The 68,846-nt window shown below is 62.2% G+C and overlaps 3 long non-coding RNA genes across 4 annotated transcripts; all 3 read left to right on the plus strand.

Moving 5' to 3' along the window:
• Positions 1 to 511: 511 nt before the first annotated feature.
• Positions 512 to 17,256, plus strand: LOC140849433 (uncharacterized). The gene is made up of 3 exons (XR_012131202.1): positions 512 to 643; positions 1,041 to 13,651; positions 14,208 to 17,256. It is a non-coding gene; the product is annotated as an uncharacterized lncRNA (long non-coding RNA).
• A 1,428-nt stretch (positions 17,257 to 18,684) lies between these two features.
• On the plus strand, positions 18,685 to 24,767 carry LOC118970253 (uncharacterized). Of its 2 annotated transcripts, none has more exons than XR_012131204.1 (3): positions 18,685 to 19,482; positions 21,203 to 21,321; positions 22,280 to 24,765. It is a non-coding gene; the product is annotated as an uncharacterized lncRNA (long non-coding RNA). The 2 variants fall into 2 exon arrangements; XR_012131203.1 differs by having other exon boundaries at positions 18,686 to 19,482; positions 21,203 to 22,466; positions 22,973 to 24,767.
• Positions 24,768 to 45,071: 20,304 nt separating this feature from the next.
• Positions 45,072 to 52,549, plus strand: LOC118970366 (uncharacterized). Its single transcript, XR_005058287.2, has 3 exons — positions 45,072 to 45,255; positions 51,500 to 51,689; positions 52,092 to 52,549. It is a non-coding gene; the product is annotated as an uncharacterized lncRNA (long non-coding RNA).
• The last annotated feature ends 16,297 nt before the right edge of the window (positions 52,550 to 68,846 follow it).

Raw genomic sequence — 68,846 nt, forward strand, 5'->3', positions numbered from 1 at the left:
AGCTAGAGCTGCCCCGTCCTCTGCCAGAGGCTCTGCTCCTGGGCACAGTACACAGGAAGGGCGCTGCCCTGTGGCACCCGGTTCCCTCAGCCCTCCCAGGGCCAGGCCGGCAGTGGGGGTGTCGGCGGGAGCTGTCCTCCAGCAGGTCCTGAAAGTGCATTGCTGTGGCTGAGTTCTACCTCCCCAGGCAATCAAACGCTGTGCACACGTCCTTGACTGGATGGGGCGGGTGGTCCTTTCCGGGCTGGTGTTGCATGGGGGCTCTCGGTGAACCACTGGCCAGTCCTGAAACCAGAGGTCTCCAGCCTCCCCAGCCCCCGCCAGTCCCATGAGCAGGCTTTTGCCAGGTTGGGAGCTCCTGGCATAGGGCGAGGGGGCTGTCCATTTGGGGGAGAGTGCATGCATGCCTGACGTGTGAATGCAGCTGCTCTGTTTATTTTGTGTTGGCGATAGGCAGGATGGGTTACAAACCATCTAAATTAAGAGCTGATGTGATCTTCACTGGGAGTGGCCGGGTCAGGCTGTGCTGCGTGGCCCGCTGGGATGGCTGGGGCTATTGGAGGAGGCCTCTCAGAGGGGGGCTCAGCTGACCTGGAAGGATGGGCCATCCAGTAAAGGTCAAGGCAGATGGCAGACTGATTCTGTAAGTGCCAGCCCCCCCAGGCAGCCCCTCTTGCCTGAACACCCAGCACAGACAGGTTGGGGGGATGAGGTCCAGGGCCTGGGTGGGGCAGGGGGCATCCCCAGATGGACTCAGAAGCAGCACCCCTTCAGTCCAGCCCTGGAGCCCTCCAGAGAGATGCCAGAACAAAGAAGGACAGGGTGGGTGGTCTCCCCAGGCCCTGCTGCAGCCCCGGGCCCCCAGCAGCCTCCAACGCCAGCGGGAGGGCAGACGGGAGTAGAAAAAGCCCAACGCAGCAAGCAGCAGCTCGTGGGAGCTGCAGCTCCACTCATCTGGGGGGCGGTCTGGCTACGGGGATGACGCTTTTATGAATGAGGGGGGCACTTAGTCTAAAGGGGGGCTTTGGCTTCATCACTAGCACCATCAGGCCTGTGCTGAAAAGCTGCAAACCGTTCCATCAGGCATCGTGTCCAGGGGCTGGTGCCGGAAGACACAGAGACCCTTCATCTAGAAATTAGGATCAGCCTTGCTCCAGAAAGAAGCCTGTTTCTGGGGGAAAATAGGTGGGAAATGCCACGTGATCTGTTTTACTTTCCACTGCGATTTCGGATTGGAGCACAGGTCCCAGGCTATCTCCCTGGGGACCTGCGGCCCCACTCAGATGTGGGAGAAAGCCACCCACTTAGGTGCAGACACCTGCCAAGGCCCATCTCAGCACGTCCTGCTGGGGTCCCCCCACTGCGTGTGCAGCACAGTCCTGGGAGACAGGCTCAAGTCCACTGAACAGCCCCTCAGGCCCTGCTGGGGCTGTCCTGCGTCTCCAATACATTGTGCTTACGAGACGTGCTGGTTTGCTAAACGTCCATATTCTCATGCTTCTGTTCTCACTATCCTCAGAAATAAAGTGGGGCCAGAGCACAGCAAAGCGGTTCGGCCCCACCCGCCCAGTACCGATGGCAGAGCTGTGGGAGTGCTGGGCAGCTGCCGGGGCCCCTAGATGCAGCCTTCCCTTCTGCCCGCCCAGCGCTCTCCCCTGCCTGTGACTGGGAGAGGGAGGGGCTCACCCACAGTCCCACGGCTGCCCTGGCCCAGCTCCACTTGGGGTCTTGCTCGGGTGAGCTGCCACCCTGCTTGTGTTTATGAGCCTGGGGTTGCCAGGGGCCCTTAGCCTCCACCCACAGGGGGCCTGCCTGGAACAAAGTGGAGCTGGATGTGGGAAAAAACAGTTTCTGATGACAGAGCTTCAGGTTCTCGACCCGCCCTGATTGGGGGCCCTCCTGTCTGCGTGAGCCAGTGAACTCCCCTTCTGAGCTGGGATGGTCTCCCCACAGCACCACGCCACCTCGGACCCGGAGCTGAGGCCGGCCCTCCCCCGGGGGTCTAGCTCAGGCCTCCTCTCAAGGCAGCGTCCAGCACAGGTGACGAGATGCTGCTCAAGACACGCAGTGCTGGCCCACCCGCGCGAGTCCGAGAGCGGCTGGGACAGAGGGGCCAAGCACAGAGGCCACGTTCCGCGTGCTCCCACTTACGGAAGCTTCTGGAAAAGACGGGTCTAACCCCTGGTGGTGGAGAACAGATCAGCGCTATACTGGAGCCAGGACCCTGGGCTTCAAGGGCTCAGGAGCCGCAATGCTGCCCATTGAGGAGGCAGAGCAGGGGTGCCTGGTGACCGTGGGCCCAGGGAAGGGAGTGCAGGAGCGCCTCTGTGCGTCCTGGCTGGAGGAGCGTGGGGCCCGCCAAGGAGACCCCACACAAACCTTGGCTTGACCACCTCACTCGGAGCCTCACCATGGGCCCGCCATCCACGGTCCAAGCAGCCTCTCCCCTGCCTGCACCAGCCCGCAGGAGGCCACCACCCCAAATGTGACAGCGTGGGAAGTCGGTGAGCTGGGAGGGGGCCCGTGGGTGTGGATATCTGAGCGTGGGCATGAGGCAGGCGTGCACATGTGTCCCCGCCGTGAGCCCGGGGACATGGGACAGAACCAGACCAGCCGTGGGAAACAGGGCAACCCACCAGGTCTCTCGCTGGCACCTAAGGCTGTTCTCATTTCCCTGGGAAGTCTTGGGCGGTGGGAGAGGGTCTCCAGAGGTATGGGAGCCCGGACAAACCAGGCTGAGACTGAACACAAGCACCCCACCTTCTTGGGGGCTGTTAAACAGCAGGGGAGACCCTCCTGAGCTGGCCCACCTGCCCCACCCCGCACCACCCGCCCCTCTCACGCAGCGGGGCTCGGGGCTGGCTGCTGGGAGAACAGCTCCGTGTGGTCAGACAGAGGGAGGAGGACTTCCTTTCAGATGAACATTTCCTTTTTTTTAGGAAAATGTAAGGGGCATTTCAGGGCCACCTTGTAGGAAAGGAATGTCCGGGCAGGAGCTGGGGCCAGGATTTCCGTCCAAAAGCCACAGGCCCTCAGCCTCTGAGGCCTGAGACCCCCAGCCCCAATCAGACATTGCTGGTACCACTGGACACAGGCCTGGAAGATGGGGAGGCTGGGGGTGGGGGCACCCTCGTCCTCTGTGGGCACCAGGTCCCTGATTGAAAGGAAACCTCTCCCAAAGTTGCCAGATCCTTGGCCTCCGTAAGGGTAGGTGGTGCACCCCCAGGCCCTGACGCGTCATTTCCTGTCTTCTTCAAGAGCCGCCAAAGCCCCTGAGGTGGCAGCTTCTGCTCAGGGACCTGGAGGGCAGAGTTTCCGACACTGCCAGTCCCTGACTCCTGTGCAGGGTCTTGGGGGGCACACGGCCCTCGCCAATATTCTCCAGCTTTCAGGGCAAATGTGCCTGAGGACAGGCCTGGCCGGGCACACGGGGCATGAGGCTGGAATGGGGGCCCCATCCAAGGGTCCCAAGCCGAGTGTCGGGGACAAGCAGCACTATGTGGACACGCGGCAGGCACCCTGGCCTGCAAGGCCTGAGGAGGGTGGTGCTCGGGCCAGGGGACCACATGAGGCTGCATGACTGCAGGAGGCAGGGGAGGCCTGTATTCTGAGCTCCTGGGGAAGTTGGAATGTTCTGGGGATCCATCAGCATCCCCGACAGGCCTCAGGGGCAATCACGGTAGGAAACCACTGTGGGAGGGAGCTCGCAGTGGAGGGGCCGGCTCAGCTCAGGGGCCGTGCCCACAGTCAGGGCACAGGGCACACATCATCCCGGGACTGACAGCTGAGGGTAAGCAGGGCAGCTCCAGCACAGGGAGGGCCAGGGCTGCCCCTGCAGGGCCCCTGAGCATGGGGCTCAGGGTCGGCCCCCACTGCCACCCCAGCCGCTGCGTCAGGGGCCACCAGGAGCATTCAGACCCTCTCCCAGGGGGAAGAAAAGATGCAGCCGGAGCTGGGGAAACACGAAGGCTCCTCCCCAGCATGGGGCCCCGCCCCCCACCTGCCCCTCTGCCCCAGGACCCCAAGGCAAGATGGTCAGGTGCCAACACAGCTAAAACTCAGAGACCACGAGCAGGACCACAGAAGTGGCCACCTGAGCAGCCCATGCTCAGCCCGGCCAAGGGCCCTAGTGGAGGAGGCAGGCTGGGGACACAGAGCCCTGCCTGCCGACCTGGAGCCAAGATAGAGCAGAGCTGCTATGTGACTGCAGGCAGGAGCCCCACCCTCCCGATCTCCCTGATGCCCAGCACTCAGCGGGCAGCCGCACGCAGCCCTGCTAAGCACAGACCCTGGACTGTCGTGAGCAGACGGGGGTGTAAGGCAGGAGGAAGTGTGGTTCCCCACCTCGAGCCCTTGACCTTACACCACACCCCGCTTCCTGGGCCCTGGGAGCGGCCTTTGCCTAGCTGGGTGCTGGTTCCCAGTGAACACCTGCTCCGGAGATGGGGCATCAGGCCTGAAGCCATATGGCGGCCGTGGTGAGGAGCCTAGACAGCTCCACCCCAAACCTCAGGACCCAGACGTCAGCCAGGACCCAGGATGGAGCCTCTCCGCACCGCAGAGAAGACGAGCACATGCCCAGCAGCTTGGGCCCGGGCGTGGGCTCTACTCTGCCACCAGCCCCTTAGTTTGCGCATCTGCCAGGTGGGCCGGGCCCCTTCGTGCTGCCCCCTGCACAGTGAAGGTGTGGATGGGCCATGGGTGGGTGAGGGGTTTCCCTGGGGCCTCCCCTCGTCCGTCCCCCAAACATCTACTAACCAGCTAATAACAGCCACAAAACAGAGCCCCTGTCTACGGCTTTCCACGTACACCAAGCCAACATGCCTGTTTGCTGCCCATTTGACCATTTAATGCAGTCCGGGGGTGGCACACTGAGGCCCCAGGGCCAAATCCCAGCTGTTTTTATGCTGCCTGAGAGCTGAGACTGGCTTTCACATTTTCAAATGACTAAAGGGGGGAACTCAAAGAAAGAGTAGTATTTCATGACCCGTGAAAATTATACGGAATTCAAATTCCAGGGTCCATAAATAAAGGTTTACTGGAAGTCCCAGACGGTGGTGAGCAGGGCTGCCTGGCCGCTGCCCGCCACCGAGCAGGCCATCACACGCCTTCTGCCAGGCGCTTGTTCGTGGCTCTCGGTCACTTCATACACAGCCTCTCCGTGGTCACCTGTGATGACTAGGGGCAGATGTGGCCCTGGGCCTGGGCTGCAGTTCCCGCTGGGCGGGCAGGGACCAGCAGCAGCCCCCTTTCCGGTAACTCAGGAGCTGGCGCCCATGGCGTGGAGATGGGGGACAGGAGACAGTCTCAGGGCGGGAGGAGTAGCCAGGAGCAGAGAGGCCTGGGCCTTACCCTCAGCCAGCTTAGGGCAGAGGCTGGGCCAGACTCGGGGGTGACCATCCTATCCCACTTCCCGCATGGTGGGACCCCCCGCTCTGGCAGGGAAGGGATCCCCCCACCCCCACAGCCATGGCCTTTCAGCCACAGGGATATTGCCACTGGCAGGTGTCAGTGCAGATCAGAATCTGTGTGGGTGTGGACAGGAAGGTCCAGGCTGGGCCCGAGTGTGGACAAAGCGTCCCCACCCACGGTCAAGGTCATGTCCCGACTTGAACCACCAGCTCATATTCGAAGGCTCACTGCCAGTCTGGGCTTCCTGAGCGGGTGCCTGGACAGAACTGGTCCTGGTCTCAGCCCTGCCCAAGGCTTCCCATAAGCCAGGTCCTCCGTTCCTGGGCGGCCGACAGCCCGGCCACCCTGGGAGATGGATGTGGACTGTGCCTAATCAATTGAAAAACTAACTGATCAGCTTCTCAGGGTGACAGGCCAGCTGTGCTGGGGGTGGTAGACTGCACAGAGGCCCTGCATTTTCCTTTATGAGGATGAGGGCGTAGGCCCCGGAGTCCTTGGCGATGTGCAGCATTCCACATGGGCCTGAGAGCTTCTCCAGGCAGCGGGCAGGTGGGAGGGTGGGCAGACCAGGCCTCCCCCGGCTCCTCAGGGAGGGGGCTTCCAAGGCGGGCTTACACATGTGGGCTCTTGGGTGGGGGCAGAAAAGGCCAGGCCCTGCCTCCCCCGTGGGACCTGGAGCCCCAGCAGGGCCTGGCGATCCCACAGCTGGCTGCCCCAGGACATGGGGTGGCTACAGTGATGCCAGGACATGTGGGCGCAGGGACTCAGCCTGCTCCTCCCCCAGCCACCCCACAGTGACGTCCCTCAGGCCACCCTATCACCTGGACACCTGCCACCAGAGGGCCTCCTGGGGCCAGGATCACTGAAGGAGAAAGCGAAGTCCTGGGGGACGGGGACGTCAGCCTCCCAGGGAACAGGCCCCAGACCCCACGCGCAGGCTCCAGGACACATTTTCAAGGAACGCTCTGATGTGGAGATGCACGTTTATTTTCACAGGTTCCTGCCACCACTGGGCCTCAGTGGGGTTGGCCAGGAAGGCCACCCCAAGGGCAGCCAGGGCGCGGGCGGGGTGGGTGTTGGCTTACTTGGAGCTGACCGTGGGCCGAGCTGGGCCTCTGCGTGGCATCCGCGTGGCCGCCGTGTCCTCAGCCTGGCCAACGGAGCAATCAATGCGCAGCTACAGCTGGTTGAAGGGGACCAAATCCATTGAACAGTTGATTTGGTTCCATTTTACCAGCTTTAGCAAAGCATTCGGCTCCCGGATCCACGGGAGCAGCGATGCCGACGGCGATGGTGACTCCTGGTGTGACATCCGGATGAGACGGAGTGGCGGGGACCCCAGCCCTGCCCCCTCCCTGCAAAGCCCACCTTGACCGGGGGGGCCCTCGAGCTCTTTGGGGAGAGAGCATGAGAACAAGGGGTCACACACAGACACTCATGCCCACAGATGTGTCTTCACCACCACTCACGCCTGCTTGCATCACAGACACCACCACGGGCCCTCCGGCTGCCCTACCAGCTCACCTGTTGGGATCCCAGATGGGCAGCTGTGGGCAGAGGGGCCCTGGCATGGATGCATCCATTGGCAAGGGCACTGGCTCCTGGCATCTGCCACCCATCTCAGCCCTGGGGCACAGCCAAGACCACCACACCCTGCCCTCAAGGGTGCACATCTCGGGGCACGGGATGCAAGCTTTGGGCCCTCATCCCCTACCCCGACCTGAGTCCAGCCTTAGGCCCTGGCTGACCATGAGCCAGGTGGACACACTGCAGGGGTGCTGGACAGCCAGAAAGCCCCCTTTGTGTGGCGTTGGGAGGTGCCGCAGGACAGGGTGCCCCACACAGCTGACCCGTCGGGCACAGGGCCCGGACCCCCAGTCTGCAGCCTGTTGGGGATGTGAGGACAGCCCCTTGGCATCCAGCAGCTGCCCTGTGGTCAGTGTGAGGACAGCATATGAGCCCATCACCCTCAGTGACTTGGGGAGCAAGTGCCTTTCAGAGGGCAGCCTCTCCTGCCATCAGTTAGCATGCAGGAGTGACAGCAAGGGGACAGCAGGGTCCTGAGTGTGTGGACCCCAAGCCTGGGCATCAGGGGCCCACATGTGCCCCTCACCCGTCGGGCATTGTCCCCACTGCCCGACCTGCCCACCATCCTCCTCTGGGCCCCATGCTCTATCCTGCCCTCCTGAGGCCGCAGTCGGGTCGGCCACAGGCACGTGCCCACCCTCCAGGCCTGCACCTCAGCCCCTCACACCTCCCTCCACCCTCTTCACCCACCCCTGCCACGTGCCCCCTCCTCAGAATGCTGACTGGGGCCATGCCACAGTGGCCCCCTCTGCAGAAGCCCTTGGCCTTTCACTTCAAGACCAGCTTCCAAGGGTCATTGGGGGCCCAGGTTAGGCTCCAGCCCTCTCAACCTCGAATCCCACAACCAGGTGGGTGGCCCTTGGCAGAGCTCAGCCCTAGATGACACGGGCGCTGGCCGGACCCCAGCTCGCCAGTCAGGGGCACAGGGTGGGGGCAGGCCCGAGGCCCCCAAAGCTGGCCTTCCACTGAAGGCAGCACGCAGATGAAGTGACCTCTGTCCATATTCCTGATGAAGCAGGTTTACAAGCCCTGGAACTGCCTTGCGTTGGACCACCCCGGGGGCCAAGGAGGAGCTCCAGGCAGCCCCACCGGGCACCGCCACCGTCAGGAGCAGCATTCCCAAACCCACCTCGGGTAGACCCTGCCTGCCCACCGCCAGCGCGGGACAGCAAGGCCCCAGCCAGCTGGCACTTGCCTGGACACCCTCACTGCTCCAATTCTTGTCCACGTGTCTGCAGAAATTTCCCCCAAATGACAGACCTTTGCTTCCAAATCAAAAGTGCTACTCTCCTGGCTGGGGCTGCCCCAGCCTGCCCCTGGGAAATGTCCATCCACCCCTGGCCTGGCTGGTCACTGCCCAAGGGCATTTGGAAACCAAAGCATAAAGGCTAGAATGGCTTCAGTCCAGACCAGGATTCTTTCCTATCAGGATCTGGGGCCTTTTGCACTCAGCAGAGGACACAGCAACCATGAATGAGGTGTTAGCCAGTGGATACCAGGGCAAAGGGATTGGCTGCAAAACCCCAAAGGCCTGGCCATGTGGCCTTGGGCAACGGGATGGTACTGTGGTCGTGGCTGCGTCAGTGAGCCCGTGTGGCAGGCACGGCCCCCTGTGGTCCTACATCATCCTGGTTAGGAGGGCCCTGGGGCCTGGGTGGCCTCGCCTGCTTCGCCCAGGATCCGGTCACCCGTCTCTGCCAGCTGCTCTCCTGGGGACAACTGCCCTGCTTCTCCGACTCCGCTGCCCCAGTGGGTCGTTTCAGCCCGATCTGGCAGCCATTCCAACCTCTCTTCCTCTCTGTACCCGGGGGTATCACCAACCACTGGAAGCTTCCACTTCCTCACAAGGAATTTTTTCCCTTTTATCTTTGAGAAAAGGCCAAGGAACAAGCCCCAGAGTTCCCTGAACGGCTCTGTGGCTCAAAGACCAGGGGCTACATGAGCCCCAGTCTCAGAGCCCCCACTCGTGTTCTCGGGCCCTGTCATTCACCTCTGCCAAACGACCTCAGGCAGCCCTCACCACCTGGGCCACCTGGGCCTGCTCCTAGGGCCTGTGACCCCAGGCCCTGAAGGAAGTTGCAACGGGAGCTGAGCCCAGGGGACTCCAGGGAGTGCAGACCAGGTCACTACTGGCAAACACGTCACAGAGTCTGCATTTATGTCACCAGAAGGTGAGCTTGCCCAGGGCAGGGGTGCCATCCTGGCCTTGGCTGCAGGGCGGGGCAGAAACGCCAGAGTTCTGGTGAATTTACCATTTGCAGCAATAGCGAGGGCGTGGCTGGAGCCAGGCAGGGGTTACGTCGGAGCCCCTACCCCTGCCTCTCTTTTTACTGGGGTATAAGAGAGGCTGGCTGCAGCTAATACAGTTTGCGCATTTTACAAACCAAACAATTAAATAGGTTTTAAAACATCTGCTGATGGAATCATCCCACACAGGGAAGTACACTCAGCATTTTTAAGCACCAACTGATAGTAGATGTGGGGAATTGCTGAAAACACCAGCAGCCCTGTTCAAATCAATAGAAAATTAGATGCTATGAAAATGTAATATGTGTCCAATTAGTTATGATTGGAGCAAACAGTAGATAATGACTGAGCACCGTGCATTCACCGAGACCCACAGCCTACAGGAGGCTCTCAGCCTCACCCTGAGATGCCCCCAAATGCCCCCAGTGCCTGGGCAGCGGCAGTCACCTCATCCAGGAAGCCCTCCTGCATCTGACAAGGGCCCAGACCCAGAACGAGGACACAACGAGCAGACTGCAAACTCAGCCTCGCCTTGTTAGGCCACCCCCACACCCGGCCGTGTCCAGGTCTGACCTTGGGTGGAGCAGAGGTTGGCCCTGGGCTCTGGAGGTCCTCCGGGGGCTCCCTGAGCCTCTCCAAGCCTCAGTTACCCCCCGTGGGGGTGCAGCCACATGCTGCCCACTGCCATTGCCACCCCAGGTCCCATTCACGAGCATCACGATTCACCTGGGGGACCCGGCCTCTGGCCCCTCAAGGGCAGCCGGGCATCCTCTCTCCCCTGCTGCCCCATAGCACCAGACCCCAGAGGGTAGCATCCACTGTGGGCAGAAACTACACGGGCTCCCCAGGGTGAAGGTGCAGTGGCCCCAGGGCAGCAGGCCCACGGGCAGCGTCTGTTTCAGAGATGCTGCCCTCGAAGGCCACAGGGTGGAGGCCACACTGCAGCCTCCAGGCCCACCCAAGAGACGGCCTGGGCCCCCAGGTAACAGCAAGAGCGCAACGGGTGGGCACACTCTCCCACTGCACCCAGCCCCGTCTGCACGCACACCTGGGGGGCAGCTCCCGCCCAGGAACCCCCTGCCCTCCTGCCCCAGGGACCCTGGCTCCTGTCCGGATGCCTACTTTTTACTCTGGAGCTTTTAAAATTTAAACATCAATAACCTAATATTTCTCCAGTAGAAACATTAGCTATTAGCACTCAGATTCACCACTAAATAAATTTTTAATTCCAGATTAGGGTTAATTATTAAAATAAATAGCCAAGAATTACAGCCAGCCCCAGGCGTACGAGCAGGCGCCTCTCCAGGGTCCCACTCAGGGCGCTGGGACTTACGGGGAGTCTCCAGAGACCCGCATTAAAAAGCAGAAGGAAAGCCTGTCCCACAAACAGCCCTGTGTCTGCGGCGGCCGACGCTGGCCCAGCCGGATGCCGAGCAACCCGCTCAGCCCGGCTCCAGAACTTTTCTCTCTTCAGAAAAAAAAAGGTATTAATTTCTCAATGCTGATAAAACTTTAATACAGAGTCGCCTGGGTTTTTAATAAACTTGTCAACAAACGAGCCGAGCAAATTGATGGAGCCCCTCCTAGAGATGAATTTGCCTCAAACGGACCCCAAGAGCAGGGGGGTGAAGGGGGACTGAGGAAGCCCGGTGTGGTGGGGGAGACAAACAACTGTTCTGCTGTTCTTTGCAAAAATGGCAACATAGATTTTTGTGTCTTATCATCTCACAGACAGGGCCCAGTGAGGGCCTGTGTAATCTGTGGAAAGCTGGAGGTCAGGGCAGGAGGCAGCTTGGACTAAGCAACACCGGTGTGTCCTGCGGCGAGAAGCCTCCTGGCCTGGAGGGAGCCCTGCTGTGACCCCTCCCCCTGCAGAAATGGGTCCCGGCAGCTGCAGGAGCTCAGTGCCCCAGGGGGACCATGTCACTGCATCAGATAAATTAGCGGGAAGATAAGGGAGCCACCCACCCAGGGCCACACCTGCAGAAGGCCTGGCTGGACTCACAGAGACTGCATACGACTGTCCCCTAAATTCTGCCAGAGATCTCTGCCCCCAGCTGGGCAAGGTCATCCTGCACGTGGGCATCTGGGCACCTGGGCAGTGTACTGCCTGCATCCGGGCCGCAGGAGTGATGCCCTATGCTGTGAGGGGTACTCAGAGGCCCTTTTATCCCCTCACTCAAGGGCATTTGCTCCCAGGCTTCAGGGCAGTTTGAAATGCCACCAAAAGAGATTCACGTCTTGGGTTAAAGTTAGAGGGGAGCAAGTTCCCCGGAAGCTCCTGGCCTGCAGTCCTCTGGGGCGCATTGCTGTGTCCAGCACAGGAGGAATAGCTGGGGACAGGCGAGGAGGTGGGGGGACAGGGGAGCCTAACAGGACCAGGTAGATCTCCCACCCCTGCTGCACACACTGGCCCCAGCCGGGGGTCCACTCCTTCGGAGGGCAGAGACCCTGCCACACCCTGGGAAATGGACAATGGGAGTCTCCAGGGGCCCCGTAGGCGCAGGTGGGGCCGCAGCTCTGAGCCCCCCCACCTGCCCTGTTGCAGCCGCAGTCAACAGCGCTTCGGTGGTGGGCGGTGCAAGGGGCCACCCCTGGGCCTCCCCCAGCTGGAGCCACCTGAGGTCAGCCTCTCCAACAGGACAGCTGAGAATGTGGACTATTTATACTGGCGGTGGCAGGCAGGCGGCTGAGACGTGCGGCCTGGTCGCCATATGTGGGCATGACCAGCGGCTTGCTGGCTTGCCAGGGGATGAGGGCCCAAAACAGTGTCTGTCCTGGGTGTCCTTCAACCTCCAAAAGTCCCCCTGAGCCACCCCCATGACGGGTTCCCGGGACAGCTGCCCTCTCCCCTCCCTACTGTTAAAAATACTCTGGGTCACTGTCCCTCCCACCCCGCAGCTGTCCACGCACCGGCATCTGCCTGTGCACCCCATCGTCGCCAACTCCCCCTCCAGGCTAGAGGTGTGAGCCTGGAGGGTCCCCAGACTCAACCACCAGGTCCAGCGTGTCCACCTGGAGGGGGCCAGTGGCCTTGTCACCAGCTTTTACGCCATGGGCCTTCCCTCCTTGCCCTACCCCTAGATGGGACCCCGGGGGTGCCTCTGCACCTGGTGTCCCCCGCCCTCACCGCCACACCACCCCTCCGACCAGCCCTACTCAGGCAGCACACCTGGCCTGCAACTGAGCTGGGCCCCTGGACACCCAGGTGGACTGAAACGATTCCAGCACCCCGAGCGCAGGACCCACAGCCGTGAGTCCCTCCACCTCAGAAGCAGCTTCCATCAGAGGAGGCCTTCTTACCCCCGCCACTGAGATGCATGCCGCCTGCAGCTGCCCCGGCACCACGGCGCCCTGGCCACAGCCCTGCAGTAGCCGGCACTGCTCAGCCTCCCCTGAACCCTGAGCACTGCAGGCGGCCTCAACTGGGTGCCCAGGAACACAGCTCAGGGGCAGCCCCAAGCCCAGCCAAGAGCAGCCCCAAGCGCACACAGTCGGGAGCAGGCAGCAAGCTTCTGGGAGCTGCCGACCCGCATGCAGGCCCTCGCGGGCCTCTTCCCACCTGGCTGCTGGTAGGCCAAGGTCAACGGGCGAGGCTGGGGTCCCTCAAAAAGCCACATCTCCCAACCCAAGGCTCTCTCTCCAGGGCCACACGGTCCCAAGCCTGGCCACCAAGGTGCAGGAGCCATCAAGGGCAGGAAGCTGAGACGCAGTGAGCCCGGTGGTCCTCCGCAATGGGACGTGCAGCCAGCCAGCAGGCTGAGTCAGCACAAGCGACTTGGATCAAGGAGCCCATTACCCTTTGTGCTAAGATGGCAGCAATGAATGCAACCAAGGCCCCGCCCTCCACGCTGGCCCCACCCCCACCCCGCCTTCGCTTGCCTGGGACCCCTCCTGGCCTTGTCTACCCACCAGGCCCTGGCCCCGAAGATTGCTCAGGTTCTCTAATTTTTCATGTAAACGCATTGGTTGGGGGTGGGGAGGGGGTAGGTTTGCAATTCAGACGATGTTTGTTTTGATTGGCTTGGGCTCCACCCAAAACGTCTGTCCTGCGGGTCAGTCTAATCAGGCAGTTTGTCCTTCACCCAGCATTCTCTGCGTGAGGCGACAGTTTTCGGAGAGACTGCTAATGCCCCACACATGCTTTCACAGGCCCCGAAGCCCTCGCGCGACAGCGTACTCCCAGCTCCTGATGAAGGCACCGATGCCAGACAAGCCGCAGCCCCCAGCTGGAAGTGCAGCCAGTTCACCTGCCACCTGGCTGCGGACAGCTTGCCGTCGACACGCGCTCCCTACCGCCCTCCCCTTGACTCAGCTCTCCTGGCTCAGTGTGGACGTTTCACATGGGGCTGGCAGATTCTGTGAGCGGTGGCACTAAGAAAGTCAACTAACTGGTCCACTGAACGTATGTATGAGCTCCATGGTTCCTGGAGTCAGTTTCCACCAGAGGAGGTGGGCAGCCCTCGCACCACAGAGGGTGCACCCCCAGGTGTTCCTGGACGCCCAGGAGCCACCGTGGTGTGCTGCTCGGAGAGCTCGAGCCACCTTGTGCGCCAGATTCCTCCCCGTAGCCTCACAGACACACATGGGCTCCTTGATGGCAGCAAGCACCAGAGGGTGGGCGCTTCCCTTTGACCCCACCTGGTACACCCCAGGCAAGAGTCCCAGGGCCCCCAAGGCAGCATGTCTGGGGTGGCAGGCCACCCAGAAAAGCGTTTCTCAGCAGAGCACAGACCCCGTCCACATCCCCCCACAACCCCAGGAAAGGCCCAAAGACCCCACTGGGAAGGGTGTCCCACTTCCTGGGGCCCCCTCCTGGGCTCCTCTCCCTGGAAATAGTTCGAGCCTAGAATACAGAAATCACAGCCCTGCTGTTACTGGAAAGCAGGGGGTGAGGGACACCCAAGGGGCAGGGGCTCTGACTTCCACTGGCCAAGCGGTGCCCATTTTCATTTTGGTAGGTCAAGAGACCGGAGGTGATTCACAGCAGAGGAGGCCGCAGCCCTCCCCACAAACCCCCTACTCTTACTGCTCAGTCAAACCTAATTCCAAAACACTAACGCTTTTATTTAAACACCACATCCTGCAATAAAGCCCTAATGCACGCGGGGACGCATCAAGAGGAAGGGCCGCGCGCCTGTGGCCGGCCCTCGTGGCCGCGCGCCCGACTACTTCCCTCCCTGCGGCCGGAGCTGGAAGCCAGCGGAGCAGAGATGACCTTCCCGGGGATACTGAGCACGGACCCCTTTGGGCGCCATCCTCGGGAGGAAGTCTGTGCCCAAGGTCAATCCTGTGTCGCCGTGCCAGCACTGGCAGGCCAGAGGTTAGCAAGCCCTGAGAATGGTAAAGGGGCCCCCGGACTGTGGACCCTCCTCCACCTGCCTGAGGTCGGCTGCCTAGAGGGTGGGAACCGTATGCAAGCACACGCCCGCCCTAGCCTCCTTGTCCCCAGGCTCCCTGGCGAGGCCTCTGTGGCTCAGGGGACCTGGCTGCCCCCAGACGTAGGGGTGCCCCGGCCCCTCCTGGACCCTTTGCACCCCGAAGGCCAGGGTTGGGGAGGGGCCGGGGCACCAGGGAAGGCTGCAAAGTAGAGATGACACACACATGGGGAAAGAGCTCTGAGCCGTGGAGGACGTGCCCTGGGCAGAGATGCTGGCCATGCCCCAGGCTGCAGATGCTGCCACTCCAAAGGCCAGAGACTAACAGCCTCAGGCACTCCCAGCAGCCCCGCCCCTGCATGCTGCACCCAGGCCCTCTGCCCTTTGCCTTGTCGGGGAGGGCCAGAATCTCCTGGGCGGTCACAGTCCAGCTGTGGGACCCACAGGATGTCACCCCAGCCCCTTTTCCTGACCAGGGCCTTGCTGGCAGCGAAGCAGGGTGACAGGGTCCTGGGCCACTCAGGCAGCTATCCACACCAGCAGGCCAGCAAGACCCCACCAGCCTTCGCAATGAACAGCACTTCAAGCTGGATTTGGGGAAAATAGAAACATGGTGTTGGGCCATTGGCAGGGGTGGGAGGCAGCACCAGGGAGGGGTGCTAACGCCCCCAGGTCCACAGCCGCCAGGCTGCACTCCTGCAGCCAAATTCGGCCAGTATGTCTGCTGTTCTCATTAGCAAGGCACCCAAGGTGCCTTCAAGCCCTGGGCTTGGGGTACTTCAGAGGAGGGTGTGGGGGGCTGGGGCTGCTGCCCTCAGCCTGACCAGCCCTGGAGGCCCAGCCTGTGACACCCTCCCTGCTCCTTGCGGTGTGGCCCTGAGGGCAAGGACGGAGCCAGGGGGGTGTCCTTCCCTCAAAGAACCTCTCCACGTGGCTGCAGCATCCCTTCCCCCACCTGCATCCAGCTCACCCGTCGGATGTGGGGACACCCTGCATTCCCTGTGCCTTTGAGCAGTTTTCTGTCCCCATCATACAAACAGCCCCTCCTGTGGGCAAATGATCCCTTTAGTATGGCCAGAAGTGACGTCCACAGCCAGGGCCACCCCGTGTTCCCAGCCCAGGGCCCTGCCCCCCCAGCTCCCACGCCCCGTGCCGGACCCCACGCCTGCCTCAGGGCCGCCTCCCCTCTGCCGCAGTCAGCACGCTGAATATTTAATGTCTGACGAGCGCTTCCACCTGCTGACACAGGCGAAGTGACAGAACAATGCCGGCGGGGGACCGGCCGTCCACCGACGCCCAGGCAGGCTGCCACCCAGGCCTCGCCCCAGCCACACTGCCTGTCTGTCTGTCCGCGCGGCGGCCCCCGTGCTCCAGCGAGAGTTCCCGGCCTGAAATACATACTTCTTTACATTCCATAGCTTCGCAGGCCCATATGGCATATAAAGAAATATGTTTCCCAAGCAGGTCGAGGTGCAGAGCTGTGTGGGCTCCGGGAGAGGGTCCACCCGGATCCACGCCCTGGAACCCTCCTTTTTGCCAGGGGCCAGCACGCGTGGCCCCACCCCCTTCTGACCTCAGCACCCGCCTCCCGTCGCTCACAGGTGCAAGGGGTATGGGCCCTCAAGGCTCCTTCTTTGGCCACAACACCGTTTAGCTGTGCATCAATGGAACAGAACAGAAAGGACCCAGGCTGTCACCTCCCACCTTTGCCCCAGAGAAGGGCCATGCCATCCCATCTCAGTGCCAGAGCAGAGCCTCGGCCTGCCGCCTCCTCCACCTGGGCACACCTGCCCCGGCCAAGTGCGCAGGGAGGGCTGAGTGAAGGGTCTGCAGCTGGGCAGGCACCCCACCACGAGCAGTCAGGGAGCAGGGTGGCCAGAGCCAATGGACAGCCAGCACCCCTCACCACAGGCCCAGTCAGGGGCACTAGGAGAGTCAAGACGCAGACAAGCCTTACCTGGGCAGCCAGGCGGCCTCCTGGGCAGGTCCCCGGTGATGCTGCCCCTCAGGGAGCAGCTCCCTCAAGGGCAGGGCCCTCTGGTGCTGACTTTGAAGACGTGCCTGAGAAGGGCAGTTGCAGGTGGACCCAGAGTCCCTGGCTGGTGGCTGGAAGCTGCTGGGAGGAGGCCCATGCCTGGAGGGCTCTCTCGGCTCCTCGGCCTGGCCACAGAGCGGACGCCCAGCCCAGCCAGGGGCTAGAGCTGCCTCCTTTCCCAGCTGCCTCCTGCCTCCCTCTGGGTTCCCCTCTCTCTTCCTCCCCATCCTGGCCAGCTACCAGCTCTGCCACGGCCCACCTGAACAATGCCTGTGCATGCAGGTGGCTCACGGGGGTGCCCAGGGGCCAATGGGGCACTGCTGCCTGCGGGATGCAGCCGAGATGCCCAGGGTGGCCTGTCCTCACCTGGCTCTTTGTGGCCTGCGCCCAGCCTCCACCAGGCCTGATCAATACCGATTCACAGTCAAACACAGGGCCGCCTTCCTGTTAATGAATTTCCCCATTGCTCACCGGCTTCTAATGAACCCGTTAAAGAGGGTTTAAGTAAACTTAGCGAGTGGCAAACTAAGCGCTTTGGAATACTTAATTGTATCAATGTTTTTCCACTGCATTTCCAAATTTCTCTGGGATGGAGAAGCTGAGGCCCCTCTACCCATGAATCCCACCCCGCCCCCCACGAAGCCAGGAGTTTGAGGCTCACACTGGGACCCTAGGTCAGGCCCCCAGCGAAGGAGGGGAAGCCACCCCAGCCTGAGCCAGGTCCGGGAGGAGAGGCCCCTGGGGGTGTGAGGAGCAGCATGGGGGAGGTCCACACCTGATGTGGTGGTGCGGCTGGGAAAGAGGGCCTCGCTTGCTGCAGGAAGCCTGCAGAGGAAGGGTGCAGGGGGGACGCACTGGGGGTGGGGGCTGGGCCCTGGATCCCGGTGTGACTAAGAGGTGACCCCAGCCTGAGGACGAGGCCCCTGGGCCTGAACACACCTCTGTTCTCCTGTCAGCAAGATGAGTCCGGGTGTCCCTGCGCTCCCTCCCCACAGGGCACCCCACCTGTCCCTGTGCAGACAGCCCTGAGAGGGTGTCCAGATGCCACCGTCACCCAGGGCAGGGCAGTGTCTCTGCAGAATCTGCATCGTGCAGAGGCATCTAAGCAATTTCTCAAGTCCCTGGCTGTGGCGGCTGCCCTGGGCATGGCTGGCTGGTGTGTTACATGGGGGTGCGTGGGGAGGCCTCCAAAAGGCGCCTCCACTGACAGGAAGAAGCCACCCGCAGAAAGAAGCCGAGGAGCTGTGTCCCATTTCCGTGTGACTGCTGCTATTTGTCCTCCTCACACAGCCAAGGATAAGAAAGGTTGGACGAGGCACTGCGCAGGCCCCTCTTCTCCTCTGGTGCCCGGAATGTGCCCTCCCAGAGAACCTCGCATGAAAGTGGGGGTCCAGGGTCTCAATCTCCCAGCTGCCCCCTGATTGACGAGACCTCAGAGGCTGGAGATGTGGCCACTGCACAGGCCTGGGACCCCCACTTGCTTGCCTCCCATGCATCCATATGGATGGTGTCTGGGGGTCAGAGGAAAGTTGGGGTTCCAAAGGGCAGGAGAGCCACCGCAAGTCCAGCCAGAGCCCCCATGAACTTCCACCTGCTCAGAAATGAACCACTCTGCCACTTTTCAAAAAGTTTCCCATCTTGATAGAAAAGTACCACCCTCCTCCTCTAAGAGGACCCCATGGGGGCAGACCTGGCACCATGCCCTGGGCCCCGTCCAGCACCCTGCAGCTGAGAACACCCCAGCGCCCAGCCACGCTCTCTCAGGGAGACCACCAGCCGCTCCCCTGCAAGCCCCCAGTCTCCGCCCACGTGTGCCCCCGCTGGGCACACCCAGCTCAGGCAGCCACGCTACCCTGACCGGGGGCCACAAGAGCGGCCAAAGGGCAGAGTACCAAGCAGAGGCAGCCTGGCCACGTCCCGGCGCCAGGACCCGGCGCCCCCCAGCATCTCCGCGGCGGATGCTGCAAGTTCAAGGTAAGTTTTGCCACATTCCCATCCCAGCCGCGCTTTGTTGCCGCGGGCAGGCGAACCGCGCCCTCCCCCAGCCCCCCGAGGCCGCCCCGGCCCAGCACTGCGACCCCCCATTCACCCCAGGGCGCTGGAGGCCCCCGCTTCCTTGCAAAATGCCCGCATGCCAAAGTTCGTGCATCCCGCTTGGGCGCGCCCTCCCGGCCCTGCTGACTGCTGGCTCTGCAGTTTTCCGAATGCGGACGCTGCCGTGAGCCCGGAGAAAACTCCAAAGCACCCCCGCCGGAGCCACGCGGCGCCCGCACCCACCTCGCCGCCGGCACACCCCCACCTCGGCGGCCGCAAGTTTGCGGGGCGTTCCGGCAGGCTGAGCGGGACTCACCCTGGAGCCCCTCCGGCCGGGCTGGCGACAGCGGCAGTGGGCGCAGGGTCGCGGCTCCCTGCGCGATGCGCCCGCACGGCTCCGGGGAGATGCTGCACCGCGGCAGCGCCATCCACCTTCTCCCGGAGCCAATCGCGAACGCAGGGATGGGGGAGGCCGGAGCTCCCGGTGCGTCCGCACTTGCGGGGTGGGGGGAGGCAGAGAGAAAGAAGACACCAGGCACCCCCGGTCCGCACCTGCCCTTCCCCCAGCCCTCTTGCAGCAGCGCCGACTTAGCGGGGAGGGAGATCTTGAGAGAGAGAGAGAGAGAGAGAGAGAGAGGGAGAGAGGGAGGGAGGGGGGAGGCAGGGAGGCGGGCAGGCGTGGAGGCGCAGGCCTGGCAGCGATGCGGAGTGGGAAAGGGACCTGAGCAGGCACACACCTTGTGCCCCGGCCCTGCGCCGTCTGCAGGCCGCTCCTGCGCCCCCAGAAGGGTCAGTACAGGGCTGTGGTCAGGGTGGGACAAAGGGGAAGGTCCCGTGGGTGTGCAGGCTCACACACACAGGTGGGGGTGGGGGGCTGACCCGAGGGCCCGCAGCGGGTGTGGGGGCCCCTCGGATCAGGAGCCGGCCTCACCTTTGCAGTCCTTATATACCCGGCCAAGTATCCCAAACACGCGGCCCCAGCCAAGTGGCCCCCTCGGGCCATGCTCCCTGACCATATTTAGTCAAGCAGGGGAAAAAATAGCCTGTCAGCTGGGCCGCGGCTTGCCGGCCACCGGGAGCAGGGTGGGAGCGCCAGCGCCATTGACAGCGGTCCTGGGCTGCTGTCCTCCACGCCCCCCCCCTCCCCAGGGCTGCCCCTGCCCTGCCGTCCCCCTGCTATTTTTAGCCCAGCCCCGCACAGAGGCACCTCCCAGCAGCCAGGCTCCGACCTCTCAGGCCCCAGCCTGTTCCTAGGGGTGCCCTGACGGGACCCAGGCAGCTCCTGGAGCGTGGGTGGTGGGGGGAGGTCCTGCTGCCCCCTTCCTGCTCTTGGCCTCCGGTGGGCTAGTCCCCACCTGGCCACACAGTACCCCCTTGGCTTTGCCCTTTTGCCCAGAATTGGGACCAGGCTCAGGGGGTGACAGAGCCACCTGGGTGTCCAGAAACTCCTGAGCCAGCCCCAAGTAACGAGGCCCACAGGTCACCTTGGACAGCGAGCCTGGCAGATTGCCACCCTCTACCCCAGTCCTGCAACCAGGGGGCATGTGTGTGTAGGACACCCAAGTCCAAGCTCTGGTGCGCTGGGAGCACCCCATCCGGTTTCACACCTGGATGATGTGATGGGCGTGTGCAGGGCAAAACCATGGGTCCTGCATTCAGAGGCCAAGTATCCGCCACAACTGCAGGGCCTGGGCAGGCCTCCTCGCCCTCCCTGAGGGTCCGGTGCAGACCCTGCATGGGCGTGGGGGCAGTGGCCTCACTACTGGTCAGTCCTACCAGAGTGTTTGTTGCTCCAGGTCACCACACAGACCCACCCACCTCCTGGACCTGGCAGGCCTGGTGCAGCCAGGGCACAGTGATGTGGGGCCACCTCCCCATGCAGTGGCCAGGGACAGGAGGGGAGGGAGTGCGCCCCCTGGGGGAGAGCAGAGCAGGGGCACAGCTGTGGGAGGGGGGCCCGGGTAGGGTGGCAGGAGCTCGACCATCACTCCTGGAAGCTTGGGCATCTGGGAGAGGTCGGGCGCTGCTCCCAGCCGGTGGGTCCAGGAGGGGCCCTCGCTCACCCCAAGCGAGGCGGGAACACAGGGAGGTTTCAAGGTGGCCTGGGTCTGAGAGCTTTTCTGAACCTAAATCAAGTGGGAGAGCCCCCTGTGCACAAGGGACAGCACCCCTTCCCCTGTGCACACCCAGGCGGCACTCCCGCCCTCCGTCCCAGTGGAGGGGAGGAGGGGCGGGGCCACCAGAGTCTGGCCGGGGGTCCAAGGGCAGCCAGGCACCCCTGGCTGGTCCGCCCCTGAGGCTGCTGTAAATGATGCTCAAGGAACCGGAGCTGGGGAAGGAGCAGGCACAGCCATAAGTCACCTCGATAGACACCCAACAGCAGCCCCGCGCTCACAGACCAGAGCAGGGGCGCTAGGCCAGCTCCCTGAGGAGAGCTGGTGTGGGGGGCCGGGCCCCAGGATCCCTCGGACACACCAGATGACAGAGCAGTCCATTCCTTTGTCCACAGTGCCAGCATTTACAGTATTCCAGAAGCTTCTGTGCGGACTCTCTGTTGACCTTCAGATCCTCCCTGAAAGGCGGGTGTCCTGTCCCCCTGCTTTTACGAGGAGAATCGGGGCTCAGAGGGTGAGCCAACTTGTTCAAGATCACGTGGCTGGGGGCAGGCTGGGAGGGGCCAGTGGTGTGGCCCCCACTCAGGCCCCTGCTGCCTCCTAGCCCCTCGCTGTAGACAGCCGAGCATGCCTGCCTGGGTGCTATCCCACTCCAGCCCAGAGAGGCTTCTCATCAGGGGAGAGAACCAGCGCCTGCCAGGCCCCCCTTCTGGGTGTCCTCAGGGAGGCGGGAAAGGCTGTGACACTCCTGCATGTGAGCAGCTAGCAAACCAGCCCTAGTGGGCCCCCAGGCTGCCCCTCGTTCACCACCACAAGGACCCAGCCATGTGGGGCTGGCCGGGCACTGGCTGGAGGAAGGTCCCTTTGTGGCGGGGATGGGCTGGGCTGGCCAACAGGGCATGGCAGCTCGTGGGACTGCAGAGATCTCACCCTGGGGCTAGGGTCCTGCAGACCTAAATCTTTCATTTAACTTAATTAGCCCTCGCTTCAATAAGCCAATGTGATCAGTGGCTACAGTGGGGCTGTGGCGGGAGAGAAGGTAGAATCAAACAGCATGTGCACAGGGCCACACAGCCAGGGCTCCAGAGCGGCCTGGGGGAGCTGTAGGTCAGAGGTCAGGGAAGGCCTCTTGGGGTGGAACAGGGCCCAAGTGATGTTGGAGGAGCAGCAAGCGAACGTCAGGGGAGGAGCGTGAGGTCAGGGTGGGAGCACACAGTCCAGCTCAGGGCAGCAAGGAGGCCAGAGGGCTGCAGCAAGGGCCGAGCTGCGGGGGCGGGGCCGTGCCGGTGGGAATCCTGCAGAGGTTGCGGGCCTGGAGGAGGCCAGGCTGGGTGCCAGGATGGACTGCCCTGGGGGTTTGCCCAAGACCTGCGGGCCCAGCAGGGGAAGGGGAGTGGGTGAGGTGGACCCCAGGGGAAGAGGATGTCCCTCCCTCAAATGACAAGGAGGCGGGCCACTGGGGGGACCTTCAGCCCATGGGAGAAGGACCCTCCCAGTGCATGGCGTGGAAAATGGCTCGACCTCGACCTCGCTGGAGTGGGGAACCTAGGGGCCGCGCTGAAGGACTTCCCTGCTCACAGCCTGTTGCAAATCCCAGAGGGGCACCCCCAGGGATTGGCCTGGGGGAGCAGCTTCCAGTGAGGGGGCTCTGGAATTCAGGTAAGTGGAGGCACTTGTGGTTTCTGGGTCACAGGGCCCCTTACCGGGAGCTGGGGCAGGGCGGAGCAGCCCCTGGCAGCAATTTCCTGGAAGCAAGACAGTAATGGAGCCCAGAGCGCGCCCCCAGGGAGCAGTGGCTTCTGCCTGAGAGCATTTCCTGCAGGATGGTCCCTGGGGGCTCAGGGTGGGGGAGGGTCCGCACACATCTTCCAGCCTGGGAGGGGAGGGGCTGCAGTGCCCAGGAAGGCCTGCAGCAGCCGGTTCCAGCCGCCGAGTGACCCCTCAGGAGTCTGAGCCCAGCGTCCTGGTGAAGGAGGGAGGCCCCCGGAAGCCCTGGGCCTGGGTGCCACTGTGGCAGTGAGGGGTGACTCCCTGCTCCTCCTCTGTAAAGCGGGCCATGGCCCTTCCTGGGTGGGGATTGAGGCCTCAGCCAGGGGGCCACTGCTGCACATTTTCAGGGACAGCCCCAGGCAGGCTCACTCATCCCCAGGTCTTTAACCACACAGAGCAACCAGTGAATGTGTGAATGGCTTAATCAACCCGCTGATTGATCCACCCGCCATTGCCATTGCGCAGCTGGCAGCCCATGGTAGGTGGGGGAGTATGGCTGGAATCACGCCGGTGAGTGTCCAGTTTTGGGGATGTGAAGGAGGCTGGGGTCTTATTTGGAGGGGGAGGGTCAAGGCAGGGCCAGTGCCCTTGGGAGTCGCCCCGCATGCCAGAGGGTGCCCGCCTCCCCAGAAGGACCCGGAGCTGTTTTGGAGCATGTCCCACAGTCAGTAGTGGCCCCTCTGACCAGAAGACCCGGCTCTCCATCGCTTCGCTCTTCCACAAATCCTTACATAAAACAAAACAAATCGAAGTTTTAGTTTTACATTTGGCTGTGCCAGCGTGATCTCGGCAACGGCCTCTCTGCTGAGAAGCACCCTGCTCACCAAAGAAAACAGCGGCAAAGGGCTCACACAGATACTTCAACAAGGACACAGAGGTGGCCAGAGGCCCCTGAGAAGATGCCCAGTGTCACTCACCATCCGGAGACCCAAACTGCAGTGAGACACCACCTCACACCCACCAGGGTGCTTGTGAAAAACAAAGGCCCAAAACAGGAAAGTCCCAAGTATTGGCGAGGCTGCGGTGAAATCGGTGAGAATGTGCAATGGCGAAGCTGCTGCGGAAGGAAGCAAGGACAGGCGCTCAAGCTCCGGTGCTCAGGCACACAGGGCCCCTAAGCACTGTCTGTGAGGAGTGGGTAAACCCGTACGGAAAGTGGTATTTGGCCCCAAGAGGTTGGAACACGCAGGCACACGCCACGACCTGGATGAATGGGAACCACGGTGCCGCGTGAGCACAGACACAGAGGGCCACGCGTGTGAAGCCACCTGCGTGCAGTCCACAGAGACAGAGCACACAGTGGCTGCTGGGGCCTGGGGGACACTGACCACTTAATGGAACCTGGCCTCCTTTGGGGGGAGATGTTCTGGAACTGGAGAGTGGTGGGGGCCACACCACATCGTAAATGTGCCAAATACCACTGAATCATGCACCTAACGGTGGCTGATTTCATGTCACGCGAATTTCACCTTAATTAAGACAACAAAAGAAAGGTCAGTGGAGCTCAGGGCCCAGCCCCTCTCCCTGTTGAGCCTCAGCACATGGATTCAGGGCCGCCCAGGCCCTGGGCACAGGCTCTCCCAGCTGTGAGGGCCACACCCCTGCTCTCTGGGGGACGGCCACTGACTTGACCCCAACGGCACCTCCTCCCACACCCTGACACCCACTCCCTTCGAGCAGGCCAGGAGGTGGCTGGGCTGAGGCTGGCCGTCCCAGAACCACAGACTTGTTGGGGTGCTGTAAGGGACCTCCGCCACCCAACCCCGTCTGCTGCTGAAAAATCCCCCAAAGAGGTTCATGCGCTAACCGCGGAACCTGAGGGTCACCTTACGTGGCTAAAGGGATGTACAGAGGTGTTGGAGGCAAGCACCTTGACCCTGGGTGGTCCAGCTGGGCCTATATGGAATCACAGGGTCTTGGGGGGAGGCAGGAGGCCAGAGGCCGAGGAGCAAGGCAGGATGGAGCCGGGGTGGGAGAGAGGCTGGAAGCCGCTAGGTTGCAGCTCTGAAGATGGGGAGGGGCTGAGCACAGGCGCCTCGAGGAGCTGGGAAAGGCCAGAAAAGACTCTCACGGAGCCTCGGAGAAGCCAGCCCTGCCCACGCCTGGATTTTAGACTTCTCAGCTCCAGAACTGGAGAGAATAAATTTGTGGTTTTTTTAAGCCACTGATTGTGCGAACATTTGTTACAGCAGCCACAGCAAGCTCATCCCCCCTACAGCCTCCTGCCCAGGAAAACTCCCCACCTGCCCACCTGGAGCAGGACAGAGCCAGAGCTGGGGCGGGCACAGCCACGGCAGCTGTGGAGCCTTCCCAGAGAGGCCCAGCTGCCGCGGGTCAGGAAGACCCCGGGCTGGGGTGGGGGATCGGCCAGCATGAGGGGGCAGCCTGGGAAGGGCCCCTCCCAGCTCTTGAAGGGGTGAGACAGCCAGAGAATGGTCTGCCCGCGGGGGACTGGCCCTTCCCTGCTGGCCTGGCCTGGGCCCCAGGCTGACATAGGGGATGCCCACAGGCCAGCAGGACTGCTACAGACTGATCCCTGGGCTAGGCCTGGGACCCCTTCCTGCCGAGGCCTGGCTGAGGTCACCAAATGCCAGGAACAGTCTGGGCTCTGATGGGCAGGCAGTTCCTCTCCTGCCTGGGTGGCAGGACCACAAGCTGTGAGGCACAGAGGGGCTCCTGGAGCAATGTCCGCTGGTGGGTACTGTCCTCAGCACGCATAGAGCACATCCGTGCACGCAGGACTTCTCAGAGCCTTCATGAGGCCAGTGTGTACTTTGAGGCCCCAGCAGCCAACCTCGGCTGACCGTCCCCAGCCCTGGCACACACAGGCACACTGCCCGGAAGAGGCTGTGCATGCTAGCGAGGCCCGTGAGCAGAGATGCAGGTGAAATGCTGGTGGGAAGAGGGACCCTGCCTCACTGCAGGAAGACCACGACCCCCTCCCACCATGCCTGGTCGGCCGCCTGCTGCTAGACCTCACTGTCCAAACAGTCCCGGGCATACGAGCACACAGACATGCAGGCATGCACACGCACACACATGCACACCTGGATACACAGGCACATGCACACATGCACATAGCAAAACAAATGCACAGATGTTATCAGAATGGCAGCAGGAAGGCCTCCGACCACTCGTAAAGAAAGTCGTATTTCATTGCCATGGTGTCAGTGGAGAGCACTTGTCACCAGGACGTCCCATCCAGGGTGGTGACAGCTTTACCGTCATCAGGACGTGACTCGCTTGAGGATCCTGGTCCACGTGGCACCAGCTGGAGCCCCTGGGAGGTTCATGCAGGGCGGCCCCAGGCCTGCCGCACAAGCACACACTCCCAGAGCTCCTGGGGGGGAGGGGGAGGGCAGGGACAGGGGCATGTGAGGGCCAGACTGGGCAAGCGGGGAGCTGGGGGCTCCCTCCCTCTCCCCCTCCTTCCTCTCTGCACCCCGTGTGTGCTGGGCGTGATGAGGCTTTTCTGCATCTTGGAGCCCCACTGCTGTGGAGGATTCACGTGGACTCATCTTAGAAGAAAGTGAACTGCCAGTGGAAACCAGGAAGGTGGGCCAGGCTGGTCCCTGAGCCCCACCCCTGGGCCCCTTGTCCCCTCCCTGCAGACGTTCCACAGGGCCTCTCGTGGGCTCCCCACCAGCCCTTGTGGAAGTATTTTTCTGGGTCAAGAGACAGATTCCTGATCAAAAAGAAGAGGAGATGGGAGTGGGGGAGATTCGGGGCCATTTCTGGTTGCATTTTAAGAAGTCCCGCCTTAAATGTAAGAACTTACCACAGCAGAAAGCTCCCTTGGCTCCTGCAGAGATGAGCCATCAAACCAAGCAGTAAAACAGAGGCTCATGGCACTGCAGGCATGTCTGGGGGACTGGGCAGCTGGTGGCCCTTCCTGTCTGTGGGCGGCCCGACCCTCTGTGGTGGGTGCCTCGCCTCCTCTGTGGGCCCCCCACCCTGTTGTGCTCATGTCTGGTTGTCCCAGCCGTTCTTTAGCCACTAAGAACGGCAGTGGGAGGCCTGGCAGGGGCTTAGTCTGCTCTGCAGGAGTTTGGGGATGAACATGGCCCTGGTGGCCAGTGGGCCAAGGGAGGCAGGGGCAGGCCACGCATAGGAGGGCCCCTGTGGTGGGCTGGTCAGGCTGCTGGGTCAGAGGAAGGATTCCAGGCGACCACGCCCATCATCCTCCGTGTTTGCAAGCAGAGACAGGCCAACTCCATTCCCAGCTTGTGTGAGCTGCTGGCTCCTCAGGCCCAGGTGTGGGCACACAGACAGATTAGGCAAGGGCACCCATCTGGCTCTTCCCTGGTGGAGAAGCCCTTTCTACTGTTGCTCTTCACACCTTCCTTTCCATTCTGAGCTGAGCAGGGCTCCCCATCTCCTGTGTGAGAAAGGAATCCACCAGCTGTGGAGAATCGATAGAACCAGGCCTTCAGACCCCTCGGTGGCAAACCCATTCACACCAGAACGTCACCCCTTGATACTGTTGGAAGCAGGGACAGCGTTTCGATCCAGGTGAGCGAGCATCAGTCTACCCACCCGAGCACAGACTCCAGAGAAGTTGTGCCAAGTGGCCGACACCTGGACCCTCCCCGTGGACTGTCCCCTTCCTGCCAGCTCCAGGCACATGCAGGGCCAGTGGCTGAGGGGGTCTCCTGTTCCTGGCCCCCTCCCTGCCCTTGGGCCCTGCTGCAGGGGCTGGAGGGGGCACCTCAGAAAGCCCCTCTTCTCTGGAGTAGGCAGCGGGCTCCAGGGCTGCACAGGCCAAGCTGCCCTTGATGGGTGCCCGGTGACCGGCAGGGCCCTGGCCCCTGGTCATGCTCCTCAGGAGCAGGTACTCAGATCCCTTGAGGCTGCATGTGAGACCCTGTAGCCCCCCGAAGGGCCTCCTCCTCAGGGCATCCCGGGGCCCGAATTCTCCTTACTCATGAGCAGCAAGTCTGACCCCTCCCCGGGGAGCCCAGCTGGAGCCCTGGGATGATGGGGGTGGCCTCGTCTCCCTGGCACATGCCCTGCCCACGTCCTTGGGGAGCTGACAGGATCTCGGCCACAGTTAGCTGGTTCCCTCATCCCTGCCCCATAAATAGTCATTCTGGGGCTGTTACAAAGGGGCTTTAAAAAAACACCACTCATCTGGAGAAAGGGACTGAAGGGTGTCCAGACGCACACTGCCAACCCCAGTCCCACTGCTAACGGCATAAAAAGTCGGCACCATGGAGGTTTTGCTCCAGGGTTGCGCGTGCACTCCCTGGGGTTCTGTTTAATCTGGGATGGGAGTTTTGGGTTCCTTGCATGTAACATTTATAACAGTCACAGTGTGCTCAGGATATGCAGTGCACAGGGCCATGTCCTCCGAGAGGGTGGCCAGCTGCAGCCACCAGGAGGGTGTGAGGGCCGCCTGCAAGGGACTTCCCTCAGGTTCTGCGCCTCCTGGGAGTTCGCTCTGCGGACTGCATCCCTGCACCTCTGCCTCCACTCCCCCGGGGCCCTGGGGCCTGAGCTCTGCCTGGCCCCCGGTGTGGAGGAGGGTGAGGACATGCCGTGGGCGTCTGTGCCAAAGGAGGTACCAGGTTGGATCTGCACCGAGCTGGAAGCCCTCCAGTCCAGACTTCCGTCCGAGTGCTGGCTCTTCCTGTAAATGCTTCAAGTGACGGGGTGCTCAGTACACCAGAGGCCACCTCTGCTCCTCAGAGGCAGTCCTCAGCCTCTGGGAGGCCAAGGGGGGCGCCGGCAGTGGTCACATAGCACCGATGCTGAGCACCGGCTGGGCAGGCTGCGCACCAGCCCAGAAGGCTCCCAGAGCATGCCTTGCCGGATGGCCTCCCAGCTCCGGGAGAGATTCCAAGGTGACGGCTGGGAGGACACTACAGACTGATGCCCGTGCAGGGGGACTGGCTCAGAGCCCCTCCCCAGAGCCGCTCTTCTCATGGTTCCCCCTTGTGGGCAGGACCCTCTGGCAGCCTCCTGGTGCCAGCCTGCTCCCACCAGCTTCGGGTCCGTCACAGCTGCACCCCAGGCTCCGGACCCCACCCCCCGGGGCCCTGCCCTCAGTGATGCGGTGGTGCCTCCTGTCCCTGCAGGCCGTCTCACACCAGGCCTGGCAGGGATGCTGGGAGGCCAGGGGGGCCTGGGCCCAGGTGCTGGGGTCCTGGGAGGATGCTTGCCTCCCCCCTGACGACACAGATTTCCCTGGCATTGGCTTGCAGATGCTGAGAACTAGCCTGCCCTGGGAGCTGTCCTGTTTAATAAATGGATCTCTGTTTGCTCCTGATGGATGGCTTTGCCTGATCGTAAAACTCCAGAGGAAGTCAAATTCAGGTTCCCAAAACCTTGAAGATATTCCATGAATTTATTATGTGATCTGGCAAATTATTGAATCCTTACATATCTTCAACAGGCACAGCAGGCCCGAAACTCCACATGTCCAGTGGACCCGGGGGCTTGCCTTCTATGGGTAATGACCCCACCAGAAATGCTCTTCCAGGAACTTGGCTGGGAATCCAAAATCCCAGGGAGGCTCTCCCAGGGTCAGAGGGCAGCAAAGCCTGAGTGGCCCCCCAGAGTCGCCTTCCATCCCTCTTGGCCCAGGGCCTCCAGCATTTTGATGGTCAGCCCTCCCTCAGGCTCCCTTGGGCCCTCTCTGGGGAAAGAGGGGCTCAGAGTTCCCAACTTCCTTTGCAAGCAAGCCTGTGGGGGGCAGAAGCCCTGCCCCTCACACGCATCCCCCATCACCCTTCCCTTGAGTGCCGACAGAGCCAGCCAGTGTGGTGGGGAGTCACTCCCGAGATTCAGGCACTAATGGATCGGCTGTGCGTTCATCAGGAGGGGCAATGCTGCAGGGCGGGCCCGGCCTAACCAGACAGGCCCTTTAAAAGGAAAAGCATCAGAAACGCTGCCACACTGACCTCAAGAAGGAAGCCGCAGCCAGGTCACGGCCTGCCCTCCGGGGCCGGGTGCCAAGGATCTGCTGCAGCCTGCAGCCTGCAGCCACAGACAGCTGGGACCTCCGTCCTCCAGCCGCAAGGAAGTGAACCCCCCAACAACCTGAACAAACTTGGAAGAGGTCCCCGAGCTTCCGAGGAGAGCCCAGCCCCAGCCACGTTTGACTTCAGCCCAGTGAGACCCTGCGCGAGGAGCCAGCCACACCGTGCTGGACTTCTGAGCCGCAGAGACTGTGAGGTAATAGACGGCAGGCGTTTTAATCTGCTCCATGTGTGGTGATTTGTTACACAGCATGAGAACGATTACAGAACTGAACCTCCAGCTGTAAAACGTGAGAACACACAGTTCAAGGCGCATCTCGCACCTTTACGCGCCGGGGCAGCTGGTGTCCATGTCCTCCGGCCCTGCCCGCTCCATAGGCTGCGGCTTGTGTTGGTAGGACTATGAGCCTGCCCTGGGCTCAGTGGGAGGGACACCACGGTGGGGCAGTGACGGCAGGGCAGCGTGGCATGCAGGCCATGGGCTAGGCAGCTGACTCACAGTTGGAGGGGTCCTGTTCGTGCCTGGGTAGGGATGTGCCCACAGGGGTTTCCTTCCTGCCCCTCAGGGTGAGTATTGTAGGGCCCATGTTCTCTAGGGTCCTTGGAGCACAGGGATCCCGTGAATCGCTCCATCCAGGCCTCTCACGGAGATCAAGGGTGACACGGGCCCTGCTTCCTGCCCCAGGACAGACGTGGCGAAGCTGGGAATCACGGCTGCTGGCTGTCTCCGGGCGGCATGAGGGCCCCACCCCTGTCACCCTCCCTTCCCCGTCTCTGGTGCCCACAGGTCTCATGACCCCTTCCCAAAGCCTTGGCAGCCTGCTGGCCCCACTGCCTCTCACCCAACGGGGACCCTCTCCTGCTTCCCCCTCCCTTCAAGGACACTGCAGCAACCTCCACTCAGCTAGTCTCACCTAGACTTGAGGAAGCAAGATTGCCAACCAGCTAACGTGCCGGGGCCCTAGTGGGGCCTGCGGGGGCAGCCCAAGGAGCCTGGCAGCAGGGAGGGGCCGGGGGCTCTCACACAGCCAGCGAGGGGGACTTTCTGCAGCACATTCAGCCTGGGACTGGCTGCAGCCCCTTCTGGGGCCTGTCTGTGTTTGGGGCTCAGCCTCCAGGGGGCCGCCACCCCCAGGCAGCCTCTCTGAACCCCCGAGTGACCTTCGCCAAGGTGCATGCGCGGCTGCAGCCGGTGCTGCTGAAGCATCGTGCGTTCACGGTTATGAGCTGTTTTATTGCCCAGTCAGTAAAAACCTTCTGATTATGTCACTGCGGAGGCAGTCAATGCCAAAAAATACAAATGTCCTTCTGTCCACATCACCCCTCCGCCTCCACGCTGGCCTCCTTCTCTGTGCTTCTGTTACTGCTTAGACGCAGACTGTACACCTGCCTCCCTGCCCAAGGGACCCTCTCCCGAGCTGGGGGAACCGGACAGGGTGGGGACAGTGGTGGTGGTGGTGGTGGGGGCCCGACACAGCTCTGGGATGGGTTCAGGCCCCTTGGGGCCAGAGGTGCAGGCACAGGGATGGCCCCCACCCTGGGGACAATGTCCCCCAGAGGCAGCACCAGCCCCCTTGCAAGGGGCCCTTTGTGCATCCCTGGTGGGCACTGAGGTGGCATGCACAGCCATTCTCTCCTTCGGGAGACATCCACTGGCCCCGCCAGGCACCCTGCTCTTCCGGGAGCTGGGACAAGGCACCGGGCCCTTGGGGCTCTGCCTCTCCCTGTGACCTGGGTGGTCACCATGCCGGCCCTTGGGGGAGGGCCCGACACAGAATCAGGCCCAAACACCAGCTCAGACAGTGTGGGCCTCCCCCGCAGGGCCCAGTGTGGAACCAGCAAAGACATAGTAACGGGACAGGGTGGGGGCAGGGAGGGCTTCCTGGGAGAGGTGGCGTTCATCCTCACTAGGGTCTCTGGCCCTCTGTAGTCCCTGAGCAAGGCCAGGGGACATCAGGACCCTGGGTGCTAGCCACAGGCTGGAGCCCTTCCTGCAGGGCCAGCCTGGCCTAACTCAGGTTTCTCCAGGCCCAGAGGCCCTGTCCAGCCAGAGGCAGAGGCGGCCTCGGTGCCTGACCAGGACACTTCAGGAGGCTGACCTCAGCACAGACTCAGCTCCAGGCTTGGCACCTGACGGGCAGACCCAAGAACAGCCTTTGACAAGCAGCTGAGGTGGGTTGGACGCTGGGAGGGCGCTGGGGGGGAAGGGGGGACATGGGAACTGTTTGGGATCAAGGGCCTGACCAGACGCTGAAGGCCCGCAGTTCACACCAAGCCCCACCATTCCTCTGCATGACCTGGGAAGGGAGCAGGGGCCCTGCTCCTGCGGTCCTGAGGTGGTGACCTAGCAGTGAGGGTCCAGGGTTCAAGGAGGACAGCACCTGGAAGGGCTGTGGCCTGTCATGCCCCAGCCAGCTGGACGGCTCTGGGTCAGCTGTGAGTGTCTCTGTCCCCCAGAGCCCGAGCACCCAGGCCATCCTGGTGTGTGCCTGCCTCCCCAATGAGGAGGACTCGTGTGCCCCAGGACAAACCCCCTGGCCAGCACACAGCAAATCTCTACGAGCCCCGCATGGATGTCAGGAGAGCCATGTCTGCTGCCTCAGACCCCAGCTCCCTGCCCGCAGACCCCAGATCCCTACCTACAGACCCCAGATCCCGGCCCTCAGACCCCAGCTCTCTGCCTACAGACCCCAGCTCCCTGCCCTCAGACCCCAGCTCCCGGCCCGCAGACCCCAGATCCCTGCCCGCAGACCCCAGCTCCCTGCCCGCAGACCCCAGATCCCTGCCCGCAGACCCCAGATCCCGGCCCGCAGACCCCAGCTCCCTGCCCGCAGACCCCAGCTCTCTGCCTACAGACCCCAGATCCCTGCCTGCAGACCCCAGATCCCTGCCCGCAGACCCCAGCTCCCAGCCCTCAGACCCCAGATCTCTGCCCGCAGACCCCAGATCCCTGCCCGCAGACCCCAGATCCCTGCCTACAGACCCCAGCTCCCTGCCCGCAGACCCCAGATCCCGGCCTGCAGACCCCAGCTCCCTGCCTGCAGACCCCAGATCCCAGCCCGCAGAACCCAGCTCCCTGCCTGCAGACCCCAGATCCCAGCCCGCAGACCCCAGCTCCAGGCCCGCAGACCCCAGATCCCTGCCCGCAGACCCCAGCTCCCGGCCCACAGACCCTAGATCCCTGCCCGCAGACCCCAGATCCCTGCCCGCAGACCCCAGATCCCTGCCCGCAGACCCCAGCTCCAGGCCCTCAGACCCCAGATCCCTGCCCGCAGACCCCAGCTCCCTGCCCACAGACCCCAGCTCCCTGCCCTCAGACCCCAGCTCCAGGCCCGCAGACCCCAGATCCCTGCCTGCAGACCCCAGCTCCCGGCCCGCAGACCCCAGCTCCCGGCCCGCAGACCCCAGCTCCCTGCCCACAGACCCCAGATCCCGGCCCGCAAACCCCAGCTCCCTGCCCGCAGACCCCAGCTCCAGGCCTGCAGACACCAGATCCCGGCCCGCAGACCCCAGCTCCCTGCCCGCAGACCCCAGATCCCTGCCCGCAGACCCCAGCTCCAGGCCCGCAGACCCCAGATCCCTGCCCGCAGACCCCAGCTCCCGGCCCGCAGACCCCAGATCCCGGCCCGCAGACCCCAGATCCCTGCCCGCAGACCCCAGATCCCTGCCCGCAGACCCCAGCTCTAGGCCCGCAGACCCCAGATCCCTGCCCGCAGACCCCAGCTCCCAGCCCGCAGACCCCAGCTCCCAGCCCGCAGACCCCAGATCCCCGCCCGCAGATCCCAGATCCCTGCTCGCAGACCCCAGATCCCAGCCCGCAGACCCCAGCTCCCTGCCCGCAGACCCCAGCTCCAGGCCCACAGACCCCAGATCCCTGCTCGCAGACCCCAGATCCTTGCCCGCAGACCCCAGCTCCCTGCCCGCAGACCCCAGATCCCTGCCCACAGATCCCAGATCCCTGCCTACAGACCCCAGATCCCTGCCCACAGACCCTAGCTCCAGGCCCCAGCTATACCCTGGACCAGGGCTTCCCCTCCCCGCCATCCCTAAGCCTGACCCCACCAGGCCCCCTGGGTGCCCTCTGGGTTGCAGACAAAGAAGAAGGCACCTCCCCGCGTCTGTCAGCCCCCTGAACCCTCCCTCAGAGCAACAGCCCAGCCGGCCTCGGGGACCTACTGCCCCCACCCAGGAGCCATGACTTTTCTAGTGATTTCTAATATCAAGCTCTTGAGTTCTGTAGGTGTGATTAAACATGATGACGAGGCTGCTCCCCAGCCTCAAGATCAGGCCAGGCTTTTCATCAGCCCCACCAAGAAATAGGTCAGGAGCACCCCTTAGATGTGTCTTTCTCCCAAGACCAATCTGAACAGCAACATAAACAGGGCTTGAGAACCACGGTTCGTTGCCTCCGGTGCTAAGCCAGCAGGGGTTAACCAGCGGTGGTGAAGCTCAGCCCCCGCCGTCCTCCCGGGATGCAGGGATGCAGGGGCTAAAGCTGGCCCAACCCCATGCCCCCAGGCCCATCTGGGGCCCAGAAGATGGAAGTGGGGGCCTGGTAGTCAATGTCTGCTTTGTTTGGGGCCCTCATTCTCCGTTCCATGTGACAGAGAGGCCTGGAGAGGGTCCCCCCTCCTACTGTGAGGGGCTCCAGGGCCAGCAGAAGACCACCCCCATCAAGGAGCTTACAGCCAGCTTCAGCCAGCTGTCACGGGGTGCTGGCCACCCACAGGGCTGCTGTGGGGTCAGAGAGAAGACAAGATGCGGAATTTCATGTTCAGAACACAAAGGGTTGATCCTGATTCTCTATCCCCTGCTCCCTGGTGGCTGGGGGAGGGGCGACAGAGTGGCCAGCTTGACTTGGCACCCCTGGGGTACTTTCGAGAACCCTCTCTACCTCCTGGGAGGGTCCAGCCCCTCTCCCGTCCTCCCCACAACCTGGTGTCAAGCCAGTGGACGTCCCGACCACTATCTCTGGGTGGCCCCAGCTAGTGCCGCTGTGCATCCTCCCCAAGAGGCAGCTGCTCGAAGTCCAGGTCCCCAGTGTGCGAGGTCACCGAGGGGCTCAGCAGGCCATGAGCCTGGCCCCAGGTGCCCTCAGCTGCAGGAGAAGGGACAGGAGGTGCATGGAAGTCCTGATGTGCCCTGAGGCAGGGACCCGAGTTCAGGGCAGCCATCCTCTCATGAGGAGAAAAGGGGGAGGCCGAAGCTCCTGAGGGGAGCTGAGGGGACAGAGTCAGGCAGTCCGAAAGGCTGCTCCCCACACCCAGCATGACCCTGGGGAGGCCCAGTCCCCAGAGCCGCAGCGGCGCCCAGGCCCCATCTGCACAGCGGGCGTGGGGGAAGGCGGCATTCCCGCCGCGGCAGTCAGCAGTCATTGCCGCACACCACACGCCGTGCTCAGCACAGCGGCCTCACAGCAAGCCCGCAGCCCATTCTGGTTCCAGGCCCAGAGGGGGTAGCATGGGGCTGGGGTGCACTGGGAGGTGTGCACGCCACCTCCTTAGGGGGACTAGGGCTCCCCACCAGGACAGCCAGGGCTCACCGCTGCACCCCCAGCCCAGAGCCCCAAGGGGACCCTCCCAGCTGGCTCCCTGAGCACCAGAGAGCCTGGTATTGACCGTGTGCAGACTGGGCATCGATTGGCTGAAAAGTGGAACCTGAAATAGTCCCCGTTGCCAGTAAACCGGATTTTTAATTGTTGAGGCAGCTAATCTCTGGTCACCTCCCAGGAAGCTGTGAGGCACAGGGCTTTGATCTATCCCCAACCTCAGGGCGGTGGGCAGCCCCACAGTGCCCACTGCAGGCTGGGCCCAGCAGAGGCCAGGCGTGCTGCAGGGCCCCCCTTCTGGAGTGCAGGGGCAGCCGGGCAGCGGTGCCAGCTCTGGGTCCCTGAGTTAGCTGGGGCTCTGCTGTTTTCTCGCTGTCATCCTTAAGTAAGTTGTTTCAGCCCACTGTGCCTCAGTTTCCTTACCTGTAAAAGACCACCGGCCATAGGTGACACCCAGCCTGGCTGGCATCTGGGGGGGCCAGGAGCTTCCAGCTTGGGTGCTGTCCCTCAAGGCCAGCCATCTCTTAGACAGTAAACTTCTGCCGAAACTCGTAAGTCGTGAAGAAGGTGTGTTCACATCTCTCTGTGTGTTGAGAGCAACGACACCAGCCTCCCTGGGCAGAAACGCTGAGCGGCTCCATGTGCTCCTGATGCACAGGACCTTCCCGTGAAGTCCCTCAAAGCCCGGGTCCCTGACATTATACTTTACATCTCCTGCAGTGCTGAACAATTCCAAACACGTGGGCACCTGCCCAGCACTCCTGAGGCCTCCAGCCCGGGAACCACAGACCCACCCCAACAGTAAAGCGACATGGAAAACTGTGGAAAACCGAAGCATGGGGCGGGCGGCCAGGCCTGAGGAGCTGCAGCCGAGACAAGAACTTTGATTTTGTTCCACAGGTATGGAACCCTGAGGCTCTAAGGAGGGAGGGTGATGGATCCAGTGGAGACCGGGGTGGGGCCTGGGGGTGGGGGGTTAGGAAGGGAGGCAGCACCTGGTGGGTGCAGCCTTGGGCCGCATTTCAAGTCCTGGGGACCCCTAGAGACAGGGACCTCCCTCCCCCACCCCTTCCCCAGCCCTCTAAGCCCCCAAGGCTGCAGCAGGAGCTTCAAGTGGCCCCACAGAAGTACCAGGACTGAAAACCAGAAGGTGCCCCCTCAGTCCTGTGCCTAGCGCCCCCCAGCTCCCCCCAGCCCTGGGGTACAGAGCATGCCAGGGAGTGGCTCTACCTGCGTGTCTCAAACTTACTGGGACCGGATGACATTTCTCCCAGAAATAATTAACTCTGACATCACAAAGGGCATCTCCCATGGCCAAGGTCACCCCAGGGCTGGCAAGGCCTCTCTTTCCGCCTTAGGCCTTCCTCAGTCCACAGCTTCGACAAATGAGGTTTCAGAGACCTGGCATAAAGAGGGAGCCAAGATGCTCTTCCTGCAGAAATAACTGCCGGTGCCCTGTCAGCTACAAACTGGCCCAGCCAGGGCGGCTGGCTACAAAGTTGGGGGTGGGTTTGCAAAGCCACCTCGCTCTCCAAATCCTTAAGAGGCCCCAGGCAGCACATCTGCTCAAGGGTCCCTGTAACTCACTAGCGGGCCACCATCGAGGGCTAATGTCAGTCTCCTGATCTTCGGTCCCCAAGAGCTTAAGCGTGGGAGCCAGCGGTGGGTGGGGTCGTGGACAAGTAGGCTGGGCCACCCACCCTGGGAGGCCACCTGTGCCGTGTCCTGGGCTGCAAGCGGGATGACCATGCAGGGATCTCGCAAGCTGTCAGAGGCTGCAGCAGGATAGTGTGTGGGGGCGCTCTACGCCTGCCTGGCACACACCTGTGCCACTAGGTGTGTGAGTGTCCCGGGGCCGCCGTAACAAAGCCCGTTGACCACAGGGCTTAAACAGCAGAAATCAATCATCTCCCAGTCCCAGAGGCCCAAAGTCGGAGATAAAGGTGTCAGCAGGGCTGTTCCTTCTGAGGGGGGATCTGTCTTGGCCTGTCCCAGTCTCAGCTGGTTGTTGATCTTTGACTCTCAGAAGCATCACCCCGGCTCTGCCTCCCTTGTTGCATGGCTCTCCTCCCTGTGAGTGTGACTGTGCCCCAATATCCCCTTCTTATAAGGACACCAGGCATGTTTGACTGGGGGCCACCCTGCTCTGGCGTGACCTCACCTCAGCTAATTACATTGGCAATGACCCCATTTCCAAATAAGGTCACATTCTGAGGTCCTGAGGGTCAGGACTTCAACATAGGAATTTTCAGGGATGGAATTCACCCCACTGCACTAGGACTGAGGGTGCTGCACAGTTAAAGAGAAGCTCACTCCCCCAGCAAGCCGCCCCTGGAGGTTATAGCAGCTCTGTACTATCATCACCCAAACTGGGAAACAGATAAAGTGCCCCCCAGCAGGTGACGGATAAACGGACTGCTCCGCCCAGACGGTGGGGCATTATTCGGGGCTGAAAAGAAATGAGCCGTCAGGCCACGAAGAGACGTGGAGGAAGCTTTCGTGCACATCACTGGGTGAAGGAAGCCCACCTGGGAAGCCACGCGCTGTGCAGTGCCAGCCCCACGACACCCGGGAACGGCCCAGACACGCCGACAAAACCGGGTCATCACTTGTAACAACTATGTCACGCGGTGCAAGATATTAGTGATGGGCAGGGGGTGCTTCTTGTACTTTACACTCAATTTTTCTGCAAGCCTAAAATCGCTCAAAAAGTAGTCCATTAATTTTATTTAAAAAATCTCCAACAACTGTAGCAATGGTTTTCTGGGTTTAGAGCCCAGAAAGCTGTAGCGTTAATAAAGAAACTTTAAAGTTATAGAGAAAAACTGCTTAGAGTCTTGAGGCCTGTCACTGACCCCTGCCCACCCAGAAAACTGTCCTCCCTGCATGGCCAGCTGGCGGCTCTCCATTCTCTCCGGGCTGCCTCTGAAGGGCCTCTCCAGGCAGGGGGTGGAGGGGCTGTGTGCGGCGTGCCCCAGACTTCTCTCAGCGTGAGGCAGTTACGTCGCCCATGAGATCCGGAGCTAGCTGCCCCTCTGTGAGCAGGCTGGGAGGGCCAGCAGAACTGCAGGGGCCCCCCTCAGGCCCCAGAGAGACCCCACCCAGTGCAGAGCAGCAGCTGTGAAGAGGCCAGGCATGTGTCTTCAAGGGAAAGGTTCCCGGGCCCCAGTGGAGCTTGTGATTCCCATCCCTGGAGTGGCTCCGGCAGCAGCAGAGCAGCTCCTGGGGACACCGTGGCGTCCCTGTGGGGAAGAGCTCATGGTTTGGACTTCAGAGCCTGACAAACACTTGAGAGGCTTCCCAGACATGTCCCCCAACTTCTTAGGTTCCCACTGGCACTGTGCAGCCAAGGACCCCTGCCCTCCGCCTCCTCCATGCCAAGGCTCGGAGAAAACGGGGTCAGGTTTCAGGGAAGCCGGAGGCCTCAGCAACAAGCAGGATCCTCTGCCCAGAGCTCCCCCACCAGCTCTGTGCACCATGGTTTGGGGTGGCCAGCAAGCAAGAGGGCTTGGTGGGCCTTGGGGACAGGAGGCTGGGCAGCAGAGACCCAGGCACACTATCCCTGGGGTCAGGATTTGGGTCCTGGAGACCCAGCAACACCCCCTCCACCAGCACCAAGAATAATTTCTCCCCTCTTCTCTGGCTCCAGTGGTTTCCTGCAAGTTCTGGCACCAGGGGTGGGATTGAGGAGGGAATCGGGCCTTCCCAGCCTCGTGGCAGGGGGCAACCTCTGCTCCTGAGACCCTCATAGGGACCGGGCAGCAGGGAGCCAGGAGCTGGAGGGCCAAGAGTAAAATGCCCCTCTTGTCTCCTTGGTAAAACCTGCCCCCTTCAAGCCCCAGTATAAATTACTCCTCCTCCAGGAAGCCACTCAGACCACTGTACAGTCAGGGGTCCTTGGCCGGCCTCCTTCCCTGAGCCACGTGCCTCGGAGGACATTGAGGGGATAGGCTTCTGCCACCACTGTCTGCTGGGCACCTAGGAGGCCAGCATGAGCAGGTGGTCACTAAGTATAGCAAACAGGCAGACACCTCTGCCCTGGGCCGAGGGCCGCCCTGCCGTACCCCCACTGGGTGATTCCAGGGGTTTGCAGGCCCTAGGCAACCACACTGCAGGCTCTGAGGCCTCCAACAGGGCTGCAGGGCCTTCCCACCAGTCCAGCCAGGGCAGCACTCTCCTGAGCCTCAATCCCCAAAGCACTGGAGGGACCCACATATCCACTCACTGCAGGCCCAGGGCCAGGGCAGCACCTCTGCCCCGAGGGTGGCCTGTCCGGAGCGGGCATTTGACACACCACAAGGCCCTGGGAGCAAACCGGCAGTGCAAGTGAGCCCCAGCATCGGATGCATGTTCAGCCCTCAGGGGCGGCCTGGGAGGCACAGCGCCATTTCTCCCCTCACCCTGTGTCCCATGCCCCGCTGCCCTCTGGCACGGATCAGAAACCCTCTGCGTGGTCGCAGCCCTAACTGGAATCCTGGGAGCACAGAGGGCCTGGGTGCCCAGACTGATCCTGTGGCTCCCGAAGGACCTGGCGAGCACCTGGCCCGGCCTCACCCCAGGGCCTCGGACCGTTGGCTCCGCGGCATTTTGGGGAGGCTGGATCTGTGCTGGGACCACCAGGAACAAAGAGGGCGCGAGCTTCACGCACATGGGGGACACGCTCTCCTGCTGGCTCCCGAGTCCCATGCCCACCCTAGGCACACAGAGGGGCACAGGGAGCCCAGCCTGCCCCTGGGGATCGTGGGGGGCACAATACACCCCAATAAAACCCTCCCTGAGACCAATGCAGGCTGGGGGGCCTGGGACCTTCCTGGGGGTCGAGTTGCAAAGTGAAGCCTGGACGTGGAGTCAGTAGGGGATGAGGGCGGGGGATCCCCTAGGGTGTGTGTGCCAAGGGGGGCATCTCCCTTATGTCCCTTCAGGAGGGCCATCACCCCTGGAGGTCCCCGCTTGTCTGCAAGGTGCTCGGCCTCCCCTTAGATGGGGTTTTATATCTGAAGCGGGAGACGATCACGGAGTCTGCTTACTGGTCTTGTCAGGCAGGGGCCCCCACCCAGGGCACAAGGCACTGGTCACCATGAGGTTGCCGTCGGGCAGGACTTAAACGAGGCCGAGCAGCTGTAAGTGACCAGAGGCTGGCTGGGCAGGTAGGGTTACCCCCAGGTCTAGAGCTCAGAACTGCACAGAGATCCCCCCACACACACTGTCAGCCCCTAGAAACATCAGCACAATGCAGGGTAGGATGTGTGGTGTGGAGTAGGGTGAGATGGGTGCAGCAGGTGGCCTAGACACCTGCCTTGGGGTCCACGGAGCACCGAGCATGGCGTCAGGGGTCCCAGCTGGCAGGGGATCACCTTGCTGAGCAGGCTCTGGGGCCCTGCCCCTGGACCACGGCCGGCCTCCTAGCCTGTCCCCTTGCCCCAACTGTTGGGCCTCAGCTGCCCTAGGACTTCCATGCGCCACACTGGGGGCTGCCCCACAGGACACGCATGTCTCACAGCTCTGAGAGGACCTCCCTCGGCCACAGGATGCACCTCAGTGGAACCTGCTTCTCATCCTGGGGACAGTGGGCAGGGCTGTGCAGGGAGCCTTTCATTCGACAAGTGTCACTGCACCAGCTCTGCCTGGCTGTGGGGTACAGCCGGGCACCGGGCTGCCTTTGGGGGGCAGGGGACGGACAGGGAGCAGGCAGGGCATACAGCAGGCAGGCTGCCATTCACAGGCGAGGGGTGGGCACAGACATAAAGTGCAGCAGGCCTGAATGCTGATCTGTCCTAAGGGCAGGGGAGGACAAGGACCCCCTCGGCTCCCAGGGAGGCAACGGCTAGAGGGGGCAGTTAGCCAGGCTACCATGCCAAGGGCCCCCAGCAGCCCCACAGTGCGAGCACCCAAGTCCACACAGACCCCTCAGAGCCGGGGAAAGGCAGACCCCCATCACGTTCTGTCTCCTCCTGGAACCCCTCACGCACAGTCACACCCTGCAGGTGACCATGCCCCCTCTCCTTCCTGACTTGTCAGGACCATCCACCCCCACTGATCAGCCACTGAGCCATGGCCAGGCCCCGACTGAGCGCCAGCCCCCAAGGAGGAGCTCTTTGCCACCGACCCCATTTGCACCTTCTCAAAGCTAACAGTGGGAAGGGGCTGCGGCATCCTCCGTCCTCACCACGAGCCCCACCGTGGCTGCCCACCCTTATTCACCCCCTCACACATCCATCCACCCAGCCTCCCCTTCACCTGTGACCCAGTCACTCAGTAAACATGTTTGGGTACCACTGCTGCCAGGCCCCGCCCGGGCGGGCTGCTCGTCAGCAAGCGGCTTCCCATAAGATGGGCTCCCAAACCAGAGGCCCGGCCACAGCGTGTCTGCAGACACTCCCACTCGGGCCCACGCGGGGCAGTGGCCCTGAGCACCCAGGACCCCCAGCAGACACCCCCGTGCAGGAACCCAGGGGCAGCGGTCCCCCGGGCAGACAGATGCTCATTCCCCAGGCCCGGGCAGTCCCTGACGCCACGCACCACCCAGCTCACTTGTTTGCGCACGGCTGGCCTCTTGGCCTTTGGCACCTGCAGTGCCCAATCCAAGCCCCGCCCAGGGCCTGATACCTGGTGGGGGCTCAGCAGAGCCTGCTTGGGGCATGGCAGGCCCCAGGGTTCGGCTGCCAGGGGGCCGGTGGGGGTGGCGGTGAGGCTGGAACTTGCTCCCCCCACGTCCAGCCCTGATCGGCCAGCCTGGACATCCACGAGAGGGCACAGGCCTGTGATGGGTGGGGTCACTATAGCACCCCAGACTCCCAGAGTGGCAGCATCTGCCCTTGGCCCTCTGCTCGCTGCCGTGTGCTGGGAAGGCGCCACGTCCCGGCGGCTTGCAGCTCCACCCAGGGGCCCGACTCCAGGATGGTGCAAATCTGGGATCATCAGCGCACTCCTTGGAAGGTCTCCCTTTGCAGCGATAAGATAAATATTTACAGATTTAACTTCCGAGATAGGAGGGGTTCTCAATTTATGGCTGTAATTATATCACTGGCTCTGTGAACGCCCACTAAAAATTTTATGCCACGTGTGACACGAACACAGCACTTTGAAGTAAATGACTGGGCCTGCAGCGCAGAAACCTTGGCTTTTGTGGGGTGCTGGTTAACGGATCACCCAAAAATGTGCCTTCTCACCTCTGACTCTGTGGAGGCTGCAACATCAGCTCAGAGGCCCCAGGCCCTGGGAGCCCGAGGGGAACCTGACCAGGGTGGACAGCCCGGTGCCAAGAGCGAAATGCAAGCCTTTGTCAGCCGAGGCCACCAAGATGCGGAGGATGGGTTCGCCCGGGAAGCCTGACCCGGCCTGTTCTGCGGACCCGGCACCGTGCTGGCTTTGCCCCAGGCCCAGGGCTACCGCAGTGAGTGGTGACGAGGTCCCTGCCCATGTGGGGCCCACGTTCCAGGACAGGAGGCGGGCATGAGCAAATAACCCAGGACTGCACCCACCACCAGGGCCCACCTGGGGGGCGAAGCCGGGAAGCTGGGCAGGGACAGCCCACGGGCGTCACTCTGAGCAAGGGGGCCTAGGAAGACTTGGGACCTGTCCCCTCCAATGGGACTTCTTCACCTCAAGGGTCCCCGTGAGGACCCGACGGAAGTTCCAGCTCTGTCCCCAAATCGCCCCTGCACTCAGATAACCTGAGAGGGTCATGGCCCCGCAGGAAGCCCAGCTCCAGCCTGGCACCCCCTCCTGCAGCCTCACAAGGCCAGCGATGAAGGCTCGGCCTCCCTACTGAGAGCAAGTCCCGGGTCCCATGCTCCAGAACGGGGTTTCGCCCGGGCCCCAAGCCCTCGCCCCAGCACTGTTCCCCTGGCGCCAGGTGTGATTTTGGAGTTATATTGAGGAAGGACAGTGGTGGTGAGGATGGGTGCCTGTAACCAGATAAGACCAGCAGGACACAGTTGTCGTGGGAGCCGGATTTATCCTGCCGCAGTCAGCTGATGGGTTCCGGTTACAGCCCCCAGTGGCCCGCCAGTGCGTGAGCTTGGCGTCCACACTGGGCAGCTGCAGGGATCGACCAGGACAGTGGTTTTCCTGCAGAAATGCACTTACTACATGCAAGTTAAAAATAGCCACAAACCCGCTCGCCAAGGTGCTGCGACGAAGAACGGCCCAGGAGAACCTCAGAGAAGGATCCCCCCACAGGCCTCACCCGGCCACCCCACCCATGCTGCTCAGGAGTGAAGGACAGAGGCCTGTGCAAGAGGGGTAAATGACCACAGCCTTCAAGAGAAGGGCAGCAGCAGGCCCTAGAGGGGATGGGGGCTGTCACCCAGGGCCCCTCCCAGGCAGTGTGGCAGGGCCCCAGCTGCCGTGCGAGCCACCACCCCAACCCCTGCCTCCAGGTCACAAGCAATAGGCCAATGTGGCCTGGGCCCAAGGTGGCCCGACTCTCCAGCCAACCAAACGTCCGCTGTCAGTCTTCCTGCTGGGCCCCAAGGCTGTCTGTCTGCCCATGGGCAGTGGGAGGGGTATGACCCAGCAGAGGAGGGTAGGAGGGCGCCTGGTCGCAGCTATTTTAAAGGCCAGGAAAGGATAGGTGCAGGGAGGGGTGGGCTATCTGCCTGGGGCAGGAGGCAGCCCAGGGCTTCTGGGACAAAGCCCTGCCCACACCACAGTGGGGCCTGGGTGGGCCTGCCATGGACCGTGGTGGGCAAGGCAGAGCCTCAGAGCCCACCCGTGAGAACACCCCAGGCCAGGAACCTCGGGCACAGCAGCCGAGACAGCCTCTCCCTGCCCAGGTGGGCGCCGACTCAGGAAGCTGGTCCGGGCTGGCCTGGAGGCCCAGGGCATTCACAGGGCCCCCAGCAAGGCCAGAAAATGGTCGCTCCTCACCCAGTGGGGGCCCATACAGGGGCCGAGCCTTTTGAGTCAAGTCCTTCCCACTAAATAGCCATCAACCCCACCAGAGCGGTCAGAGTCCAGCGCAGACCCCCGGGAGTCAGGTTGTGGCCTCACCACATTCATAGTACGACTCTGGGCAAGCTCTCATGCTGGGGTCTCAGTGTCCTCATCTTTAAAACGGGGGGATCGTGGCACCTCCGCCTGCCCTGGGGAGCAGAGCACACCCAGCACGCAGCCTAGGGCACACAGGAAACAGAGGTCCCCCACAGACAGAGAGGACTGACCTAAGTCTCACTAAGGTGTTAATGACTGCTAGCTTCCCGCTTTCTAGACAGACAGGGCTGCTGGGGAAGGAGTGGAAGACTAGGGGGACTAGGAAGGGTGAACGGAGAGGCTAAAAGGAAGTGACTGCCCACCCTGGCCCCCAACACTAACTCCGTCCACTTCCCAGACCCACCTTGGCCCCTGACGCTGGTCTGGTCAGGCTGGGCCAATGGCAGAAGCTTAGGGTCCAGCCCCCCACAGAGTGCTGGTGCCCAGGCCTGACGCCTGGTAGTGGCTGAGCACACAGCGGGCTCCACCAGTGTCCGCTCATGACGCTTCATCCTGCAGTGGGCAGTGGCTCAGAAAGCACTCCCTGCCCCAGGGGGGCCTTTCAGGGGGTGGGAAGCAGGTGAGCAGGCCGGTGAGGCAGGGTCTCTAAGACCACTCCCCGGCCCTGAGTGGACAGGTGAAGCGCCTCCCCATCCCGGCCTGGAGCCCCAGAGCTGGCATCCGCGGTCAGCCCTCCAGCAGCAGGAAGGTGTTCTGCGTCTCCGTCTCTGAGCTACCTGGACACAGGGCCAGGCTGACGGCCCCTGCGGCTGGGGCTTGGCAGCCACATCAGTCAGCTCATCAGAAGGCGGGGCCCCTAGGATGAGGCCCTGCCTCCCCTGCCCTCCCCTGAAACCCCTGGGCTTCAGCAGAGCCCCTGGCAGACCCCGGCCTCCCCCCAGAGAACACCCCCACCCGCTGCGTGAGGTTATCAGCTCAGGCTGCCCAGGGAAGGGTGTGCCCTCCTGACGCTCACTCAGCTGAGAGCTGGCGCTCAGCTCGGGGGCCCTGTGAGTGCAGAGAGGGCAAACGCCCGTGCCCGGCCCAGCGCCTTCCCAGGCCCTGCCCAGACACTGCTAATCGCCTCTGTCGCCGCTTGAGTCCAGAAGCAACCTCAGAATCCTTGTGGACACAGCTGACCTGCGGGCCACCGGGGAGGTCAGGGGAGGTGCGCCAGGTAAGCCTGACAGGCCAGCCCTCCATGGGCGAAAGGCACCTCAGAGCGGGCCTTGCCCGCTGCCGAGGACGAGACCCACCCTGACCCTCCGTCTGCCCCCCAGTCTGGCGGTTCCCACACCTGTGAGCCGAGTCCGGGAGACTGGGGTGTGTCCCTGGGATGGGAGCCTCCCTGTCCAGCCTGTCGGGGGGTTGGGGCTCTCTTGGCTGGGTGAGGAGGCCAACAGCCCCTGAGCAGCACCTCCCATCCTCCCGGCCGAGCTGGCCTCTCCGGGCGCCCACTCGCCTTCCTTCCTGGTTTCTGGCCTTCACTGCTCTTCTGTGAGATTCCTCAGCTCCACCCTCGGCACATCCACTGGATTCCCATCCCTGCGGGCATCTGCTCTCCCTCTGGGAGGTGCTGGGGCTGGTCTCTGATTTACTGGGCTGTGTGCCGATCTGTGGGCCTTGGGAAGGTTGTGGGGGCAGGGAAGGTTGGGGGCTCCCACCAGCCTAGCATTTCACGGCAGCCCTCGGATTTCGTTTCCCACCTTCGGGGGCCTCCCCTGCACCCACGGCCTGATTCCTGCCTTCTCTCCCTCCCAGAGGCCAACACAGACCACTTCCTGGTTCCCCAGAACACCTGCGGGCATAGCCCATTTCTGCCAGGGTCTGCGGTGATAAGCAGAGTATGGCCTCCCAGGCAGCGAGTGATGGGGACCCTGGGCATGTATCTCACTCTTGTCTTTGCATCATGGCCGCCCTGGCCAGCTGCAGGCCCCCACTGCCTGGCCCCCCGCGCACCTCTGCACCTCTCCACTCCAGCTGCCAGGGGTGCTTGGCCTTCTGTCTCCCGGCTCCAGCCCAGCGTCTGCCCACACAGAAGCTTCCTTACGGCCATTGCCCCTAGAACACGGTGCTCCTGTCGGCCTATCCCTCACGCGAGAGCGTGTGTTGGGGGGGGGTCTGCAGCTGCATGACCATGACAGGCCACATGAGCCTCCCTGTGTGCACAGGCACCCCCGGAGCGGTACCTTTGAGGAGGGGCTGGGGACGCGTGTGCACAGGTATAGACTTGCCTGCTGTCCTGGAGCGCCGTGCCCCCAGGCCCTGCCCCAGCAGGTGCGGCTGCCTGGCTGTGAGTGTCTTCCTCGCCGGCTTTCTCTCTCTGCGTTTCTTCTCCCCTCTCTGTGCTCTTTCCTGCCTTTTACTGGGCCCCTGCTCCTTCACCCAAACACGGCCCCTGAGCCCCTCCGTGGAAAGAGCCATGTCAGAGCTCAGCGGTTGTCAGTGCATGGGGAGCCCTGAGGGCACGGATCCTGCATCCTGGGTGGGGCCAGTAAGTGCCAACACCTGGCTCCAGAGTGCACCTTTGACCTCCCACCCTTGGGCAGGGCGGTGAGAGGCACCAACCGGACTGTGCGGGGACCACCGAGTCTGGTGTGGAGGAGGGGAGGCTGGGATCCCATCTTCTCTGTCCCACCCCAGCTTCCCCAGGGTTCAAAGATGACCCCAGAGCCCACACACATGGAGCCCTATTGGAAACATTAACCAACTCACCCCGAGGCTGTAGGGGACCTGCACCTGGCTCCCAGGGGAGGGCTGTGCAGAGCAGCCCCGTTCCCAAGAGCACAGCACAGCTGTGGGGAAAAGTGACTTCAAGGTGGAGAAGCCTCCGCCAGGTGGTCATGGTCAGCACCCAGTTCGGGGTTGTGCTCATATCAGGGACCTCGGTGCAGTGGGCTGAGAAGGCACTGCCCCTCTGTGGTTGCCCCAAAGACCACTACCCCAGTCAAGCCGTGAGAAGATCACCAGACCAGCCCAAATGAAGGGACCCTCTCCCGAGCACCTGGCCAGTCCTCAGAGACAGGGAAAGCCTGAATCAGGGCCCCAGCCCAGAGGGGCCCAGGGGGTGTGGTGGGTGCGGGTCACGTGGGTCCTGGACAGGATCCCGGGACAGAGAAACGGTGTGAGGGGGAACAGGAAATTCGGACCCTTTAAGTAGTAATGCACCAAGAGTGGCTCATTTATTGTAAAAAATGTTCATTTAAAAGCCATCCCTTCTCACCTTTGTTTAGCGGACAAGGCATTTTTAAATCACTTCAATTAGTCGCCAATTTAAATGACCAGGAGGTTGTTCAGAGACCTGGCTTTCTGACTTCTGAAAGCCTGGGGCAGCTGAGCAGGCGGGACAGGGTCAGCTGCCTCTCAGGGCCCGCACACCCTGGGGAACCCTCCCTGACCCGGGCAGCCCCACCCAGAGCTGTGCGCCAGGCCGCGGGCTGGGGGCCTCTGCACTTACCCACCCAACCGGACAGATGGGGAGACTGAGACCTGGGAAGAGGCAGGGACTCCTCAACATCACCAGCAGGCGGAGACAAGGCGGAGACAAAGCCAGGGCCGGAGGGGAGGGGCCCGAGGACACGCGGCCAGGCAGGAGCAGGGAGCTGCTGGTTCTGGAAGCTCAGTTCCTCTGCCAACTTCAGAAATCAGCACTCCTGGGTTTTCAAGTAGACTACCTTTCTTAAGTAATAATAATACACGTAGGGAAGGCACACCATGTGGTCTCTCCCAATTTATGCTTCCTGTGGTTAGCAGTGGAATCCTGCACCCGAGCCTGAATACAGTCCGGCCTCTCCTGGCCATTCCTGAGCACCCGAAGCTCCAGGTAAGCACCCCGGCTGGGGGCTGGCCCATGGGGTCCCTGCTGGGACAGTGAGCAAGGGCGGCCTGCAGGCCGCGAGGCCACAGAGCACAGCCTCGGAGGTGGGACACAAACCCAGAACAGAGGTGTCCAGAGCTACAGCAGGTGGGCCGGCCAAGGGTGCACAGCCCTGGAGGCCACACGGGCCCTGGCATCCCCAGGCCCTCCTAGACCCTAGACCCTCATTTGGGGAGCCTCTGAGACCCTCGGACTTAACTGCCACTGGGGCAGTGTCTCTGAGGACAGTGTCCCCAGCATGTCTCACCTGAGGCCAAACCCACAGGTAACGGAGGAAGCTGCTGGAGCCAGCTTGGGGATCAGAGGTTAGGTCTGGTAGAGGGACAGGGACAAGCCAGCACAGCCCCCCAGCCCCTGCTTCTGCCACTGGGATGAGTTGGGTCTCACCTCCAGACTACTCAGGGTACATGGGGGGCACAGTGACCACATCCCAGGTGGTCCTCTTAAAGCCCATTTTCTGTGGGCATGGAAGGTCTGGCCTCTGCTCTCAGGCAAATGCAATACCCGGGGACCAGCAGAGAGAGGTGCACATGGTGGAGGTAAACCCGGCCGGCTGCTCCTCCGCCCCCAAGGAGCTGGCTGATGACAGCAGTGTGGCATCTGTGTGGAGCTGAGACATTGACGTGGGCTGGCCGGGAATCACCATGTGACCAAGTCCTGGTGCCGCCTGGCAGGGCTCTGTGACTGAGCGTCCCCTCAAGGTGCAGTGGGGGACTTGTGCTGGCCTGGCATTCTGAGGGTCTCACACACTCCCCGGGGAGGCACAGGGCGCTGAGTCAAGGCCCATGGGCAGGGGACTCCAGAGACCCCCTGCCAAGGGCAGCCTCTCCGTTTCTACTGGAATCCACCCCCAAACTGTGCTTTGTTGCCCCTAGGGGGCTTCCCAGCACTGCCCTCTGTGTCACTCCGAGTAGGTCCGTGACGTCTACCTGCAAGCACGCTGCCAGGCTTGAAGGCCACGAGTGTCCATCCAGAGCCCTGGGCACTGCCTCTGCTGAAGTACCTCAAGCCTGTCCTTCCCAGCTCCGGAGGAAGCCCCAGCTTCACCTTCTGGGTGTGGGGTCAGTGCTGTGTGCCCTGGACCACGGGCCTTCGCTGGTGACCACACATACCTCGCAGAGACTCAGTTAACACCCACTGCAGCACATGCTGGCTCTGAGCAGAGGGCCTGCCACGTCCCCCTCAAGATGGGGCAGGCCTGAGCCTAGGCACCCACATGCCCTGTGGAGGGCAAGAGGGGAGGATGCCCAGGAGGGGCCCAGCCCCACGGGGCACCAAGGAACAGGAAAGGGCAGGACAGACCCAGGCCCCGCCCGCACAGCCACCATGCAGCAGACAGGCAGGAATTATGGGAAAGTGCCTCCACGGATCCGAAGAGCAGGTCAGGGGAGATGGGGAGGAGGGCAGGGGGTTCAGAGAGACCAGAAGCCAGAGGGTGGAGAGGAGGGGCTCCGTTCCTTCCAGAGCAAACCCTCAGGCTCCACTTCTGACCACCTGTCATGGAGAAAGCAGAGGGTCAGAGCCAGTGCGGGACAGGAGGAAGGCCAGGGCCCCTTCCCCATGGACGGGGCTGAGGTGGTGACAGTGGTGGGGGTGGGCGGGAGGGGCAGCATCTCTGTCTCCCGGCTCCTGTCTCTGAAGTTTTATGCAGTCACATGCTGAGGTCCCACGGTCACCCTTTGAAGTAGGCACACTTGCTGCCCCATTTTACAGAAGAGAAATGAAGCGACTGTCTAAGGCATCATAGCCAGGAAGTGGGATCTGAACTCAAGCCCCAGAGACAGAGGATGTCATAAACACCCTGCAGCTCAGCCCGGAATGACGCCCGCCTGATGGGAGAGCCGTGACCCCACCCCCACCCCCGCCGGAAATCTACAGGGACACATGCCCTCCTCTCTGGGCCCAGGTCAGGCCTCAGGAAGCCTCGTCTCCCGGGGGCGCACGGTCCCCCGAGTGCTTGTAACACCATCCCAGTCCTGATAATTTTCTCAGCGTGGCTGGAACAGCAGAGGTCACGCTCAGGGTGCGCCCAGCCCGCGTTAGAAGGAGCCCTCGGGAGGCCTTTCCTGCAGCCCGTCTCCCACCCAGCACACGAGGGAGCCGGACCAGGTCCCTGCAGGGTCCCCCCAGGCCCAGCACTTGGACTACCCAAGGCTGCCGGCGGGCGGTGGGCAGCCTCGGAGCTCCTGAGGGCAACAGAGAGGCTGAGGCTGATGGAGAAGGGCAGGTGTCCCTGCTCCCTTCACAGGAGGGGCCGGAAAGGACCCCTCAGGCCCTGGGACGCCAGCCTGACCGGGCGACGAGGGGCCTCTTTCTCGGACACTCAGGAAGCCAGCGGCTCCTCAAGCCCTGTCTTCTGGGCTCTGACTGGGGGTACTTGGCCAGGGCTGGGGCCTGGGGCACTGCGGGCTGGGCCCCTTGGAACCTAGTCTGAGGAGCAGATACTCACTCAGCCTACTGGGGCTGGTGCTGGAGGGCACACCATCTCCGGGCACAGGCTCAGCCAGCAGGGCTTCCGCCACATGGCACAGCCGTCCTGAGCCCCGGGGCTGCTCCTGGGGCCCTGCCTCACCTGCAGTGCCCACAAACCCCCGGGGAGTGTCCAGACGGCACTGGGGCCCACAGAGTCAAAGAGAAGATTCTGGTCCTGGGGCCAGATGGGCAGATGGGCAGGTGTGGCCTCTGCTCATGGCCAGCTCCCACCCAGACCCCACCCAGGGTCCCCACTTCACAGCTGAGGATCCTGAGATGCTACATGACATGCCAGTTGCCCAGAGAAAGGGGCTTCCGGTGTGCATGGAGTCCCAGCTCCCACGCCATGGCAGTACACACAGATGCATGCTTGCTCAGGTTTACACGGTGAGATGTGCCTGCAGATACACGTGCATGGACACAGCGTCCTCACGCAGACACACGCTCACACTCACGAGACACTCGTGTGACAGACATTCCCATGCTATGCACCCACATTAGAGACAAGACCTCGGGGCGCCCCCAAGTGGCAAAGTCCCACAACACCCACCTCCTGGCAGAGGAAAGCCCCGCCCCCCCGGGACCTTTGCTCAAATGTGGGTCCACACTGGATCTGGATCATGCCCCACAGGGGCAGCAGCTGGCCGGACTCTGAATTCCACCTGCTTGCAGAGCTCTGAATGCCCCCAGAAGCGATTTGCATAAATAAACTAGTATGTTTTCTCTCTGAAAACACTTAACAAACGGTTAGTATGTGAATAATGGTGTCACTTGCATTTATTTTCCCAAGAATGTCCCTGTGAAGTGGAGGGGCCGTGCCACGGGCAGAGCCCCGGTGTCTGGGCCCCGATGCAGGGGTGGGCTGGCATCTGTGCTGCAGCCGGCCTGTCCCAGATGACTGAGCCACCCCTTCAGTCTCCACCTCTGCCCCTCGGCAGGCTTAGCGTCCCTGCAACTCCCGCCTTCTTGATGTTTTCCTCTAAATCAACCCACGGATGGTTGGGCTGGATGAGTGCGTTTCTCACCATCAGCTTCCCTGTGTTCTGTTTTGCATCTCCCTGCTTTTGATCAGGTGCTCACCATAAACCTAGGAGTCTGCACGGGCATCAGCCAGCGTCACCCTCCCAGAAGCAGCCCCTTCCTCCATGGCTACTTCTGCAACTTTAAATGAACCCGTTTTTAAAGAAAAGTTAATATTACAGCCACAAGCAGCAGACCGGCTCACCCACCTCAGCAAAGGGCGATGGAGAAGCTAAATCAGTGTAAGGGCACAGGGCAGGACCCTAACTGCATCTCAGGGAGAAAAGCGGGTGTTGGGAAGATGGAGGGAGGGAACGCTGTGGAGACCATCCGGACTCTGGAGAATGCAGAGAGCTCGGAGGCTGCCCCCAGGCCTGGGGCCTACTCTGCAAAGCCCTCTGCTCCTTTGACCCCACACCCTCCCCTCACCCCTCAGCTCTGAGCTCCGTCCTCTGGCCTGTCCACCCCGGGGCGTCTGCATGGGCTGGGCCTCAGTCAGGACACCCTTCTCCTGGCCGCTGGCACCTGCTCACCCCTCATGCTGGAGCTCGCAGGGCATGAGGACGCATGCCCACCAGCCGCAGGCCGTCACTGCCAAGATCCGCATGCAGGTCCTCACTGGGGCCGTCGCTGTCTCTCTCCAGGCTCACCCCAACACGTGACAACAGGATGCTGGCAAACGCCACTGTCACCTCTTCACAGAAAGTGCAGGAAGTGGCCCGAGGTTCTCCAGCCCCAGCCCCCCATGCTCTCCTCAGACCTTCCTGCAGTTCCAGGTGACCCGCGAACAATGCAGGCTGGGGCTCCATAGGTGCACTTACACACGGACGTCGTTCAACAGATGTATTGGAAAAGTTTTGGAAATTTGCAACAATTTGAAAAAAACATTTTCTTTTCTCTAACTTTATTGTTATAATACACACAACACACAAAACGTGTCGATCAGCTGTTTATGAGGAAGGTTTCCCATCAGCAGTAGGCTGTCAGTATGTAAGTTTTGGGGCAGGCAAAAGTTACACTTGGATTTCTGACTGCACAGGGGTTTGGCACCCCAACCTCTGCATTGTTCAATAGGCAACTGTATTTCAAAATAAAAAGCTAAAATATACCTTACATCTTCATGTAGTAGTTCTGTATACCATTTTAATAATCACACGTACACGGGAGGCTGGACAGCTCAACCTCCACAGCGTCCAGAGGAGGAAGGTCCTCAGTGCCCCGGTCTGGCCCCACTCGGCCTGTCAGCCTGGCCAGGAGAGTGAGCCACCCAGCCTCAGACAGCCCCAGGAGGGCCCCCGGCTGGTGCTCCAGAACACGGCAGTGGCGAGGAAGGCCCAAGCTAGGAAGCATTACTTCAGCACCTGCACATGCCTGAAATCCCACTGTCCTTGTGGACTCCAGCCCCCATGCAGGGGAAGTGGCGGGGGGCTTTCTCTTCTGCTGAGCCGTCGATTTAACGCCAAACTGCTTCAGGGACTACGAGCTCAGGTGAGTCTCACTGACTGGCAGGCCTGTCCCCAGATACTAAATCCTACAAGGTCTTCCTCCCTGGGCCGCCTCCCCAGGGGCAGCAGATGACACACGATGGTCCCTGCTTGTCCCCAGGGATGAGCACCCCGGTGGCAGCAGAGATTCACAGTGGCTTTGGGAATCACAGGCTGACCTGGAAGGCCCTGTAGTAACCCCCAAAATGCTCTTACACTGGGGCGAGGGCCAAGAGTCAAGCCCCCACCTGTGCCTGCCGAGGCAGCAACAGACGGCAGGAGGGCAATCCTGACCCACCACCAGCCCCCAGCTCGAGGTGGGCGAGGAAGCCGGAGCAGCCCCAGCCCCCACTCTACCCTCCCCACCTCTGCAGTGGCTGCACCCACAATTAATTCCTCCTCCTTTCACGTAAAATAAATGGAGTTTGTGTCTAAGCTGCAGTTTTGCCAGGATCCAATTTGGCATCAAGAAATAAGAATTATGGGGCCCATCCATTTTCTGGACACGCTTTGAAAAGGAAGTGCATCTTTGCAGACCCTGGTGCCGTGCACAGGCCCATTGAGGAGGTTCCGCCCCGTATTTAAGTGGTACCCAGGCCTCCCAGCAACACCGAGCGATGCCCTGCCCCACGTGGCCACCAGGGGGTGCCCACCGCCACCTGCCAGTCCCTTGTTCCAGGTGGACACCCCCACCAGGACAGGCCTGGGGCCACGGGAATGGCATCCCCTCTGGGTCGGGTCGGCGGGAACTGGACGAGGTCTCCTTGGCTTTGAACTGGAGGGTATGGAGTAGGCCCACACAGCCCAGGCCTCCCCAAAGCGATTCCTCTGCCTCCCTCCAGCCGCAGGCCTGTGAGCACCAAAGGGCAGGTGTGGCAAGGGACCGGCCCGCCACTCAGACGGAGGACAGTGCATCAGGTGCCTGGGGGGCCTCAGCCGTGAGCCTCGCCACTCAGCCTCCGTGTACAGAGATGAACGGTGCTGACGCACAGGGCAGGGCCTGGGCAGTGAGGAGAGGAGTGTCAGCACCCGGACCCGGGGAGCCCACCGGCCCTGGCCCTGGGCCAAGCAGAGCGGGGAGCAGCCTCCCCCACCTGTGCGGGAAGATGCGTCAGGGAGCCATGAATGGCCTTCCTGGGTAAGGTAGTGGCTGCTTCCCAAGGGGCTGGGTGGAGTTCAGGACCCCCGAGGGGCCAAGCTGGGCGGGGGCCTCGGCGGTGGGCTGCTGGCGGCCCTGCACGGGTGCCGCTCCTCCAGAGGCCCCTGTCCGTCTGTCACCCGTCAGCAGCTGGCACACACCCTGTGCCTCTCCAGCACAAGCAGGAAGGGAGACAAAACGGGGCCTGCCTCCAGCAGTTCTGTCTGCCCAGAAGTGGGCAAGACCCTTCTCCAGACAGAAGCCAGGGCTGGGAGGGGGCTATTAGGGCCAGTGCAGGCAAGGAGGGCTTCCTGGAAGAGGCAACACCTGCAGATCACCTTACCAACAAAGCGGCCACAACTACCTGGGACCCTGACACACCTCCCCGTAGTCTCTATAGGGGCCATGAGGGGCAGGGCTCCCAGCATCCACCTCCAGCCTCAGCCACAGTCATCCACCTGAGGGGGCAAGGACATGCTTGCTGCATCTGTCCACTCCACATGGGAACCTGAGTGCATGCCACATGCCCCAGGCCCCTCCACAGCTGGACAGCAAGCCTCCTGCCCTCCATACTGGACACGCAGGGTGAGCTCAGCTTTCCCAGAAGACGCTGTGCGCTGTTGAGCATTAATTATGGGACACTTGGAATAATGTGTTCCGGGAAGGCCCACAGCTATATTTAGCTTGGTGGTGTTCATGCCAGGGGCATCTTCCCCCACGCCTGCCCTGAGTGGGGAGAGTCAAACCCCATCCTCACCCTTTACCCCCACTGAAGGCCAGGCAGGACCTCACACCGCCTCGGTCCTCCTACCTGGGAGTGGGCACCACAGGCCCATCCCAGCGTGTCTGCATCGGGAAGCCAGCACCTGCTTCCCTGCAGCCCCTCAGCACTGGGCCCGGGGGTGCTTGTGTCTGGATGCCCAGGGCACCTGAAGCTGCTTTCTGGGCATGCCCGCTGGGGCCCTCTGTAGCTCCCCTCCCGTTGCTATGTCCTGACACCAAAGCCCTGGGTGGGTCAGGGGCTGTGCAGGCCAGGGCCCTGCCCGGGAAGGCATGGGTGAGGAGCCGGGAGGGACCTGTTTCACTCACTGGGGGTGGGGGCGGCGCCAGATGCCTGCCCCACACAGGCCCTGGCCACAGACCCCTGCTGGCAAGCACACAGGAACCACGGAGAACAGGGGAGGACTGCAGTGACCCGCGGGTGGGTAGGGCTCTCTGGGCAGAGCCTGGCAAGAGACTGCCCCTCTCACCCCCTCCCAGGCTGAGGGGCTGTGGGGGTCACATCAGGCCCAAGTGGCAACCTCAGAAGGCCCTGGGCTCTCCTCAGGGCCTGGGCCTGGCCAGGCACCCAGAGCTGTCTTACCCAAACGGGCAGGGGCTGGCACGGCCCCACATTGCCTGGGCCACCCCACCTTCCAGGTCTGCCCTGGACCCTCCGGGCCTCCTCAGTCCCCCGCCCCCCCCACCCCAGAAGCCATGATGGGGGCTTCGGGGGCCCGCAGTGCTGTGGGAATGAGGAGGCACCGCCCCAAGTTTGCCTGGCCCCCAGCCCCACACCCTCCGTGACCCAGCCTCCAGCATCTGTCACCAATCAGCTGGGCCTGAGGCTCCTCCTGGGTGGTGGGAGGGCCAGGACTCGATGAAGCTGAGCCTTCAAAGGCACGGAGGAGGCGCCTCCAGGCCGAGCAAACAAGAGTAAAGGTGGCCAGCGGCTCCTGACTCCCTCCTGGGGTCTGCAGGGGCCACGTGCCCGCCCCTCCAGCCTGCCCCCCACACATGACCCTTCACCTCCCTGCTCTCTTTCTCTTCTGCAGCTCTACCCCCACCCCAGGGCCTTTGCACATGCTGCTCCCTCTGCCAGGAAGACCCCTGAGCCTCTCCATCACCAGCCCTTCTTGTCCTCGCTCTCAGCACCAAGGCCCCTCCTCCTAGAGGCCTCCTGCCAACCCATCTCACGTAGCCCCTATCTCCATTCTGTTTCCTTCTCAGTCCCCCTCATAGTTGACCAGGATAGGGGCTCTGTCCCTGCTTCCTTCCCCTCCTGTGAGCCCAGGGGCAGGAAGGCCATGAGGGCAGCGGACTGCCCACCGTCCTCCCTCTGCTCCTCACCCCACACCTGGCAGCGTCCAGGCCTACCTCACCCCTGGGTCCTGGGGACTTCAGAAACGCCCCATCCTGGAAGCAGGACCAGTGCCAGGCCCCCACCCTCAGCAGGAGGGACGGCCCCATACACCTGCAGAAATAATAAATAGACCCCAGGGCTCCAGAAACCCTCTGGCCCTCAGGGCAAGACACCGAGCCTCTGGGGAGGCACGACAGGGCATCAGAAACTGAGGGCTGAGGCCCCACACAGCTGGCGCCCCCCACCGCTGTGCTTTCACTAGGAAACTGCTCGGCCCCCAAAGCCCAGCCCAGGGCCCATGGCCTGGGAAAGCCCTCTGCTCACCACACACACACACTGGCTCGTAACTCCAGCCTGGAGGCCGAGGTCACACCGGACAGAGCTCCCACCTGAACCTCAGCAAACCCCTCTGCAGGCGCCTGGGGCAGGGCCGGAGCTCGGGGCGGGAAGGCGGCCACGAGGGCTTCCTGCAGGAGGCGCTGCCCACAGGGCCAGCAAACAGCAAAGGGGACGGCAGGGCTTTGAGGGCGCCTGGGGCAAGGGAGGGAAAGAAAGGGAGGGCCCCCGGGGCAGGGAGCCCAGGCCCCCCCCAAGGGCGGGGCCAGTGTGGGTGGGCGCGGAGCGGCTGGCAGGGCCGCCCAGGAGGCTGCGGACCAGGTGGGCAGTTCCCGCAGCAGCCGCTGGGGGGCCCGGGCAGAGCCTGTGAACAAGGACCCGCCCGACACTGGGGAAGGCATGGGGGGTCCTGCAGAGGCCCCCCAGGGCAGGCAGCTCACATGCCCCTCCTGCCCCCTGGGAGACCCCCTCTCCATCCAGCCTGGGACTAGGCCCCGGGGATATACAGGCACCTGACAGCTAATGATTCCCCCGTGCCGCATCACCCACCCACCCACCCTCCAATAGCCAGCAAGGGAGCGACGACCATGACCCCTACGTTGCAGATGGGGAAACTGAGGCACAGAACAGCTGGGCAGGCGGGCCCAGGTCAGCCAGGAGAAAGGCGGTCTGAGCCATCACTGCTGCTCCTGAGGGCATGTTCTTAGGTTTACCCCGGACCCCCAGGAGCACGGGGGTTCTGGGCCGGGAGCCCCTGGCCTTCGCAGGAGGAAAGAGAGCAGGCTTCCTCCAGAAGCACCCGGCGCCTGCAGTACTGTGCCCTGAGTTGGCTTCCCTCCCTCCCCAACCCTGGAAAAGGGGGCACATGACCAAGGGACCCTGCTGCACTGCACCCTGGGACTCAGTTTCCCCAAAGGTGGCAATGAGTAGGAACAGTTGGGTCCAAGTGATGGTGGAGGAGCATGCCCAGGTTGCCCCCGTGGGGGAGAAGCTCTGCTCAACTGGGGTGCAGACAAGGGGGTGCAGTCAGGGCAAGGGCTCCAGGGAGCGTGGATGGGGCACTGAGCCTATCACCCCAACTTTATGGCTGAGTGAACCATGAGTCACTGTGGTCACAGGTGGTGCCAGGAGTCGGCTCCTAGGGTGCCTCAGGTGCCAAAGCAGGCCCTCCACCCCCAACAGCAGTTGGGGTGTTGTCAAAGGTCAGGGCGATCTGCACTGGGAAACACCCTCTCCCGGGCACCATGGGCCAGGCTCAAAGTCCAGAGCTGCCTGCCTGCAGGGCCAGAGCATCTGCCCCTGAGGCGCTTGGCACAGGCTGGAGGGGCTGACCGCAAATGCCAGGCAGGGCCCAGGGCTCGGTTCGAAAGGCCCAGGTGAACCCCACAAGCCCAGGCCACCTCAGGATAGCGAGAGGAGTGCAGCTTTCTCACTCAGCAGGGAGGGGCCCTTCACTCTCCAATGGGCCAGGGGTGCACACGCCGAAAGCCTCCAGGTGGTGAAGGAATAAAGCAGACCCTCAAAAACTAGGCTGCAGTGCCCTTCAGCTCCTCCGGAAAGGGGTCTGGAAGCACTTACCGCACAAGCGCGAGCTCTGAGCTGGCCCCAGCAAGCCCACTTCTGGGAATGGACAATGGTCCCCAGGTCGTGCGGCCGGCTGCTGGACACAGCGGCTTATGCGGGCCAAGAGGTAACAGCAGAACGTCTGTCTCCTCATCACATGTCCCCCCGTAAAGCCCTGGGTAGCTGTTCAAAACTACCCGTTCATGTGGAAGGGTCAACACGTATGGTTCAGACAAAAAGTAAAACTGATGGTAGGAGAATCTCAGGTTGCTCAAAATAAATCAAATGTGCACCCTTTCTGTTGCCCAGTGTTTGCACGTGTTTGTATAAAAGGGAAAAGGGGCTGGCGAGTCTGCCGGGCCATCAGATCCTGGGGTTTCTGGAGCCTGGGGTGTGGGGGCAAAAGATCGCCAGATTTTTTTCAGAAACACTGTCACCTAAACTGCTAGTGTGAACATGAGCTACTCTGTGATTCAAAAGAAAGGCCAGCAGGAAATCCTATGGAGACTGTGGTGCTTTGACAAACACAGAAGAAACCGAATCCCCCAGATTCTTCCTGCCTCGGCTCCCCCCAGTTTTCAGATAAAATCCAGGCACACGACAGCCAGATTCCTCCCACCATCAGCCAGCCTGGTTCCAGCCGCTCCCACCAGCCCTCTCTCTCCACAGGCTTCAAGATCCTCCTTCCCACCCTCGTGTGTCACCCCCAGCTGTTCCCTCTTCCCTGAAAGCTCTTTCCTCTTGTCTCATTCAGCAAACTCCTACTCATATCTCAAAGTCCTGCCCAAGTGCCTGCTCCTCTGCTGGGCCAGCAGAGGGATTCCTGCTGTGGGTGAGCTCCTGGGGAGGGTCAGACTGACCTGGGGCCTCGTGGCTCTGCTTTGCTGAGCCCTGCATTGGTCTCCAGCTGTGAAACAGGGCAGGAGGGCCTCCTGTTTCCAGGATTGACACAGGAGCTGTCCCTTTGGGTTCTCCATGTCTGGTGACAGATGGTGGCAATGATGAGTGTGAGCCAGGGCCCTCAGCCCCCCACCGTGAGGTTGGGCTCAATGTCCCCACCTCTCAGATGAGGAGATGAACCGAAGTTCCCCCGGCGGGACCTCTTTTTGAAGTCGGAAGCAACTTATATATGTGCAAAGGCTGGTTGCTGGGCCACACGCACTTCCTGACAGCCACAGGGCAGTGCGGCTCAAGGCCCCACTGGGCAGTGGGCAGCAGACGGTGCCTCCCCACCACTGGGCTCAGGAGGGAGGCGGCTGGTGGAGCGGCACCGGTTGGCCAAAGGTTGCTTTGCTTCTTCCAGGGCTACAACCATGCCGTGAAGCATTCGGTTCTCAGAAGGAAGGGCCAGGCTGGCGCCAACCCTGGGGCGCCACGGCAAGGGCACAGAGCTGGGAGGTGGGGGACAGGAGACCGGAGACCGCTATGCCTCCCTGTATGAGTTAGGCCACCTCCTGTCCTCTCTGAACTCAGTTTCCATACTTGGAACAGAAGGGGCCACGCCAGCTTGTCTTTCCATGCGTCTGACCCCTTCCTAGAAGCAAATAGCTCCAGGTCCAAGTCTGGAGCTTGGGGGCCACCGGAAATGAGGTCCCACACCTATGGGGGCATTCCCAGTATTGAGGTGGTAGCATGTGGGGTCCAGGAGCCGGGGACCAGCATGAACATGACCTGTACCCCCAGGTGAGATGCCCCTGCCCAGAGGGCCTCCTCACCCCTGTGACCCCAACTTGAGTCAAGAAATGTGGCAGAGGAAGAGGGGGTTTCATCCACCCTCCTCCCCCCTGCCCAGCTGCCCAGCTGCCCACAGGGGCCAGGATTGGAGCAGGGAGGAAGGCGCAGGGGCTCCCCAGACAAGGCCGGAAGATTACCCTAGATAAGGCCCAAGAAGGCTCTGGCCAGAGCAAAGCCCCTTTATCAGACGGTGGGTAAAACCAACGGAGACGAATGCCACCACAGGGCCGGGCCGACACCCCAGCCCCACCCCAGGCAGCCCTCTGCAGGCCTCTGCAGCTCCTCCACCCTGCGGGGGGACCAGCCCTGGCTACGCAGGCTTATCTCCAGGAGAAATATTCACCTCCTTGAATCAAGGGGGCAAAGGCTGAGACTTATCAACCCCCTAGGTGGGGAAAGAGTGAACAGCCTTAGAGAGCAGCCAGAAGGGGCTCCGAGGAGGCTGCCCTGTGGGCAACCGCGGGAGGCTGAGCACATCCTCCCACCTGCCCCCTGAGCTGAGACCACCCTGCCCAGAAAGACACCGGAGGTGGGGCCCCCTCCATTCACCCTCCTCTCTGAGACGTGACCTCCTGGGCAGGAAGGGTCTCTGTGGGGTGCTTCTCACCCCCAAAGCATAAACGAGCATCCCCTACCTCACAGACCCATCGAGAAAACACAGGAAGGATGAGCTGGTGGCTCCCAGAGCGTGAAATGCAGGCGAGCAGCAGGCGCGTCAGGGAAGGCGGTGGGCCCTGCGGCTTCCCCAGCAGTGCGGGCTGGGGGGCTCCCGTCCTGTGAGAGGCTCCCCCGCAGGTGGTTCCCTGGGACGTGGTGGAGACCAGGTCTGCCGCCAGCCCCAGGCCTGCCCCGGGGGGGGGGGCGGCGCCCCTGCGCACTCCTCTCCAGCCTGTCTCCCCGAGCCCGCCCCGCGCCTGCTCACTTGCCCCACCACGAAACCCACCATCCTGCTCTGAGAAACCTGCTCCACGTCTCCCTTTCATCCCAGCCTTGTACGGCTCATAGAGGGTGACCCTGAGGTCCGTCCCCAGGAAGAAGGAGCTAAAGACAGCCCCTCCGACCAAAAGCTCTCCAAGTCACCCCTAAACCTTTCACCCTCAGGGCTGCCTATCGAGGTCAGCGCTCTCAGGAACCCCTCTCCACCGGGGCAGGGGCGACCCTGTCAGCTTGTGCTGGTGGGAAACATACACAAAGACCCACAGACACTAATGCAGCCACTCTCAAAGGGTCCCCACAGCAGCACAGACTCTCCGATGGGCAGGGGGCTTGGGCACAGGGATCTGGGGGCCACGGTGCTGGCTCTGGACCCACCCTGGGCTGTGAGCCTGTGACGCACCATGGCGAGTGTTCAGAACCCCCCCAGCACAGGCTGCAGCCCCTCCTCCAGACCGAGAGACCGAGGCTGGGGGAGGTACAGGGTCATGCTCACGTCTGTCAGGAAGTCAGTGATGAGCCCTCAGTCCCTGAGTCTGGGCTGAGCGGCCTTCCTGCAGACAGGGACATCCCTGTGGGAGGGCTGGTCTTCAGTGAGGCGACACCTGGGCCAGAGGCTGGCCCCAAAGGGCCGGCGGGGCCTGGCAAGCACGGGGGGAGGTACGGTCTGCAGCAGCCAGAGTGCCCACCTGCCCAATGGCAGCTCTAGCCTGCTGGAATTATGCCCACTGTTGTCACAACTGGCTGTGATTTTTTTTCAAAGAGAAAAGAAATTTGAATTTTTATATACGTTTTTCCACTTTTAAAACATGGTGGAGCAGCCCCCACAGGTGCCTGGTGCAGCCTCTGAGCTTGATGTTCTCAGACAGAAAGGAGGCACGGCTGTGCCCGGAGGTGCCCAGGATGGGGTGGCTCCTCCCAGGCTGCTCCCAGGACTCCCTGGACCTCTCCGCCTGGTCCTTCTCAGTATTACCTGTGTCTCTCTGTGCCAGCCCCATACTGAGGCTGGGGAGGGCAGGCCAGGCTCAGCTCCAGCAGCTCTGACAGGGAGATGCCAACCCCCAGGAAGGAGGGCAGCTCTGTGCCAGGCACCCCTCTGAGCACCTTACCCCTGGACTAACTAGAGCCAGCCTCCAGGTACCAACCCTCAGGCTCAGGCCGGAGGCAGACCTTGGGCCCTGCGGCCTCCTTTCTGCAGCCCCAGAGGGAAGAGGAGGGGCGGAAAGGGCCCTGGGGTTGCGGCCGCCGCCTCTGGCGCCTCCAGTCGGTGCGCTGGGCGGGTTCTCCAGCCCGCAAAATGCCAGCAGCCCCTTATCTCCAGTCCAAAGCCGCCGGGGCAGGGGGATTCCAGGGCCCTGGACGCCAGCCCATGTCTGCATCAGGAGACGCGAGACGCTGGCTTTCCTCGGAGTGATCCATCTGCAGAGCTGTTCCAGCTGCCCGGGAAATTCTTTGCACATGAGGAATGGAGCTGGCGATCCCTGGGCGGGCGGTTCGGAGGCAGGCGCAGCCTGGGACGGGTTAGTGTCAGGGCTGGAGCAGGGCGGCCGTCCTGGGGTCAGCCTGGAGGGGTGTCGACCAAACTGCCGACCCACCCTCCTAACCCAAGGTCATTGGCTGAGCAGGACAGCCTGGCCCGGCTGCGAACCTCCCAGGAGAGGTCTGGGCAGCATTAGACCCATAAGCTGGGTCTCACCCAGGGGGTCGATGGGGTGCTGCCAACCTGAGAGGCCTCCCTAAGGGATCTGGTGGCCAGGACAGGAGTGACACATCTCCCATCTTGCCGTCCAGGGCTGGGGACTTTGCAGACCACAGTGTTACTTCCTGGCTGCCCTCCCTGCCGGCCAATGATCCTGTGGGCATCTGCTCACTTCCTGGTAATACCCCCGCTGCAGACCAGGAGAGTGAGCCTTAGAACCGCACAGCCTGCAAAGGGGATGCCACCTGTGGGCCATGGGGCGGTTCCAGACTCCACACTCTGGGGTACTGGCCTGACCCCCCAGAGCTGCCCCACGAGGCAGTCCACTGACCGAGCCACAGAGGAGGCAGGTGGGCCTGAGACCCTCACCCTGAGACACAACTGCCCCCTTCCCAGGTACAGGACCCAGAGCCCAGCAGGAAGGACATGGTTGGGGGCACAGTACAAGGCCCCTCAGCAGTGAAGTGCTGGTAGGCCTGGCCCCAGCTCCTGAGCACTACCAGGGGTTTTCTGCTTAAGCCACACTGTCCTTCTGCTTGAGTCCTTCCTTGGCCCCTGGAGGCTCCTTGGGCACCAAGTCAGGAGCTCAAGCTCAGGTGACCTGGGTGGTCTACAAGGAGGTCAGTGTCCCAGCCCACTGACCACCCAGGAGTGACAGGTCTCCAGGCTCTGCACCTGGCTGTGGCTGGCTGAGAAATGGCCAACCAGCCTGGAGCAGAGGTCAGAAGTTTCCAGCCAGGGATGGAGGCCAACCCAAAAAGAAGAAAGAAACACTCGACTGCCAGCATCTGTGTGCACATATACACACAGGTGTACCCACAGGTGTGAGTGCATATACCTGTGTGCAAATGCCCGCAGGTGAGTGTGCATGAGCTCGGCTCTTCCATCCTGGAGGCTGGCCGCAGGAGGCGGAGGTACCCAGAGCCTCTGACACCGTCACGCGCAAGCTCTGGGCCGAGGTCTCTGCACCAGCTGCTGAGCAGCCACCACCACTGGGGTGACGACTCTGCGGGGAACAGGACGGCGGGCCGGCCACCGCGGGAGGGGCTGCTGGCCTGCTGCCCTGCTGTGGGGACGGCAAACGCCACATGGGTTTTCCAGCCTCCCCAGCTGATGTCACCTTAGAAACGGAAGGGAGAGCTGGGGGTGGGGAGCAGAGAGGAAGGCGGGTGGTTTCTGGCCAGCCTACATCTTTGGTGGCTTTATTTCCTAGGGTTTCCCTAAAATGCTTTGTGCCCGTGAAAATGGAAATATGCAAGCATGTGTGAGCCTGTTTGGGCACATGCATGTGCCTGTGTGTGTAAGTGTGCAAGCTGTGTGAGTGCACATGTGTGGAAGCTTGTGTATGTTTGTAGGCTTGTTGAGAGCATCGCCACCCAGCACCCCGGGGCCAGAGCTCCCCACCCCAGGCCCCGAGTAGAGGTGGACTGGCTCTACCTCTTGGGAAGCCCTGGCCCGGCCCCAGGAACACAGCCCGCTTGCAGACTCCTGCCCGACCCTCCCCACGGGCCTCTCTGCACCCAGAAGGGAGCATCTGTCCCCAGAGCAGAGGGGCAGAGCCCTATTCAGGCACCCACGATGCCCGGCCCCAGCACCTCCCACCACGTGGCTAGAGGCAGGAGGTGGGAGGTGCCCAGGACCTTAGGTGAGGCCATTAGTCCCCCACTCTGAACCTCTGGGCCTCTGAGCCCAGAGAAAAGGGTTAAAGCCTGCTTCCCCCAGAGCAGATGGGCTGAGCACTCCAGCCAATGGCACAGTCGTGGATGCTGGCACCGTGGCTCCAGCAGCCAGCACGGGACCTCTGTGCCTGCAGGAACAGGAGGCAAAGCGATCCTGGCATCCTGGAGAGCCCATCTACAATCCATGGGCTGCTGCAAAGGAGGTTCCCCAAGAAATGGAGTGTGCCAGCTTCCTGGGCATCCTGAGCAGCCTGGACTGTCCGCATCACCGATGTGTGTCACAGCCCCGCTCACCATCAGGCCGCGAGCTGCGCGGAGCAGAGGCAGGGACGTGCGGTCCTCACGTGGGATGGCCTGAAGCAACCGTTAGAAAGGACTGAGTGAATCGCACTTATGAAGGGACAGAGCTGCAGGCTATTTTTACAGCCTACCTGAGACCCCAACCACCCTGCTACTTTTTACTTCTACAGACGTGGCTTCAGGAATGGATTTCCAGAGCCCGGAACGCCATCCTGCAGCCACGTGGCACGGAGTTTTGCTGTCCTGCCCACCCAGAGGGTCAGAGCCCTGGTGGGGAGGTGGGGGAGGGATAAACACAGCCGCATCCTGGGCTGCCTGGAAGGACGAGCAAGAAGCCCACCTGCGCGAGGGGCGATATTTGGCTGGGGAGCCACAGGGGCGCCGCCTGTAGGTCGAGGGCTGTGACTCCATGGGGTGACACATGGTCTTCATTGTCACCTCCGCTGGCAAAGCCAGGGAGCCACAGCCTTGGAAGGCCCAGAAACTGCGTGATGCCATCCACGGTCGGGCTGGCGATTGATCTGCTGGGGCAGCGTCAGTCACTGAGGCCACGTGAGCGGCAGGCTGTTTTATCACCCACGGCCCAGCCCGGTCACCAGGCACTTAGCATGATGTCACTCACAGCAAAGTAGTTTTCAGCTAGCAGACGGGACGGGCTGCTTTGTCCAGCCATCTACCCACTGTCCACCCTTCTGCACTCAGGCCTGGGGCACCAGAGACCCTGCGCCACCTGCTCCCCGGCAACGGGCCACCTGGACCCTGTGCTGCTCTGGCGCTGAGGCCCCAGCTTGCCCTCCCTGTGGCTGTGCCTTTCAGGGGAGCCCCTCAGCCTGGAGGCCGGTCATAAATATCCCACCACGTGAGGAGACATTTGCCAATGTTGCTGTCACACTGTGTGATTACATCTCCCCAAAAACAAACTCGCCCTGCATCCCCAGAGGACCTCTCTCTCAGCTGGCCTTCTGGTGCTGGCCAGCTTGCGCCTGCAGGGTTTCTCATGCCAAGGCGGCACCAGGAAGGGGCTTTGAAACCAGTGTCAGTCCCATTCACAACGCCTTCCCTCCACCCTGCCTCTTCCCCAGCCCCTACTCCCACTTGACGGAAACCGACTCAGAGCCGCACTGGGTCACCTGAATTGCAGGCCGTTTACAAGGCTGGCATCTGCTGTAGCCAAGGCCTGGTGGGCAGGCAGGTGGTGGTGCCCATGGCCACCCGCTCTGCCCCTCTGAGGGCATCAGGTCCTAGAAGTGGAAGAGGCCAGCCTTGGGCTGGGTCGGGGCAGCCTCCTGCGGAGCAGTAGCCCCAGGGCCCCGCAGGAGGCTGGGGAGTGGGGCAGTACAGAGCCTGTGGGTCCCCAGGGTCTGAGTTCAGATCCTGCCTCAGTCTGTTCCCCTGCCAGCCCTGGGTGAGCCCTTTGGCCTGGGCCTCAGTTTTCCCAACCATGAAACGGGCTTGAGAATCTCCCCATGCATGGCTGTGAGCTTTAAAGGAGTTAAAACATGACATTCCCAGGCCCGGTCAGGCACGTGGGTGGTGACAGAGATGGCGACAAGAACCCCCGAAAGCAGAGAAGGGGCATGGCGACCCGCCACACAGCCCCTTCCCCTGGGCAGTCTCTGCCCCTTGCCTCAGCTCTGGGCACAGTCGGATGGCATATTCAACAGAGCCAGGCTAGCTTGAGGCCGGCCGTGGGCTCTTGAGCTGACCGTGCCTGCAGGAGAGGGCACACACTCCCAGGAGGGGCCCCCAGCCCCTTCCAGTCCCACCTCCGAAGGGTCCCCCTCGCTGGCCTCACTGGCCTTGCTGGCCTCCCTGGCCGTGGGCAAGTCTGGTCTGGGACCTTCAGGACTGCAGGCCTGAACACTGCCAAAGCCCTGGACTCTCCATGGAGCTCCGCCTCATGCCCCACTTTGAGGCTCAGCGGGTTCAGGCCCAGGTCACAGCCCTGCAAATGCAGAGCCTGGGGGAAGAGGGGCTGAGGGGACAGGGGTGGGGAGGCGTGGCTTTGAACTAGCTTCTCCCCCTGTGAGGGAAGGGGACCTGGGGTTCCTCTGCCCTCCACAGTGGGGCCCAGGATCAGGCCTTCCGTCCCTCTGACCTCCCCTCCCCTCTCTGCCCCTTCCCTGAGCCCCTACCCCTTGCAGGAGAGCCAAGACCCCTGCCAATGGGGTTTGGTTGGAGTTTTGGGGTGGGGTGCCAGGCTTAGCTCTACTTCTGTGGGTGACCCAGACAGCCCTGTCCTGATGGCTACTTCCTGGGCACTGCACCCCTCCCCTGAGGCTGGACAGACGGCCGCTTCAGCCGGGGCTCAGAGCTCCAAGTGGGCCACAAGTCAGTGTGTACATGGCAGGGGTCCTGCCTGGGACCATCCCTGGGAGGGGCCTGGCATACCTTTGGGTGACACTTGAGGCCTGGGTCCCTCTTGGGAGCTGGTTCTGAGGCCTTTGCCCCCATTACCCCCTCCCCCCTCAAACAATAGGGACTGTTTTCTTTTCTGGAATAAAAGTGCCTGAGTTAGTGGTTCCCGAATTCTCAGGCTGGGAGGAAGCAGATGCTGGGTAAGTGAAACCCAGAGCCCAGCAGGCCAGGGACGCCCACCCCAACCCGGGTCCCCCACCCCAGGCACTCGACCTTGCCGATCACTTTCCCCAAGACCTGCGGGCACAGCCCCTCACCGCACAAGAATCATGGGTCAACTCTGTCTGGTCACCAGGGGGCTAGCAGGCCAGCCCCCTTATCTCACCAGGGCTGGGGTCTCCCTGAGATGTGTCTCCCCAACAGCCCTGCCAGGAGCCTAGAGGGGAAGCCTGGGAAGGCCTCAGGGGGTCACCGATGACTGACTCCTGGGGTAGAAATTCCTTCCCACGCCTCCTTAGCCGCTCTGAGGCCACAGTGCCACAGTCCCCCGAGGACAGCTGAGATCCTGACCCTGAGCTCCATTCCCCTCTCCTGCTCTCCCCTCCACGTTGGCCCAGTGCCCACTGTGCCCACCCTAGGGCCGATGCAGCAGTCCCCAGCCCCATGAACCCCTCCCAAAGCACATTCCACCTGGAGGGGCTGGTGCGCGCCGAGAAGCCAGGTGGGAGCAGCACAGCCGGGCCACCTGGCAGCCTGCCCTGCGTGGGGTGCAAGAGCCTTCAAAGGGTGACTCCTTCCCAGATGCCAGCGATTCAGAGGCGGCTTCTGCCATGCCCATCCCCTCCCCCACATACTCTCCAGGGAAATAGTCTCAGTCTTTTAATTATAAAGATAATACATGTCCATTTTGGTGATAGGTTAATACAGAAAAAGTGACCAAAGTGTGCCTCCTTATACATATTTTGCATTCTTAGTTTGTTCAAACTACCTTGTTTAATTAGTAGCTGGGTGATCTTGGGCAGGTTAGCTAACCTCTCTGTGCCTTGTTTCCCCATTTGTAATAGGAAAAATAACCATAAGATCATCTCCATCTTCAGATCGATGTGAGAGTTAAATGCAAACACCGCAGGCCGAAGCCCAGCATCCAGCCGTGTGTGCTCTTCAAGGACTCCCCTGGATTTTATTCCAAGTTAAAAATGCAAGTCCCTCCTCCAGGGCCCTAGCAGGAACCTGGCTTTGCTGGGGACCTTTCCTTTCCCTCCAGACCTTCTAGTGGGATAGGGGGAGGGGGAGCCAGCCCCCAGCAAGTTGAGTTTCACCCTTTTCCCCTCTCTTCACCCCCACCCTTGGTGGTGGGGCATCTTTCCGGCTCTTTTCAACTTTCCAGGCTCTGATGTCTATGGGGCAAAGTGCAGGCTCGACCTGCTGGCTGTCCCGCAGCCTTGGCCTTGACACAGAGGTGGCCTCCTAGATGAGACTGTCACACACAGGGCCCCTGGTACAGTGAGCTTCAGCACCCCGAGTGCCCCTGCAGCCCCTCCCCTCTCTGGTGGGGCCCCCTGCTAAAGAGAGAGAGACCAAACTCCACTAGGAAGTCCGAGGGCGTGGGGTTAGGGACCCGGAGGGCAGTGTGTGGAGAGAGCCATACCACAGTCACTTGGACCTGGACAGGATGGAGTGGTGGATGCGTGCAAGGGAGGGTCGGGGGGACTGACTGCTCCCCCTCCCGAGCTGGTTGCGGAACCTTCTGCAGGGCCCTGGGCCAGGGGACCTTCCAGGACATTGTCCCCTGGGTGGCCTGGTCATGTCCACCCCGAGAACCTTGATGTGCACCTGAGTGCCTGTCTGCCGCGGCCAGGAGGAGAGACATGGAGAAGAGCACCGGGGTCCCCCACCCCTCCACAGCTGGATGTCTCTGGCTTAGCCCACTGTGGAGGCATACTTGGCCCCATTCAGCATTCAGCATCCTCTGCATGCTGGGCCCATGTGAGCAGAGGGCTCCTTTTTGCAGACAAAAGACATTCACCCCAGCCAAGGGCCACCAGGTGAGCCC

This window comes from Manis javanica, chromosome 5, assembly GCF_040802235.1.
Source record: "Manis javanica isolate MJ-LG chromosome 5, MJ_LKY, whole genome shotgun sequence".
Taxonomy (NCBI): Eukaryota; Metazoa; Chordata; class Mammalia; order Pholidota; family Manidae; genus Manis; species Manis javanica.